General features: G+C 50.1%; 3 protein-coding genes across 3 annotated transcripts; 1 reads left to right on the top strand and 2 right to left on the bottom strand.

The window, feature by feature from the left end:
- Window positions 1-48: 48 nt before the first annotated feature.
- LOC135292219 (microfibril-associated glycoprotein 4-like) lies at window positions 49-2,458 on the top strand (the record flags this gene model as incomplete). Its single annotated transcript, XM_064406442.1, is given in 4 exon segments — window positions 49-95; window positions 438-592; window positions 594-621; window positions 2,117-2,458. Coding segments are annotated over 4 exon segments (478 nt in total), but the record flags the coding sequence as incomplete, so codon positions are not given.
- A 3,278-nt stretch (window positions 2,459-5,736) lies between these two features.
- LOC135292220 (sarcoplasmic/endoplasmic reticulum calcium ATPase 1-like) lies at window positions 5,737-40,792 on the bottom strand. Its single transcript, XM_064406443.1, is given in 23 exon segments — window positions 5,737-6,033; window positions 7,411-7,528; window positions 8,841-8,974; window positions 9,065-9,150; window positions 12,612-12,814; window positions 13,982-14,202; window positions 15,438-15,773; window positions 16,985-17,203; window positions 18,208-18,333; window positions 19,366-19,497; window positions 19,831-19,933; window positions 21,295-21,383; window positions 22,387-22,422; window positions 22,424-22,554; window positions 25,345-25,642; window positions 27,362-27,447; window positions 28,106-28,186; window positions 29,594-29,732; window positions 32,087-32,191; window positions 34,289-34,371; window positions 36,350-36,367; window positions 39,813-39,874; window positions 40,688-40,792. Coding segments are annotated over 23 exon segments (3,159 nt in total). The 5' UTR covers window positions 40,744-40,792.
- Window positions 40,793-47,587: 6,795 nt separating this feature from the next.
- LOC135292221 (uncharacterized) lies at window positions 47,588-51,567 on the bottom strand (the record flags this gene model as incomplete). Its single annotated transcript, XM_064406444.1, is given in 5 exon segments — window positions 47,588-48,287; window positions 49,175-49,379; window positions 49,382-49,422; window positions 50,809-50,845; window positions 50,848-51,567. Coding segments are annotated over 5 exon segments (1,200 nt in total), but the record flags the coding sequence as incomplete, so codon positions are not given.
- Window positions 51,568-51,970: the final 403 nt, after the last annotated feature.

Below are 51,970 nucleotides of genomic sequence, written 5' to 3' on the forward strand. Positions count from 1 at the left end.
ATCCATGGGAATCCATAGAAACCAGTACAGACCAGTATGGACCAGTAGGGACTGCAGGGCCGGCTTCGGGCGCGCCGACGGCGAGTACTGGCTGGGTACGACCAGTACAGACCAGTATAAACCAGTATGGGGCAAAAAACCCCATAGATATCCATAGAAACCAGTACAAACCAGTATGGACCAGTCTGGGGCAAAAAACCCCATAGGAATCCATAGAAATCAGTATAAACCAGTATGGACCAGTATGGACCAGTAGGTGACCCCTGACTGACCCCTGAGTGACCCCAGGACTGCAGACGCTGGCCCTGCTGACCCTGAGTGACCCCTGAGTGACCCCTGACCCCTGTGTGACCCCTGTGTGACCCCAGGGCTGCAGACGGTGGCCCTGCTGACCCTGAGTGACCCCTGACCCCTGTGTGACCCCTGTGTGACCCCAGGGCTGCAGACGCTGGCCCTGCTGACGCAGCAGGCGCGCTACGAGCTGCGCGTGGAGCTCGAGGACTTCGAGAACAACTCGGCGTCGGCCACGTACGGCTCCTTCGCGCTCTCGCCCACGGCCGTCAGCCCCGAGGAGGACGGCTACGCCCTGCACGGTCGCCGGCTTCGTCGACGGCGGCGCCGGTGAGGGGCAGCCGGGCAAGGGTGACCATTGGGGGGTCAACGGGGTCAATGGAGGTCAACGGAGGTCAACTGAGTCAAGGTTGACCATTGGGAGGTCAACGGGGTCAATGGGGGTCAACCAAGTCAAGGCTGACCGTTGGGTGGTCAATGGAGGTCAATGGGGGTCAATGGAGGTCAACGGTGGTCAACCGAGTCAAGGTTGACCATTGCGGGGTCAACGGGGTCAATGGAGGTCAATGGAGGTCAACTGAGTCAAGGGTGACCATTGGGTGGTCAATCGGGGTCAACAGTGGTCAACTGAGTCAAGGTTGACCATTGGAAGGTCAATGGGGGTCAATGGAGGTCAACTGAGTCAAGGTTGACCGTTGGGTGGTCAATGAGGGGCAACCAAGTCAAGGTTGACCATTGGGAGGTCAACGGAGGTCAATGGGAGTCAATGGAGGTCAACGGTGGTCAACCCAGTCAAGGTTGACCATTGGGAGGTCAATGGGAGTCAACAATGGTCAAGCAAGTTGAGACTGACCATTGGGAGGTCAATGGAGGTCAATGGAGGTCAACTGAGTCAAGGTTGACCGTTGGGTGGTCAATGAGGGGCAACCAAGTCAAGGTTGACCATTGGGAGTTCAACGGGGTCAATGGGGGTCAACCAAGTCAAGGTTGACCATTGGGAGGTCAATGGGGGTCAATGGAGGTCAACGGTGGTCAACCGAGTCAAGGTTGACCATTGGGAGGTCAATGGAGGTCAACTGAGTCAAGGTTGACCATGGGGAGGTCAACGGAGGTCAATGGGATTCAATGGAGGTCAACGGCAGTCAACCAAGTCAAGGTCAACCACTGGGAGGCCAATAGTGGTCAATGGGGTCAATGGTGGGTCAACGGTGGGCAACGGTGGGCAACCAAGCCAAGATCAACCATGGGGAGGTCAATGGGGTCAATGGCGGTCAATGGTGGTCAATGGGGTCAATGGTGGCCAACGGTGGCCAACCAAGTCAAGGTCAACGAAGTCAAAGTCAACCATGGGAGAGTCAATGGTGGTCAACAGTGGCCAACCAAGTCAAAGTCAACCATTGGGAGGTCAATGGGGTCAATGGGTCAATGGTGGTCAATGGTGGGTCAACGGTGGTCAACGGTGGCCAACCAAGTCAAGGTCAACCAAGTCAAAGTCAACCACTGGAGGGTCAATGGGGTGAATGGTGGCCAATGGTGGCCAACCAAGTCAAAGTCAACCATGGGGAGGTCAATGGGGTCAATGGGGTCAATGGTGGTCAATGGGGTCAATGGTGGCCAACCAAGTCAAAGTCAACCATGGGAGGGTCAATGGGGTCAACAGTGGGCAACCAAGTCAAGGTCAACCATGGGAGGTCAATGGGGTCAATGGTGGTCAGTAGTGGTCAACGGTGGCCAACCAAGTGAAAATCAACCCTGGGGAGGTCAACGTCGGCCAACCACGGCACGGCTTGACCACCCCAACCCAACCCAACCCAACCCACCGCAGGCGACTCGCTGAGCTACCACAACGGGCAGAAGTTCTCCACCTTCGACCGCGACCAGGACCTGTTCGCGCAGAACTGCGCCGCGCTCTCCTCGGGCGCCTGGTGGTTCCGCAGCTGCCACTTCTCCAACCTCAACGGCTTCTACCTGGCCGGGCCGCACCTCTCCTACGCCAACGGCATCAACTGGGCCCAGTGGAAGGGCTTCTACTACTCGCTCAAGCGCAGCGAGATGAAGATCCGCCGCCTCTGAGCCCCGCCCCCGCCCGGACACGCCCGCCCCGGTGTGCCACGCCCCCCGCCCGCCTTGGCCCCGCCCACAATAAAGGCCCAGCGTTGATTGAGCAGCGGGGGTTGGGGAAATATCTCGGGGGGGGTTTTTTTTGGGGGGGTTTGAGGTGTTTTGGGGTCTGGGAGGTCACCTGGCCCCGCCCCCACCCCTAGTTAGCTCCTCCCACTTCATGGGAGTAATTAATTAAGGAAGATCTTGGTACCTCAGTGGGGGTTGGGGTGGTGGAGACATCTCGGGGGGGTTCTTGGATGGGATTTTTTGGGGGGATTTGAGGTGTTTTGGGGTCTGGGAGGTCACTTGGCCCCGCCCCCACCCCTAGTTAGCTCCTCCCACTTCATGGGAGTAATTAATTAAGGAAGATGTTGATATCTGAGTGGGGGTTGGGGTGGTGGAGACATCTCGGGGGGGGTTTTGGAAGGGATTTTTTTGGGGGGTTTGAGGTGTTTTGGGGTCTGGGAGGTCACCCGGCCCCTCCCCCCACCCCAAAATCAACACCCGCCCCTCCCCCACCGCCAAAAAACACACACACAAAAAATTTTGTTTCGGGGGTGGGGGAGGGGCGAGTTCCCTTTATTGGCAATAAATAAGCAACGCCGGGGGTGGGGGAGGGGCGGGAGGGGGCGGGGCTTGAGGGGGGAGGGGCCAGTTTTAACCACGCCCCCTCCCCAAAAATTTGGGGGCGGGGCCACCCCGAAAATTGGGAAAAAATTGGGGGAGGGGCTTCGGGGTGGGGGAGGGGCCTAATTAGGCCACGCCCACTCCCAAAATTGGGGGGGGTGGGGGGGGCCCCACTGCAGGGGGCAACCCCAAAATCCCCCCCGGGGGTGGGGGAGGGGCTTGGGGGATGCGGGAGGGGCCAAATTTGGCCACGCCCACTCCAAAATATGGGAACTATTATAAGGGGGAGGGGCCAATTCTGGCCACGCCCCCTCTTTGGATTTGGGGGGGTGGGGGAGGGGCGGGGGGAGGGGGGAGGGGTCGAGGTGGGGGGGAGGGGCAGCGTTGGCCACGCCCCCTCCCCGGTTTGGGGCGGGGTCCCCAAAATCGTCACTTCCGGTGCTTCCGGGCGGGCTCCTCCGCTGCGGGGGGAGGGGAGAGAGGTGACGTCATCACAGGGGGGCGTGGTGACGTCACGGGGGGGCGACGTCGTTGGGGGGAGGGGTTTGAGGTGGCCACGCCCCCCTCCCCCCCAAACCGGTGTGAGGGGAGGGGACAATGACGTCATAGGGAGGGGTCAGTGACGTCACAGGGAGGGGGGCAGAGGTGACGATGACGTCATAGAGAGGTGACAGGCAGGTGACAATGAGGGGCCAGTGCCGGGGAGGGGACAATGACGTCATAGGGGGGACAATGATGTCATAGGGGGGACAATGATGTCACGGGGAGGGGACAATGATGTCATAGGGGGGAAATGACGTCATAGGGGTGATAATGATGTCACAGGGAGGGGACAATGACGTCACTGGGGGGACAATGAGGCGTGGCAATGGCGTGGGGGTGACAAGGGCAGGTGACACAGGTGGCAGAGGTGACAGTGACACTGACAGGTGACACTGAGGTGACACAGGTGACAATGAGGTGACAATGACACAGGTGACAGAGGTGACACTGAGGTGACCCAGGTGACAATGACACTGAGGTGACACTGACAATGACAGGTGACAATGACCCAGGTGACAATGAGGTGACACAGGTGCCAATGACAATGACCCAGGTGACAATGAGGTGACAATGACACTGAGGTGACACTGAGGTGACAATGACAATGACACTGAGGTGACACTGAGGTGACAATGACAATGACACAGGTGACACTGAGGTGACACTGAGGTGACACAGGTGACAATGACACTGAGGTGACACAGAGGTGACAATGACAATGACAGAGGTGACAGAGGTGACACGGCGTGTCCCTGTACCTGGGGCGGCGCCGGGCCCGGCCGGGTCACGCTGGGGACGAGAAGATGGAGGTGAGAGGGGGAGGGGACACCGAGGGGACACCGAGGGGACGGGGAGTGACCAGAGTGACCACAGAGTGACCAGGGAGTGACCATGGAGTGACCATGGGGACAGGGAGGGGACAGGGAGTGATGATGGGGACAGGGAGTGACCATGGAGTGACCATGGAGTGACCAAAGGGACATGGAGATGGTCAAGGGGACAGGGAGGGGACAATGGACCACGGAGTGACCACGGAGTGACCATGGAGTGACCAAGGGGACAGGGAGTGACCAAGGGGACAGGGAGGGGACAGGGAGTGACCATGGAGTGACCAGGGAGTGACCACAGAGTGACCACGGGGACAGGGAGTGACCATGGAGTGACCACAGACCATGGAGTGACCACAGAGTGACCACGGGGACAGGGAGTGACCATGGGGACAGGGAGTGACCATGGAGTGACCACAGAGTGACCATGGAGTGACCACGGAGTGACCATGGGGACAGGGAGGGGACAGGGAGTGACCAGGGAGTGACCAAAGGGACATGGAGATGGTCAAGGGGACAGGGAGGGGACAGAGTGACCACAGAGTGACCACAGACTATGGAGTGACCATGGGGACAGGGAGTGACCAAGGGGACAGGGAGGGGACAGTGGAGTGACCAAGGGGACAGGGAGTGACCAGAGTGACCAGGGAGTGACCATGGGGACAGGGAGGGGACAGGGAGTGACCAGGGAGTGACCAAAGGGACATGGAGATGGTCAAGGGGACAGGGAGGGGACAATGGACCATGGAGTGACCACGGAGTGACCACAGAGTGACCACAGAGGTGACCAAAGGACATGGAGATGGCCAAGGTGACAGGGAGGGGACAATGGAGGGGACAGTGGAGTGACCACAGAGTGACCACAGAGTGACCACAGAGTGACCATGGAGTGACCATGAGGACAGGGAGGGGACAATGGAGGGGACAGGGAGTGACCACAGAGTGACCATGGAGTGACCATGGAGTGACCAAGGGGATAGGGAGGGGACAGGGAGTGACCAGGGAGTGACCATGGAGTGACCATGGAGTGACCATGGAGTGACCACAGAGTGACCAAAGGGACACAGAGATGGCCGAGGTGACAGGGAGGGGACCACAAGGTGACCATGAAGGTGACCAGGAGATGGTCAAGGGGACAGGGAGGTGACCACGGAGGTGACCATGGACAATGGAGTGACCATGGAGTGACCAGGACATGGTCAAGGGGACGGGGAGGTGACCATGGAGGTGACCAGAAGGTGACCATGGACAATGGAGTGACCATGGAGTGACCATGAGATGGTCAAGGGCACAGGAAGGTGACCATGGAGGTGACCATGAGATGGTCACGGTCACCTGGAGATGGTCAAGGGCACCAGGAGGTGACCAGGGACCATGGAGGTGACCATGGAGGTGGCCAGGGGACGGTGGAGACGGCCAAGGTCACCCGGACACGATGGAGGTGACCACAGAGGGTGGGGACGACCCCGAGCGGGTCGGGGGGGGACACGGGGACACCCCGGTGGGGTGGGGCCACCTCCTCACCTTCCAGGTAGTTCCTGGCGATGAACTTGAGGGCCTCGTCCAGCAGGATGACCGGGAAGGAGATCTTGATGACCATCAGCCAGTGGGTCAGCGTCAGCGGCGTCAGCTTGAAGATCATCTGGGGACAGCGGGGGACACGGCTGGGACCTCCTCCCGGGCCACCAGGGCCACCGCCGGGGCCACCAGAGCGGCCCCAGGGCCACCAGAGCCCGCCCGTGGTCATTAAACCCAGTGGTCACTCAAGCCAGTGGTCATCAAAGGCAAGGTCAACGCTGGTGGTCGACACGATGGCCGTGGCCACCAAAGTGACCCCTGTGGCCACCAGAGCTCCCCCATGGTCAGCAGAGCACACCTGTGGTCATCGCACCCAGTGGTCACTCAAGGTCAACGGTGGTCATCAATCTGATGTCACCATGGCCACCAAGCTGGTGGCCACCAAGCCAATGACCACCAACTTGATGATCACCACCCAATGACCACCACACAATGACCACCAACCCAATGTCCCCCAAGGCCACCCTCTTGATGACCACCAGCTTGATGACCACCAAGCCAACGTCCACAAACCCAATGACCACCAACCGAATGTCCCCAAGGCCACCACCTTAATGGCCACCAACCCCATGACCACCAGCTCAATGACGACCACCCCAATGTCCCCAAGGCCACCACCTCGACGGTCACCAACCCCATGGCCACCAACCCCATGACCACCAACCCCATGACCACCAACCCAATGTCCCCAAGACCACCACCCTCATGGTCACCAACCTCAATGACCACCAACCCAATGTCCCCAAGGCCACCACCTCAATGGCCACCAACCCCATAGCCACCAACCCCATGACCACCATCTTCATGTCCCCAAGGCCATCACCTTGATGGCCACTGCCCAATGACCACCAACCCCATGACCACCAACCCAATGTCCCCAAGGCCACCATCTTGATGGTCACCACCCAATGATCACGATCCCAATGTCCCCAAGGCCACCACCCTCATGGTCACCAACCCCAATGACCACTACCCAATGACCACCAGCTCAATGACCACCACCCCAATGTCCCCAAGGCCACCACCTTGATGACCACCAACCCCATGACCACCAACCCCATGACCACCAACTCAATGACCACCAACCCAATGTCCCCAAGGCCACCACCTCGATGGCCACCAACCCCATGACCACCATCTTGATGTCCCCAAGGCCACCATCTTGATGTCCCCAAGGCCACCATCTTGATGACCACCAGCTTGATGACCGCCAAGCCAATGTCCACAAACCCAATGACCACCAACCCAATGTCCCCAAGGCCACCACCTTGATGGCCACCAACCCAATGACCACCAACCCAATGACTGACAACCCAATGACCACCATCTTGATGTCCCCAAGGCCACCACCTCAATGACCACCACCCCCCTGACCACCACCCCGCATCCCCAAGGCCACCAGCCCAAGGCGGCCCCCGCGGTGTCCCCGGTGTCCCCTTACGGGCAGGGGGTCGATGTAGAGGATGACGAAGTGCAGGGACATGGAGAGGCAGATGGAGCCCATCAGCCAGATGTTCACCCACGGCGGCATCCGGGCCAGCGACTGGTTCTCGGACAGGCTGGGGACAGCGGGGACATCGAGGTGACCATGGGGACAGCGGGGTCACCAGGAGGTCATGGGGACATTGGGGACATCGGGGACATGGGGGTCACCAGGAAGTCATGGGGACATCGGGGACATTGGGGACATCGGGGACAGCGGGGTCACCAGGAGGTCATGGGGACATCGGGGACATTGGGGACATTGGGGACATCGGGGTCACCAGGGACGTTGGGGACATTGGGGACATTGGGGTGGACAAGGACCATCAGCCAGATGTTCTCCCATGGTGGCATCTGGCTGGGGTTCATGGACAGGTTGGGGACATGGGGGACATCGAGGTGACCATGGGGACAGCAGGGTCACCAGGGACGTTGGGGACATTGGGGACATTGGGGTGGACAAGGACCATCAACCAAATGTTCTCCCATGGTGGCATCTGGCTGGGGTCCTTGGACAGGCTGGGGACATGGGGGACATTGGGGACATCACCGTGATGACCATGACCATGATGACAACAATGACCAAGATGACCATGACATTATGACCATGACCATGACCATGACCGTGATGACCATGACAATAACGGTGACCATGACCACGGTGACCATGACAAAGGTGACAATGACCAAGGTGACAGTGACCAAGGTGACAATGACCACGGTGACCACGGTGACGTGTCCCTCACCTGTTGAAGGCGTTGCACATCTCGATGGTCACCATGATGACCATGACCATGGTGACAATGACCATGGTGACAATGACCATGACAATGACAACGATGACAATAACGATGACCATGACCATGACCAAGGTGACAATGACCATGGTGACAATGACCATGACCATGGTGACAATGACCATGACAATGACAACGATGACAATAACAATGACCATGACCATGACCAAGGTGACAATGACCATGGTGACAATGACCAAGGTGACCACGGTGACGTGTCCCTCACCTGTTGAGGGCGTTGCACATCTCGATGGTCACCGTGATGACCATGACCATGATGACCATGACCACAATGACAATAAATGACCATGACCACGATGACCATGACAAAGGTGACAATGACCAAGGTGACCACGGTGACAATGGCCACGGAGACGTGTCCCTCACCTGTTGAGGGCGTTGCACATCTCCATGGTCACCATGATGACCATGACCATGACAATGACAACGATGACAATAACGATGACCATGAGCACGATGACCATGATGACGATGACCATGACAATAACGATGACCATGACCACAACCATGACCAAGGTGACAATGACCAAGGTGACCACGGTGACAATGGCCACGGTGACGTGTCCCTCACCTGTTGAGGGCGTTGCACATCTCGATGGTCACCAGCACCGACAGCGCCATCGTCATCGGCACCGGCGACTCGAAGATGTCGCAGTCCAAGCCCTCGAAGTCCACGTTGTGCTCCGAGCACTGCATGAAGTGGGTCTGGGGGGACATCGGGGTCACCTCGGGGTCACCTCGGGGTCACCAGCTCAGGGACGCCTCGGGGACATCTGGGGACACCCGGGGACTCACCAGCTGGTGGTAGCTGACGTTGGGCCCGTCCTCGGCGAAGAGGAACCACCAGGCGGCCGCTCCCACCGTGGCGGCGCCGACGTAGCCTGGGGGGACAGAGGGGGGTTGCGGGACACCTGGGGACACCTGGGGACACCTGGGGACAAGCTGGGGGTCTCCAAGGGGCCACCCCGGGGGTCTCAAGGTGTTTTTTTGGGCTCTTCAGGTGGTTTTTTTGGGGTCTCCAGGTGGTTTTTGGGGTCTCAAGGTGGTTTTTTTTGGGTTTCCAGGTGGTTTTTGGGGGTCTCCAGGTGGTTTTTGGGGTCTCAAGGTGATTTTTTGGGGTTTCCAGGTGGTTTTTGGGGGTCTCAAGGTTGTTTTTTTGGGGTTTCCAAGTGGATTTTTGGGGTCTCAAGGTGGTTTTTTTGGGGTTTCCAGGTTGTTTTTGGGGTCTCAAGGTGGTTTTTTTTGGGTTTCCAAGTGGATTTTTGGGGTCTCAAGGTGGTTTTTTTGGGGTTTCCAGGTGGTTTTTGGGGTCTCAAGGTGGTTTTTTTGGGGTTTCCAAGTGGATTTTTGGGGTCTCAAGGTGGTTTTTTTGGGGTTTCCAGGTGGTTTTTGGGGTCTCAAGGTGGTTTTTTTGGGCTCTTCAGGTGGTTTTTTTTGGGGTCTCAAGGTGGTTTTTGGGGTCTCCAGGTGGTTTTTGGGGGTCTCCAGGTGGTTTTTGGGGGTCTCCAAGTGTTTTCTTGGGGTTTCCAGGTGGTTCCATGAGGTTCTCAAGGTGACCCCACAACGTTCCTCAAGGAACCTTCTCCATGGAAGTCTCCAGGTGGTTTTTTTGTGGTTTTCGTGTGGTTTTTGGGGTCCCCAGATGGTATTTTTGGGTCCACGAACTGACCACCACCAGCTCCCAGGTGACCCAAGTGACCATGAGCCAACCCCAGATGACCGAAGTGACCAAGGTGACCACGAACTGACCCTGGCCCTACCCAGGTGACCCAACTGCCCATGAACTGACCACCAGGAGACACTGATGACCCAACTGCCCATGAACTGACCATGAGGTGACCTAGATGACCTAAATGACCACAAACTGACCACCAGGTGACACAAATGACCACAAACTGACCATTAGGTGACCTAGATGACACAACTGACCTCGAACTGACCACCAGGTGACCCAACTGACCATGAGCCAACCCCAAATGACCAAAGTGACCAAGGTGACCATGAACTGACCCTAACCCTAACCAGGTGACCCAAGTGACCATGAACTGACCACCAGGTGACCCAAATGACCACGAACTGACCACGAACTGACCACCAGGTGATGTAGATGACCTAAATGACCATGAACTGACCATGAGGTGACCTAGATGACCTAAATGACCACAAACTGACCACCAGGAGACGTAGATGACACAAATGACCACAAACTGACCATTAGGTGACCTAGATGACCCAACTGACCATGAACTGACCACCAGGTGACCCAAATGTCCACGAACTGACCACCAGGTGATCCAGATGACCATGAGTCAACCCCAAATGACCAAGGTGACTCAGGTGGTCAAGGAGATCATGAACTGACCACCAGGTGACCCAAATGACTCAACTGACCACCAGGAGACGTAGATGACCCAACTGACCATGAACTGACCACCAGATGACCCAAATGACCACAAACTGACCACCAGGTGACCCAACTGATCACAAACTGACCACCAGGTGACCCAACTGACCACAAAGTGACCAGGAGGTGGCCCAGGAGTGTCTCACCTCCGATGGCCAGGTAGCGGAAGAAGAGCCAGCCCGAGATGAGCGGCTCCTTGGGGCTGCGCGGGGCCTTGGCCATGAGCCCACCTGAGCCCACCTGAGCCCACCTGAGCCAGGTGACCTCCAACTGACCGCCAGGTGACCCAAGTGACCCAACTGACCTCGAACTGACCACCACGTGACTGAGATCACCCAAGTGACCATGAGCCAACCCCAGATGACCAAAGTGACCAAGGTGACCACAAACTTACCCTGGCCCTAACCAGGTGACCCAACTGACCACGAACTGACCATGAGGTGACCCAAATGACCACAAGCTGACCATTAGGTGACCTAGATGACACAACTGACCACCAACTGACCACCAGGTGACCCAAACGACCTTGAACTGACCACCAGGTGATCCAGATGACCATGAGCCAACCTCAAATGACCAAGGTGACCATGAACTGACCACGAGGTGACCCAACTGACCACAAACTGACCACCAGGAGACATAGATGACACAAATGACCACAAACTGACCATTAGGTGACCTAGATGACCCAACTGACCATGAACTGACCACGAGGTGACCCAACTGACCACGAACTGACCACCAGGTGACCCAGATGACCCAACTGATCACAAACTGACCACTAGATGACCCAAATGACCACAAACTGACCATTAGGTGACCTAGATGACACAAATGACCACGAACTGACCACGAACTGACCAGCAGGAGATGTAGATGACCCAAATGACCATGAACTGACCATGAGGTGACCTAGATGACCTAAATGACCACAAACTGACCACCAGGTGACCTAGATGACCCAACTGACCATGAACTGACCACCAGGTGACCCAAATGTCCACCAACTGACCACCAGGTGATCCAGATGACCATGAGTCAACCCCAAATGACCAAGGTGACTCAGGTGGTCAAGGAGATCATGAACTGACCACCAGGTGACCCAAATGACTCAACTGACCACCAGGTGATGTAGATGACCCAACTGACCACGAGGTGACCATTAGGTGACCCAACTGATCGTCAACTGACCACCAGGAGACATAGATGACCCAAATGACCATGACCTGACCGCGAGGTGACCCAAATGTCCACGAACTGACCATTAGATGACCCAGATGACCATGAACTGACCACCAGATGACCCAACTGACCACAAAGTGACCAGGAGGTGGCCCAGGAGTGTCTCACCTCCGATGGCCAGGTAGCGGAAGAAGAGCCAGCCCGAGATGAGCGGCTCCTTGGGGCTGCGCGGGGGCTTGTCCATGAGCCCACCTGAGCCAGGTGACCTCGAACTGACCTCCAACTGACCACCAGGTGACTGAGATCACCCAACTGACCTTGAACTGACCACCAGCTGACTGAGATCACCCAAGTGACCATGAGCCAACCACAAATGACCAAAGTGACCAAGGTGACCACGAACTGACCCTAGCCCTAAGCAGGTGACCCAAATGACCATGAACTGACCATGAGGTGACCTAGATGACCTAAATGACCATGAACTGACCACCAGGTGACCTAGATGACCCAACTGACCATGAACTGACCATGAGGTGACCCAAACGACCTTGAACTGACCACCAGGTGATCCAGATGACCATGAGCCAACCTCAAATGACCAAGGTGACCATGAACTGACCACGAGGTGACCCAACTGACCCAACTGACCACAAACTGACCACCAGGAGATGTAGATGACCCAAATGTCCATGAACTGACCACCAGATGACCCAACTGACCACAAAGTGACCAGGAGGTGACCGCAGGTTGTCTCACCTCCGATGGCCAGGTAGCGGAAGAAGAGCCAGCCCGAGATGAGCGGCTCCTTGGGGCTGCGCGGGGGCTTGTCCATGATGTCCAGGTCGGGCGGGTTGAAGCCCAGCGCGGTGGCCGGCAGCCCGTCGGTCACCAGATTGACCCAGAGCAGCTGCACCGGGATCAGCGCCTCGGGCAGGCCCAGCGCCGCCGTCAGGAAGATACTGGGAGGGGTTAACGGGACTGGTTTGTACTGGGAGGGACTGGGAGGGGTTAATGGGGGACTGGTTTGTACTGGGAGGGGATTGGGAGAGGTTAATGGGGACTGGAAGGGGTTAATGGGGGACTGGGATGGACTGGGAGGGGATTGGGTTATACTGGGAGGGGATGGGGTCAAACTGGGAGGGGTTAATGGGGGACTGGTTTGTACTGGGAGGGGACTGGGAGGGGTTAATGGGGGACTGGTTTGTACTGGGAGGGACTGGGAGGGGTTAATGGGGGACTGGGATGGACTGGGAGGGGATTGGGAGAGGTTAATGGGGACTGGGAGGGGTTAATGGGGACTGGTTTGTACTGGGAGGGGTTAATGGGGGACTGGTTTGTACTGGGAGGGGTTAATGGGGGACTGGTTTGTACTGGGAGGGGTTAATGGGGGACTGGGAGGGACTGGGAGGGGACTGGGAGGGGATTGGGAGTGGTAAATGGGGGACTGGGTCAAACTGGGAAGGACTGGGATGAACTGGGATGGACTGGGACAGGAGTGGGACGGGACTGGGATAGACTGGGACAAACTGGGATGGACTGGGAGGGGTTAATGGCGGACTGGAATGCACTGGGATGGACTGGGACAAACTGGGATGGACTGGGACAAACTGGGACAGGAGTGGGATGGGACTGGGAGGGAACTGGGACAAACTGGGATGGGACTGGGAGGGAACTGGGACAAACTGGGATGGGACTGAGATGGGACTGGGACAAACTGGGATGGGACTGAGATGGGACTGGGACAAACTGGGATAAACTGGGATGGACTGGGATTCACTGGGAGGGGATTGGGACAAACTGGGACAGGAGTGGGATGGACTGGGATGGGACTGGGACAAACTGGGATGGAACTGGGATGGACTGGGACAAACTGGGATGGACCAGAACAAACTGGGATGGGACTGGGATGGACCAGGACAAACTGGGATGGGAGTGGGACGGGGACTGGTCCAAACTGGGCCAAACTGGGCCCACGCCGGCTCCAAAACCCCCCAGAGCCGCCGACATCTCGGAACTCCGGGCGGCAGCCGCGGCTCCCAACTGGTCGGAACTGGCCGGAACTGGTCGGAACTGGTTGGAACTGGTCGGAACTGGTCAGAACTGGTCGGAAGCGGGCGGGCGCTCACCAGACGACCTCGCCCACGTTGGAGGAGATGAGGTAGCGGATGAACTGCTTCATGTTGTTGTAGATGGCCCTGCCCTCCTCCACGGCCGCCACGATGGTGGAGAAGTTGTCGTCGGCCAGGACCATCTCCGAGGCCGTCTTGGCCACGGCCGTGCCCGAGCCCATGGCGATGCCGATCTCGGCCTTCTTCAGCGCCGGCGCGTCGTTGACGCCGTCGCCGGTCTGAGGGCACAGCCGGGGGTGGGGGCAGGTCAGGAGGGGCGTGGGGAGGGGTGGAGAGGGGTTCGGGGGGTGGTGGGACTCCAAAACTACGTCAAAAGTTGATGGTTGTACCCAAAATTATGTGATATTGGTGGTGGGACTCCAAAACTACATCAAATGTTCATGGTTGCAACCAAAACTACATTAAATTTGTGGTGGGACTCCAAAACTACGTCAAGAGTTGATGGTTGCACCCAAAACTACATGAAATTGGTGGTGGAGCTCCATAACTACGTCAGATGTTCATGGTTGCAGCCTAAATTACATTAAATTGGTGGTGGGACTCCATAACTACGTCAAATGTTCGTGGTTGTACCCAAAATTATGAGAAATCGGTGGTGGGACTCCATAACTACGTCCAAAGTTGGTGGTGGGGCTCCAAAACTACGTCAGATGTTCATGGTTGCACCCAAAATTATGAGAAATTGGTGGTGGGACTCCATAACGACATCAAAAATTGGTGGTGAAACCCCCTTCAATCAATGACAGCTGACCACCGAAACCCCATAAACCCATGGTGGACCCCCATAACCACATCCAAACCCACTCAAACCCCCTCAAACCCCCTCAAACCCATGGTGGGCCTCCATAACCACGTCCACCAAGACCTTACAACCCTAAACCCCCTCAAACCCATGGTGGACCCCTATAACCACGTCCAAACCCCCTCAAACCCCCTCAAACCCATGGTGGACCCCCATAACCACATCCACCAAGACCTTACAACCCTAAACCCCCATAAATCCATGCTGGACCTCCATAACCACGTCCAGACCCACTCAAACCCCCTCCAACCCCCTCAAACCCATGGTGGACCTCCATAACCACGTCCAAACCCCCTCAAACCCCCTCAAACCCATGGTGGGCCTCCATAACCACGTCCACCAAGACCTTACAACCCTAAACCTCCATAAATCCATGCTGGACCTCCATAACCACGTCCAAACCCCCTCAAACCTCCTCAAACCCCCATAAATCCATGCTGGACCTCCATAACCACGTCCAAACCCCCTCAAACCCCCTCAAACCCATGGTGGGCCTCCATAACCACGTCCACCAAGACCTTACAACCCTAAACCTCCATAAATCCATGCTGGACCTCCATAACCACGTCCAGACCCACTCAAACCCCCTCCAACCCCCTCAAACCCATGGTGGACCCCCACAACCACGTCCACCACCTCCCTGCTCCTCACCATGGCGGTGATCTCGTCGAAGGACTGCAGGAACTCCACGATCTTGGACTTGTGGGTGGGCTCGACGCGGGCGAAGCAGCAGGCGCGGCGGCAGGCCTCGCGCTGCTCGGACAGCGGCAGGTCGTCGAACTCGCGGCCGGTGTAGGCGCGGCCGGTGACCTCCTCGTCCTCGCCGAAGATGCCGATGCGGCGGCAGATGGCGATGGCCGTGCCCTTGTTGTCGCCCGTGATCATGATGACGCGGATGCCGGCGTCGCGGCACAGGCGGATGGAGCCCATCACCTCCTTGCGCGGCGGGTCCAGCATGCCCACGCAGCCCACGAAGGTCAGGTCGGTCTGGGGGCGGTGGAGAACGTGGGGACGTCAGGGAGAAACGGGGTGGGACAACCGAAAATGAAGTTTTGGAGGTGGTGGTTGAGCAGGAACCTCCAAAAAGGGAGTTTTGGGGTCATGGTAGACCAGGAACCCAAAAAAAGGAAGTTTTGGAGGTCGTGGTGGAGCAGGAACCTCCAAAAGAGGAAGTTTTGGAGGTCACCAAGGACCAGGAACCTCCAAAAATGGAAGTTTTGAGGGCGTGGTAGAGCAGGAACTCAAAAAAAATGAGGTTTTGGAGGTCACCAAGGAACAGGAAGCTCCAAAAATGGAAGTTTTGAGGTCGTGGTGGAGCAAGAAACTCCAAAAATGGAAGTTTTGGGGTCGTGGTAGAGCAGGAACTCAAAAAAAGGAAGTTTTGGAGGTCACCAAGGACCAGGAACCTCCAAAAATGGAGTTTTTGAGGTCGTGGAGAAGAAGGAACCATCTGAAATGGTGTTTGGAGGACCAGGAAGCTCCAAAAATGGAAGTTTTGGAGGTCGTGGTAGAGCAGGAAGCTCCAAAAATGGATTTTTTGGGGTCGTGGTAAACCAGGAACCCAAAAAAAGGAAGTTTTGGAGGTCACCAAGGACCAGGAACCACCAAAAATGGAGTTTGGAGGTCATGGAGAAGCAGGAACCCAAAAAAAGGATGTTTTGGAGGTCACCAAGGAACAGGAACCACCAAAAATGGAAGTTTTGGGGTCATGGTAGAGCAGGAACTCAAAAAAAGGAAGTTTTGGAGGTCACCAAGGACCAGGAACCACCAAAAATGGAGTTTTTGAGATCATGGAGGAGAAAGAACCATCAGAAATGGTGTTTGGAGGACCAGGAACCTCCAAAATGGAGTTTTGGAGGTCTTGGAGAAGAAGGAACCTCCAAAAATGGGGTTTGGAGGTCGGGATGGTCCAGGAATCACTAAAAATGGGGTTTGGAGGAGCAGGAACCTCCAAAAATGGAGTTTTTGAGATAGTGGTGGACCAGGAACCTCCAAAAATGAATTTTTGGAGGTCATGATAGAGAAGGAACCCCAAACGCCCCAAAATGAGCTCCCACCACCCAAAACGAGGTCCCACCACCCAAAACGAGGTCCCACCACCCAAAAACAGGGCCCACCACCCAAAACCGAGGTCCCACCACCCAAAAATGAGCTCCCACCACCCAAAACCGAGGTCCCAGCACCCAGGGGACACGGACCTCGTACTCGGCGAACTTGGAGGAGTCCTCGAGGACCATGTCCTCCTTCTTGGGCGGCGTGTCGCGGGTGGCCAGGGCCAGGCAGCGCAGCGTGTCCCGGCCCGTGCCCCACTCCTTGATGACGCTCTGGATCTTCTCCTTGACCGCCGGCGTCAGAGGCACCCGCGTGGTGCCCACGCGCACGTAGTTACAGCGGTCGATGACGCCCTCGGGGGCGCCCTGCGGGGGACACGGGTGGTGGGACCCAGGTTGGAGATGGTTTGGGGTGGTGGGACCAAGGTTTGGGGTGGTGGGACCCAGGTTGGAGATGGTTTGGTGTGGTGGGACCCAGGTTTGGGGTGGTGGGACCCAGGTTGGAGAAGGTTTGGGGTGGTGGGACCCAGATTTGAGATGGTTTGGGGTGCTGGGACCCAGGTTGGAGAAGGTTTGGGGTGGTGGGACCCAGGTTGGAGGTTTGAGAAGGTTGGAGAAGATTTGGGGTGGTGAGACCAAGGTTAGAGATGGTTTGGGGTGCTGGGACCCAGGTTTAGGAAGGTTTGGGGTGGTGGGACTGAGGTTGGAGGTTTGAGAAGGTTGGAGAAGGTTTGAGGTGGTGGGATCAAGGTTTGGGGTGGTGGGACCCAGGTTGGAGATGGTTTGGGGTGGTGGGACCAAGGTTTGGGGTGCTGGGACCCAGGTTGGAGATGGTTTGGGGTGGTGGGATCAAGGTTTGGGGTGGTGGGACTGAGATTGGAGAAGGTTTGGGGAGGTGGGACCAGGGTTTGAGAAGGTTTGAGAAGGTTTGGAATGGAGGGATCAAGAATGGAGAAGGTTTTGGGTGGTGGAACCCACGTTGGAGAAGGTTTCAGAAGGTTTGGGGTGGTGGGAACAAGGTTGGAGAAGGTTTGAGAACGTTGGAGAAGGTTTGGGGTGGTGGGACCCACATTGGAGAAGGTTTTGGAAGGTTTGGAGTGGTGGGACCCAGGTTGGAGAAGGTTTGGGAAGGTTTGGGGTGCTGGAACCCACGTTGGAGAAGGTTGGAGATGGTTTGGGGTGGTGGGACCAGGGTTTGAGAAGGTTGGAGAAGGTTTTGAGTGGTGGAACCCAGACTGGAGAAGGTTTGGGGTGGTGGGACATGGTCATGGGGTTGTGTGACCCAGATGACACCCCCAGGTGGCCCAGGTGGCCCCAGGTGGCCCCAGGTGACCCCAGGTGGCCCAGGGGACGTCCCCACGGGGACCCACCTTGACGAACATCTTGTTGCCCACGGCGGCGCGCGAGGCCTTGGCGGGCGAGCAGAAGACCGACATGGACTTCCTGTCCCTGGAGAACTCCAGCGTGAACTCCTTCTTCATCAGCTGCTTGATCACCTGCGGGGACACGGGACACCGGGTGGGACACCAGGGGACACCGGGGGGGACACCGGGTGGGACAGGGGACACCGGGGGTGGGACCCGGCTGGAGAAGGTTTGGGGTGGTGGGACCGGGGTTGGAGAAGGTTTGAGAAGGTCGGAGAAGGTTGGAGAAGGTTTGGAGAAAGTCTGGGGTGATGGGACCCAGGCTGGAGAAGGTTTGAGAAGTTTTGGGGTGGTGGGACCAAGGTTGGAGAAGGTTTGAGAAGGTTTGAGAAGGTTGGAGAAGGTTTGGGGTGGTGGGACCGAGGCTGGAGAAAGTTTGAGAAGATTTGAAAAGGTTGGAGAAGGTTTGAGGTGGTGGGACCGAGGCTGGAGAGGTTTTGGGGTGGTGGGACCCAGGTTGGAGGTTTGAGAAGGTTGGAGAAGGTTTGGGGTGGTGGGACCCAGGTTGAAGAAGGTTTGAGAAGGTTTGGGATGGTGGGATCCAGGCTGGAGAAGGTTTGAGGACATTTGAGAAGGTTGGAGAAGGTTTGGAGAAGGTTTCAGGTGGTGGGACCCAGGTTTGGGGTGGTGGGACTCAGGTTTCAGAAAGCCCAGGTGGGACAGGTGACCCCGATGGTGGCCCAGGTGGCTCAGGTGACACAGGTGACACAGGTGACACTCCTGCTCCACCTTGGACAGGTTCTGGACTCATGGTGGACACCAAAGCACGGGGAGAACCAGAGGGACCAAGGACAGGGTGACAACGGGAGGTTCTCCAGGTGGCCCAGAAGGTGACACCGGTGGGACAGGTGACCCCGATGGTGGCCCAGGTGGCGCAGGTGACACAGGTGACACAGGTGACACTTCTGCTCCACCTTGGACAGGTTCTGGACTCATGGTGGACACCAAAGCATGGGGAGAACCAGAGGAACCAAGGACAGGGTGACAACGGGAGGTTCTCCAGGTGGCCCAGAAGGTGACACAGGTGGGACAGGTGACCCCGATGGTGGCCCAGGTGGCGCAGGTGACCCCGATGGTGGCCCAGGTGGCGCAGGTGACACTCACGGCGTTGCAGGCATTGGCGCGCTCCACCTTGGACAGGCTCCTGACGTCGGTGTTGAAGACGTTCATCTTCTCCACCAGGCAGGTGAGCGCCGTCTCGGTGGCCTCGCCCACCTTCTCGTAGACACCCTTGGCCTGGGGACAGGGACAGGGGACACCAGAGGTGACAATGGGGTCAACAGGGACACCAGGAGGTGACACAGAGGTCGTGGTGGCCTCACCACCTTCTCATGGACACCCTTGGCCTGGGGACAACGGGGACACCAGAGGGGACACAGGTGACACAGGTGGGACAGGTGGGACAGGTGGGTTCCATGGGTGTCACCAGAGTTTGGGGACACCATGAGGTGACCCAGTTGGGACAGGCAGGACAGATGGGACAGGTGAGAGGTGACCCAGGTGACACAGGTGACAGGTCACACAGGTGACCCAGGTGACAGGTGGCCGGGCAGGGGACAGCGCTGTCACCTCGTTGTAGTCCAGCGAGGAGTCGTTGCAGAGGGCGCAGATGGTGGCCAGCTCCACCAGGCCATCGAACTGGCCCGCCTTCACCGGCCGCTCCTGCTTCAGCCTGGGGACATCACAGGGGACATCACAGGGGACATCACAGGGGACATCACAGGGGACATCACACAGGGTCACCAAGGTCATGGGGGACATCGGGGGTCAGCAGGGGTCAGGGGACATTGGGGACATTGGGGGCAGCAGGGCCTGGGGAACCTTGAGGAACCTTGAGGAACCTTGAGGGACATCAAGGTCAAGGAGGACATCGGGGTCAAGGTGGACATTGGGGACATTTGGGGTCACCAAGGTCATTGGGGACATTGGGGACATTGGGGACATCGGGGTCAAGGTGGACATGGGGACATTGGGGACACCAAGGTCACCAGGGGTCACCAAGGTCATGGGGGACATTGGGGACATCGGGGTCAAGGTGGACATTGAGGAACCTTGAGGAACCTTGAGGAACCTTGAGGGACATCAAGGTCAAGGAGAACATCGGGGTCAAGGGGGACATTGGGGACATTTGGGGTCACCAAGGTCATTTGGGACATTGGGGACCTTGGGGACCTTGGGGACATCGGGGTCAAGGTGGACATTGAGGAACCTTGAGGAACCTTGAGGAACCTTGAGGGACATCAAGGTCAAGGAGATCATCGGGGTCAAGGGGGACATTGGGGACATTTGGGGTCACCAAGGTCATTGGGGACATTGGGGACATTGGGGACATCGGGGTCAAGGTGGACATTGAGGAACCTTGAGGAACCTTGAGGAACCTTGAGGGACATCAAGGTCAAGGAGAACATCGGGGTCAAGGGGGACATTGGGACATTGGGGACATCTGGGGTCATCGAGGTCATTGGGGACATTGGGGACCTTGGGGACATTGGGGACATCGGGGTCAAGGTGGATGTTGAGGACCAAGAGAACCTTGAGGGACGTCAAGGTCAAGAAGGACATCGGGGTCAAGGTGGACATTTGGGACATCATTGGGGACATCTGGAGACCCCACGGTGACATTTGGGGACCTTCAGGTGGGATTTGGGGACCTTCGGGTGACATTTGGGGACCCTGGGGTGACATCTGGGGACCCTGAGGTGGGATTTGAGAACATCTGAGGAGGTTTTGGAGGTCTGGAGCTCCTGGGGAGGCTTTGAGGACCCCGAGGTGACATTTGGGGACCTCGAGGTGGCATTTGAGGACCTCTGAGGAGGTTTTAAGGACCTTTGAGGAGGTTTTGAGAACATCTGAGATGGTTTTGAGAACATCTGAGGAGGTTTTGGAGGTCTGGAGCTCCTGGGGTGGCTTTGGGGACCCCGCGGTGGCTTTGGGGACCCCGAGGTGACATTTGTGGACCCCGCGGTGGCTTTGGGGACCCCGAGGTGACATTTGGGGACCCCGGGGTGACATTTGGGGACACGCCGGACTCACACTTCTCCCTCGGGCGCGTAGGTGGAGCCGGTGATGGAGAACTCGTTCAGGGAGCAGACGTCGCCCTCCACCTTGTCCATGATGAACATCTGGGGACAAACGGGGACATTTTGGGGACACCCGGGGACCCCGGGGCTCCTCGGGGGGTCCCGGAGGAATTTCGGGTTCTCCTGGAGGAATTTTGGGGTTCCCGGGTGGAATTTTGGATCTTCTGGAGAATTTTTGTGGTTCCTGAGAGGAAATTTGGGTTCTCCTGGTGGAATTTTGAGGTTCTTGGAGGAATTTTGGGTTCTCCTGGAGGAATTTTGGGGTTCCCGGGTGGAATTTTGGGTTCCTCGAGAGAATTTTTTGGGTCTTCAGGAGGAATTTTGGGGTTTCCATGGAAATTTTGGCGTTCCCAGGTGGAATTTTGGGTTCTCCTGGTGGAATTTTGGGGTTCCCGGGTGGAATTTTGGGTTCCTCAGGAGAACTTTTGGGGTTCCTGAGAGGAAATTTGGGTTCTCCTGGTGGAATTTTGGGTTCTCCTGGAGAAATTTTTGGGTTCTCCAGGAGGAATTTTAGGTTCTCCATGGAATTTGGAAGTTCTCCAGAAGAAATATTGAGGTTTTAACGAAAACTTTGAGGTTTCCATGGAAATTTTTGGTTCTCCATGGAATTTTTGGGTTCCCCAGAAGAAATTTTGGGTTCTCCAGAAGAAACTTTGAGGTTTTAATAAAAACTTTGAGGTTTCCATGGAAAGTCTGAGGTTCTCCAGAAGAAATTTCGAGATTTTTATGGAAATTTTGAGGTTTAAATGGAATTTCTGAGGTTCTCCAGAAGAAACTTTGATATTTTTATGGAAATTTTGACGTTTCCATGGAAATCTTGAGGTTCTCCAGAAGAAATTTTGGGTTCTTCATGGAAATTTTGGGTTCTCCAGAAGAAACTTTGAGGTTTTAATGGAAATTTTGAGGTTCTCCAGGAGAAATTTTGAGGTCTCCATGGAAATTCTGGGTTCTCCAGGAGAAATTTGATGTTTTTATGGAAATTTTGACGTTTCCATGGAAATTTTAGGTTCTCCAGGAGACATTTTGGGGTGTCCCGGGGCCCCACCTTGCAGACGGACATCTGGTTGGTGGTGAGCGTGCCGGGTCTTGTCGGAGCAGATGACCGAGGTGCAGCCCAGCGTCTCCACCGAGGGCAGGCTGCGCACGATGGCGTTCTTCTTGGCCATGCGGCGCGTGCCCAGCGCCAGGCACGTGGTGATGACGGCCGGGAGCCCTGGGGACAGCGGGGACACCGCGGTCACCGGGGCCACCGGGGGGTGGTCAGAGACCCGTGGTGGTCAGCTGGAGACCCCAAAAATGACCATAAGTGGTCCAAAAATGACCATGGATGGTCCAAAATTGACCATGGATGGTCCATAAATGACCACGAACCTTCTCCAAAACCCCACAAATCACCACAAATGGTCTCAAAAACTCCAAAAATGACCATGGATGGTCCAAAAATGACCATGGATGGTCCAAAAATGACCATAAATGGTCCAAAAATGACCATGGATGGTCCAAAAATGACTATAAATGGTCCAAAAAAGACCATGGATGGTCCAAAAATGACCATGGATGGTCCATAAATGACCATGGATGGTCCAAAAAAGACCATGGATGGTCCAAAACTGACCACGAACCTTCTCCAAAACCCCACAAATCACCACAAATGCTCTCCAAAACTCCAAAAATGACCCTGAATGGTCCAAAAATGACCATAAGTGGTCCAAAAATGACCATGGATGGTCCAAAATTGACCATGGATGGTCCAAAAATGACCATAAATGGTCCAAAAAAGACCATGGATGGTCCATAAATGACCATGGATGGTCCAAAAAAGACCATGGATGGTCCAAAACTGACCACGAACCTTCTCCAAAACCCCACAAATCACCACAAATGCTCTCAAAAACTCCAAAAATGACCCTGAATGGTCCATAAATGACCATGGATGGTCCAAAAAAGACCATAAATGGTCAAAAAATGACCATGGATGGTCCAAAATTGACCATGGATGGTCCATAAATGACCACGAACCTTCTCCAAAAGCCCACAAATCACCACAAATGGTCTCAAAAACTCCAAAAATGACCCTGAATGGTCCATAAATGACCATGGATGGTCCAAAAATGACCATAAATGGTCCAAAAATGACCATGGATGGTCCAAAAATGACTATAAATGGTCCAAAAAAGACCATGGATGGTCCAAAAATGACCATGGATGGTCCATAAATGACCATGGATGGTCCAAAAAAGACCATGGATGGTCCAAAACTGACCACGAACCTTCTCCAAAACCCCACAAATCACCACAAATGCTCTCCAAAACTCCAAAAATGACCCTGAATGGTCCAAAAATGACCCCAAACCTTCTCCAAAACCCCAAAATCCACCCCAAACCTTCTCCAAAACCCCATAAATCACCACAAATGATTCATAAATCACCACGAACCTCCTCCAAGACCCCACAAACGACCATGAATGGTCCAAAAATGATCAAAAACCTTCTCCAAAACTCCAAAAATGACCATGAATGGTCCATAAATCACCCTAAACCCTCCCCAAACCCCAGAAATGACCATAAATGCTCTTCAGAACCCCATAAATCACCCCAAACCTTCTCCAAACCCCCACAAATCACCACGAATGGTCCAAAAATGACCCCAAACCTTCTCCAAAACCCCATAAACGACCACAAATGGTCTCCAAAACCCCATAAATGACCACAAACCTTCTCCAAAACCCCACGAAACCCACCCCAAACCCTCTCCAAACCCCACAAATCGCCACGAATGGTCCACAAACCTTCTCAAAAACCCCCAAAATGACCAGGAATTGTCCATAAATCACCCCAAACCCTCTCCAAACCCCCACAAATCACCACGAATGGTCCAAAAATGACCCCAAACCTTCTCCAAAACCCCAAAAATGACCACGAATGGTCCATAAATCACCACGAACCTTCTCAAAAACCCCAAAACCCACCCAAAACCCACCCAAACCTTCTCCAAAACCCAGAAATGACCATAAATGCTCTTCAGAACCCTATAAATGACCACAAACCTTCTCCAAAACCCCATAAATCACCACGAATGGTCCACAAATCACCCTAAACCTTCTCCAAAACCCCAAAACCCACCCCAAACCTTCTCCGAAACCCCATAAACGACCACAAATGGTCTCCAAAACCCCATAAATGACCACAAACCTTCTCAAAAACCCCATAAATGACCACAAACCTTCTCCAAAACCCCACAAACCCACCCCAAACCCTCTCCAAACCCCACAAATCGCCACGAATGGTCACAAACCTTCTCCAAAACCCCATAAATGACCACAAATGGTCCATAAATCACCACAAACCTTCTCCAAACCCGCAAACAACCACAAATGGTCTCCAAAACCCCATAAAAGACCACAAACCTTCTCCAAAACCCCATTAATGACCATAAATGCTCCATAAACGACCACAAATGGTCTCCAAAACCCCATAAATGACCACAAACCTTCTCCAAAACCCCACAAACCCACCCCAAACCCTCTCCAAACCCCACAAATCGCCACGAATGGTCCACAAACCTTCTCAAAAACCCCAAAATGACCAGGAATTGTCCACAAATCACCACAAACCTTCTCCAAACCCCAGAAATGACCATAAATGCTCTTCAGAACCCCATAAATGACCCTAAACCTTCTCCAAAACCCCATAAATCACCATGAATGGTCCACAAATCCCCCTAAACCTTCTCCAAAACCCCAAAAATGACCACGAATGGTCCATAAATCACCACGAACCCTTCTCAAAAACCCCAAAACCCACCCCAAACCCACCCCAAACCTTCTCCAGAACCCCATAAACGACCACAAATGGTCTCCAAAACCCCATAAATGACCACAAACCTTCTCAAAAACCCCACAAACCCACCCCAAACCCTCTCCAAACCCCACAAATCGCCACGAATGGTCCACAAACCTTCTCCAAAACCCCAAACCCCACCCCAAACCCCCCTTCCCCGCACCTTCGGGGATGGCGGCCACGGCCAGGGCGACGGCGATCTTGAAGTAGTAGATGGCGCCGCGGATCCAGGAGCCGCCGTGCACGGGGTCGTTGAAGTGGCCGATGTTGATGGCCCAGACGGCGACGCAGATGAGCGAGATCACCTTGGAGAGCTGCTCGCCGAACTCGTCCAGCTTCTGCTGCAGCGGCGTCTTGTCCTGCTCCGTGGCCGCCATCTCGTCGCGGATCTTGCCGATCTCGGTGTTGACGCCCGTGGCCACCACGATGCCCACGGCCTTGCCCGCCCCGATGTTGGTGCCCTGCAGGGGAACAGGATTTGGGGGGTTTTTAGACCCAAAAATGAGATTTTTGACCCTAAAATTTGGCTTTTTTTGGACACAAAATTGAGATTTTTGACGCTAAAATTTGGGTTTTTTGGAGTCAAAATTGAGATTTTTGACCTTAAAATTTGGCTATTTTTGGACTCAAATATGAGATTTTTGACCCTAAAATTTGGGGTTTTTTCGGACACATAAATGAGATTTTTAACGCTAAAATTTGGGGTTTTTTGGAGTCAAAATTGAGATTTTTGACCCTAAAATTTGGGGGTTTTTGGAGTCAAAAATGAGATTTTTGACCATAAATTTGGCTATTTTTAGATCAAAAAATGAGATTTTTGACCCTAAAATTCCGAGGTTTTAGAGGCAAAAATCAGTAATTTAATCCCAAAAATTGAGGTTTTTCAGACCAAAATTTAGGGGCTTTTAGACCCAAAGATGAGAGATTTGATCCCAAAATTTGGGGGGCTTTTGACCCAAAAATGAGATATTTTACACTAAAATTTGAGGGGTTTTAGACCCAAAAATGGGGGATTTGGACCCAAAATTTGCCTTTTTGGGCCCAAAAGGGAAGGGCTGTTGCCGATCTCGGTGTTGACGCCCGTGGCCACCACGATGCCCACGGCCCGCGCCCGCCCCGATGTTGGTGCCCTGCACGGGTGGGAGGAGATGGAGAAAATGGGGCTTTTGACCCCAAAATTTGGGTTTTTTTAGACCCAGAAATGAGATTTTTTGATCCTAAAATTTGTGGTTTTTTTCACTCAAAAATGAGATTTTTAACACTAAAATTTGGGGTTTTTTTGGACTTAAAAATGAGATTTTTGACCCAAAATTGAGGGATTTTGAGAGCCAAAATTCAAATTTTTGACCCTAAAATTTGGGGTTTTTTAGACCCAAAAATGAGATTTTTGACCCTAAAATTTGGGGTTTTTTTGGAGGCAAAGATGAGATCTTTGACCCTAAAATTTGGGGTTTTTAGACTCAAAATTGAGATTTTTGACCCAAAATTTGGGGTTTTTTAGAGGCAAAAATGAGATTTTTGACCCAAAATTCGGGGGTTTTTGACTCAAAATTGAGATTTTTTGACCCTAAAATTTGGGTTTTTTTGGACTCGAAATTGAGATTTTTAACACTAAAATTTGGGTTTTTTTGGACTCAGAATTGAGATTTTTGACCCAAAATTGAGGGATTTTTAGAGCCAAAATTCAGGGATTTTACCCTAAAATTTGGGGCTTATTGGACTCAAAATTGAGATTTTTGACCCTAAATTTGGGGTTTTTTGGACTCAAATACGAGATTTTTTTACCCTAAAATTTTGGGGTTTTAGACACAAAAATGAGTAATTTAATCCCAAAAATTGAGGTTTTTCAGACCAAAATTAGGAGTTTTTTAGACACAAAATTGAGGAATTTGACACCAAAATTTGGGGGTTTTTTGGGGCCCAAAAATGGGGGATTGACTCCAAAAAACTGACTTTTTTTGGACCCAAAACCCAGACATTTTACACCAAAATTTGGGGTTTTTTTAGAGCCAAAAATGAGATATTTTTGACCCAAAACTTGAGGGGGTTTAGACCCCAAAATGAGATATTTTACCCCAAAATTGGGGGTTTTTTTAGCCCCAAATTCGGCTGTTCCGGCCCCAAAACCGGCGGGCGGGGCCGATGACGTCATCGATGACGTCATCGATGACGTCACTCACCGAGAACAGCATGTTCTTCTTGTCCTGGTTGACGGCGCGGGGGTCGGGCACCGGCTCCGTGTGCTTGATCACCGACACCGACTCGCCTGCACCAGTACAAACCAGTTTAGACCAGTATGGACCAGTATGGACCGGTTTGGACCAGTACAAACCAGTACAAACCAGTACAAACCAGTATGGACCAGTACAAACCAGTACAAACCAGTACAAACCAGTACAAACCAGTACAAACCAGTCTGGGACACAACGATCGCCCCTAATCCTGCTCCCAACCCCACTGAGATCCCAGTATAAACCAGTTTGAACCGGTTTAAACCGATTTAAACCAGTATAAACCAGTTTAAACTGATTTAAACCAGAATAAATCAGTTTAAACCAGTATGGACCAGTATAAACCAGTACAAACCAGTAAAAACCAGTCTGGGACACAGCAATCCCCTCCAATCCTACTCCCAACTTCACTGAGATCCCAGTATGGACCAGTGTAAACCAGTATAAACTGATTTAAACAAGTACAAACCAGTATAAACCAGTTTGAACTGGTTTGGACCAGTATAAACCAGTACAAACCAGTACAAACCAGTATAAAAAACCCACTTTAACCTCAATTTCCTCCCATTTTTAACCCTTTAATCCCCTCCCAGTCCCTCCCAGTCCCTCCCAGTTTGTCCCAGTCCCTCCCAGTCCCCTCCCAGTCCCCTCCCGGCCCCAAACCAGCACAAACCAGTATAAACCAGTACGAACCAGTAAGGATGGACTGGTCCACCCGCAGCGTGGTGGATTTGATGGAGATGATCCGGATGTCGGCTGGGACCTTGTCCCCAACTGGGAACAGAGCGTGGCTTACTGGGACGGACTGGGACAAACTGGGATGGACTGGGACGGACTGGGATGGACTGGGACGGACTGGGAGGGACTGGGGGGGGACTGGGACAAACTGGGATGGACTGGGGGGTACTGGGGGGGGACTGGGAGGGACTGGGAGGGACTGGGACAGACTGGGAGGGACTGGGGGGGACTGGGGGGGACTGGGACAAACTGGGAGGGACTGGGGGGGACTGGGACAAACTGGGACAAACTGGGATGGACTGGGAGGGACTGGGACAAACTGGGATGGACTGGGAGGGACTGGGACAAACTGGGAGGGACTGGGGGGGACTGGGGGGGACTGGGAGGGACTGGGGGGGACTGGGGAGGACTGGGAGGGACTGGGACAAACTGGGAGGGACTGGGATGGCACTGGGAGGGACTGGGACAAACTGGGAGGGGACTGGGAGGGACTGGGGGGGACTGGGAGGGACTGGGACGGACTGGGACAAACTGGGATGGACTGGGACAGACTGGGAGGGACTGGGAGGGACTGGGGGGGACTGGGATGGACTGGGAGGGACTGGGAGGGACTGGGGGGAACTGGGACAAACTGGGAGGGACTGGGAGGGACTGGGAGGGACTGGGAGGGACTGGGAGGGACTGGGACAGACTGGGAGGGACTGGGATGGACTGGGATGGACTGGGACAAACTGGGAGGGACTGGGAGGTCCTTGTCCCCCCCGGTGTCCCCAATGTCCCTTTAACCCCTGGATGTCCCCAATGTCCCCAGTGTCCCCAATGTCCCTGTGACCCCTGTGACCCTGTGACCCTGTGACCCCCCCAGTGTCCCCAGTGTCCCTTTAACCCCTGTGACCCCTGGCTGTCCCCAGTGTCCCCAGTGTCCCCGGTGTCCCCGGTGTCCCCAGTGTCCCCCCCAGTGTCACCTGCCACCTCGGCGATGTCCCCCGGCACCAGGTCCCTGGCCTTGATCCTCTGCACGGCCTGGCCGTGTCCCCAGTGTCCCCAGTGTCCCCAGTGTCCCCAATGTCCCCAGTGTCCCCAGTGTCCCCAGTGTCCCCAATGTCCCTGTGACCCCTGGCTGTCCCCAGTGTCCCCAGTGTCCCCAATGTCCCTGTGACCCCTGGCTGTCCCCGGTGTCCCCAGTGTCCCTGTGACCCCTGGTGTCCCCAGTGTCCCCGGTGTCCCCGGTGTCCCCAGTGTCCCCAGTGTCCCCGGTGTCCCCGGTGTCCCCAGTGTCACCTGCCACCTCGGCGATGTCCCCGGGCACCAGGTCCCTGGCCTTGATCCTCTGCACGGCCTGGCCGTGACTGCTGTGTCCCCAGTGTCCCCAATGTCCCCAGTGTCCCTGTGACCCCTGTGACCCTGTGACCCCCCCAGTGTCCCCGGTGTCCCCGTTGTCACCTGCCACCTCGGCGATGTCCCCGGGGACGAGGTCCCTGGCCTTGATCCTCTGCACGGCCTTGCGGTCGCTCCGGTAAACTTTGCCCATCTCGGGCTCGTACTCCTTCAGCGCCTCGATGGCGTTCTCGGCGTTCCGCTCCTGCGGGGACAGTGGGGACATTTGGGGACATCTGGGGACATTTGGGGACATTTGGGGACATCACTGAGTCATTGTGGGGTCATTGGGGACACCTTGGGGACATCACTGAGTCATTGGGGCACACAGGGACACACAGGGACACTCCTTCAGCGCCTCGATGGCGTTCTCGGCGTTCCGCTCCTGGGGGGACATTTGGGGACATTTGGGGGACATTTGGGGACATTTGGGGACATTGTGAGGTCATTGGGGTCATTGGGGACACGTTGGGGACAGCACACAGGGGACACACATTGGGGACACTCCTTCAGCGCCTCGATGGCGTTCTCAGCGTTCCGCTCCTGGGGGGACATCAGTGGGGACATTTGGGGACATCTGGGGACATTTGGGGACATCACTGAGTCATTGTGGGGTCATTGGGGACATCGCTGGATCCTTGGGGACACGTTGGGGACAGCACAGGGGACATTGTAGGACACACATTGGGGACACTCCTTCAGCGCCTCGATGGCGTTCTCGGCGTTCCGCTCCTGGGGACATCAGTGGGGACATTTGGGGACATTTGGGGACATCGGGGACATTTGGGACACCTTGGGGACATTGCTGAGTCATTGGGGACACGTTTGGGGCACACAGGGACACACAGGGACACACAGGGACACACAGGGACACACAGGGACACTCCTTCAGCGCCTCGATGGCGTTCTCGGCGTTCCGCTCCTGCGGGGACATCAGTGGGGACATTTGGGGACATTTGGGAACATTTGGGGACATTGTGGGGTCATTGGGGACATTGGGGACACCTTGGGGACATCATTGAGTCATTGGGGACACGTTTGGGGCACACAGGGACACACAGGGACACTCCTTCAGCGCCTCGATGGCGTTCTCCGGCGTTCCGCTCCTGGGGGGACATTTGGGGACATTTGGGGACATTTGGGGACATTTGGGGACATCTGGGGACATGTTTGGGTCATTGGGGACACCTTGGGGACACGTTTGAGTCACCACAGGACACCACAGGGACATTGGGGACATCAGAGGGACCACAAGGGACACCGAACCTCCCCAAAACGTCCCCAAATCCGCCAGAATCCCCCAAATGCTCCCAATGTCCCCAAATGTCCCCAGATGTCCCCAAATCCCCCAAAGGTCCCCAAATCCCCGAAGTCCCAAAGGTCTCCAAAGTGTTCCAAATGTCCCCAAAATGTCCCCAAATCCCCTCGATGTCCCCAAATGTCCCCAAGTGTCCCCAAAATTTCCAAATCCCCCAAAATTCCGAAAAGTCGCCAAAATGTCCCCAAAGTCCCCGAATCCCCAAATGTCCCCAACCCCCTAAAGTCCCCAAATGTCCCAAACTGTCCCCAAATGTCCCCAAATCCCTGAAATTGTCGGAATTCCCCAAAATCCCAGAATGTCCCCAAAGTCCTGAATGTCCCCAAATGTCCCCAAAGTCACAAAATGTCCCCAAATGTCCCCAAATCCCCAAAGGTCTCCAAAATCCCCCAAATGTCCCCAAAGTTCCCCAAATGTCCCCAACCCCAAAATATCCCCAAATGTCCCCAAATCCCCTCGATGTCCCCAAATGTCCCCAAAGTCCTGAATGTCCCCAAATCCCAAAATGTCCCCAAAATCCCAAAATCTCCAAAATCCCCCAAATGTCCCTAAAGTCCCAAAATGTCCCAAATGTCCCAAAATCCCCCAAAATCCCAAAACCATCAAAATCCCCCAAATGTCCCCAAATCTCCCAAATCCCCAAAATCCCCCAAACGTCCTCAAATCTCCAAAGTCCCAAAGGTCCCCAAAATCCCCCAAATGTCCCCAAATCTCCAAAGTCCCCAAAATGTCCCCAAATGTCCCCAAAATCCCAAAATGTCCCAAATCCCCCAAATGTCCCCAAATGTCCCCAAATTCCCCAAATGTCCCCAAAATCCCAAATCCCCAAAATCCCCCAAACGTCCTCAAATCTCCAAAGTCCCAAATGTCCCAAAATGTCCCCAAAATGTCCCCAAAATGTCCCCAAAATGTCCCCAAAATCCCAAAATCTCCAAAATCCCCCAAAGGTCCCCAAAATCCCCCAAATGTCCCCAAATCTCCAAAGTCCCCAAAATGTCCCCAAAATCCCAAAATCTCCAAAATCCCCCAAATGTCCCCAAATCTCCAAAGTCCCCAAATGTCCCCAAATCCCAAAATGTCCCCAAATGTCCCAAAATGTCCCCAAATCCCCCAAATCCCCAAAATCCCCCAAAATCCCCCAAATGTCCCCAAATCTCCAAAGTCCCAAAGGTCTCCAAAAGTCCCCAAATGTCCCCAAAATGTCCCAAAATCCCCCAAACTGTCCCCAAACTTGCGCCCACCTGCCAGACGCCGACGACGGCGTTGGCGATGAGGATGAGGAGGATGACGAAGGGCTCGACGAAGGCCGTGATGGTTTCCTCGCCCTCCTCGAACCAGGCCAGCACCTTGGGGACAGGAGTGTCAAACATCAAAAATCCCAAAGTTTAGCCCCAAAAATCGCAAAAAATCCCGTGGAAATCCCACCAAAAATCGCGGGAAAATCACGAAAAAATCACGGAAAAATCGGGAAAAAATCGCCCAAAAATCGGGAAAAAATCAACAAAAAATAGCAAAAAAAAGGGCAAAAAATAGTGAAAAAATTGTGTAAAATTTGTGAGAAATCATGAAAAAAATCACCAAAAATCGTGAAAAAATCGCCCAAAAATCGTGAAAAAATCACCAAAAAAATCACAAAAATCGTCCAAAAAATCACAAAAAAATGGCAAAAAATCGCCAAAAATTGAAAAAAACCCCCAAAAATCGACAAAGAAATCATACAAAATCAACAAAAAAATCCTGAAAAAATCACCCAAAAAATCACCAAAAATCGATAACAAAACGACAAAAATCGACAAAAAGTTCAATAAAAATCCCAGAAAAAATCCCCCCAAAATCCCAGAAAAATTTTAAAAAATTCCAAAAAAAAATCCCAGAAAAATCCAAAAATTCTCAAAAAATCCCCAAAAATATCACAAAAAAATTTCAATAAAAATCCCAGAAAAATAAAAAAAATCACAAAAAATTTCAATAAAAATCCCTGAACCCCCCCCAAATTCCAGAAAAATTAAAAAAAACCCCAAAAATCACAAAAAAATTCAATAAAAATGCCCCCAAAAATCCCAGAAAAATAAAAAAATTCTAAAAAAAATCCCCAAAAATTCCAGAAAAATCCCCCCAAATCCTCAAAAAAATCCCGAAAAAAATCATAAAAAATCCAGTTAAAAACTCTGAGAAAAATCTCCCAAATAAAAAAAAATATTTAAAAAATCTCAAAAAATTCAGCAAAAAAATCACAAAAAATTCAAATTCTTCCCCCAAAAATCCCATTTTTTTCCCCGAAATTCCCCCAATTTTTTCCCAAAAAAACCCCAAATCCCGGCGAGTGAAATTTTAGGGATATTTTTGAATTTTTTTGCCCCATTTTGTGCCTCACGAAGGAGATGCAGGCGGCCAGGAGCAGGATCCGCACCAGGAGATCCTCGAACTGCTCCCGTTGCCCAAAAATCCCCAAAAAAACCCCAAAATCCCCAAAATCCCAGAAAAACCCCCTAAAAATCCCAGAAAAATCCCAGAAATTGCAGAAAAAAATCCCAGAATTTCCCCAAGAAATGCCCAAAAAATCCCCCCAAAAATCCCAGAAATTTCCCCCAAAAAAATCCCCCCAAAAATCACAAGAAATTTTTAAAAATCTCACCAAAAATCCAACAAAAATACCAGAAACATCCTGAAAAAAATCCCAGGGTAAAAAAAAAAAATCTCAAAAAAATCCCGAAAAAATCACAAAAAATTTCAATAAAAAGCCCAGAAAACTTCCCCCAAAAATTCCAGAAAAAATTAAAAAATTCTCCCTAAAAATCCCACAAAAATTTAAAAAAAAATCCAAAAAATTCTCAAAAAAATCCCGAAAAAATCACAAAAAATTCAGTGAAAAATCTGAGGAAAAATCTCCCAAAAATCAAAAAAAAATCCAAAATATTCTCCAAAAAAATCAGCAAAAAAATCACAAAAAATTCAGTGAAAAATCTGAGGAAAAATCTCCCAAAAATCAAAAAAAAATTCAAAAATATTCTCAAAAAAATCAGCAAAAAAATCACAAAAAATTCAGTGAAAAATCTGAGGAAAAATCTCCCAAAAATAAAAAAAAAAATTCAAAAATATTCTCAAAAAAATCAGCAAAAAAATCACAAAAAAATTCCGTGAAAAATCTGAGGAAAAATCTCCCAAAAAAATCAAAAAAAATCAAAAAAATTCTCAAAAAAAATCCCGAAAAAATCACAAAAAATACAGTGAAAAATCTGAGGAAAAATCTCCCAAAAATCAAAAAAAATTCAAAAATATTCTCCAAAAAATCAGCAAAAAAATCACAAAAAATTCAAATTTTTTCCCCAAAAATCCCATTTTTTTCCCAAATTTTTCCCGATTTTTTCCCCAAATCCCCCCGACCGACATTTTCATGCCATTTCCGGGTATTTTGGTCCATTTTTATCGATTTGGTGACTCACGAAGGAGATGCAGGCGGCCAGGAGCAGGATCCGCACCAGGAGATCCTCGAACTGCTCCACCACCAGCTCCCAGATGGACTTGCCTGGAAATTTGGGGTGAAATCCGGGGATTTTGGGAAAATTCGGGAAATTTGGGGGATTTTAGGGGAATTTGGGGAATTTTTGGGGAGTTTTTTGAGGATTTGTTGGGATTTTTTTGGATTTTTTTGGCATTTTAGGGTTTTTATTTGGAATTTTGGGGGAAAATTTGGGGAATTTTGGGAATTTTTGAGGAGTTTTTGGAGGATTTTTTGGGCATTTTCGGGTTTTTATTTGGATATTTTAGGGGAAAATCTGGGAATTTTGGGGAATTTTAGGGGAAATTTGGGATTTTTAGACTTTTTGGAGGAGTTTTTTGAGGATTTTTTTGGATTTTTTTTGGCATTTTAGGGGAATTTCGGGGTTTTTATTTGGAATTTTTGGGGGGAATTCGGGAATTTTGGGGGGAATCTGGGAATTTTAGGGGAATTTTGGGAATTTTTGGGGAGTTTTTGGAGGATTTTTGGGGATGTTTTTGCATTTTAGGGGAATTTTGGGGGTTTTATTTGGAATTTTGGGGGGAATTCGGGAATTTTGGGGAATTTTAGGGGAATTTGGGGAATTTTTGGGGAGTTTTTTGAGGATTTGTTGGGATTTTTTTTGATTTTTTTGGCATTTTAGGGTTTTTATTTGGAATTTTGGGGGAAAATTTGGGGAATTTTGGGGAATTTTGGGAATTTTTGAGGAGTTTTTGGAGGATTTTTTTGGGCATTTTCGGGTTTTTATTTGGATATTTTAGGGGAAAATCTGGGAATTTTGGGGAATTTTAGGGGAAATTTGGGATTTTTAGAATTTTTGGAGGAGTTTTTTGAGGATTTTTTTGGATTTTTTTGGCATTTTAGGGGAATTTCGGGGTTTTTATTTGGAATTTTTGGGGGGAATTCGGGAATTTTGGGGGGAATCTGGGAATTTTAGGGGAATTTTGGGAATTTTTGGGGAGTTTTTGGAGGATTTTTGGGGATGTTTTTGCATTTTAGGGGAATTTTGGGGGTTTTATTTGGAATTTTGGGGGGAATTCGGGAATTTTGGGAAAATTTGGGAAATTTAGGGAATTTTAGGATGTTTTTGGGAATTTTTTGGGGAGTTTTTGGAGGATTTTTTGGGATTTTTTTGGCATTTTAGGGGAATTTTGGGATTTTTATTTGGAATTTTTTGGGGAATTCGGGAATTTTGGGGGGAATCTGGGAATTTTGGGAAAATTCGGGAATTTTGGGAATTTTAGGGGAATTTTGGGAATTTTTGGGGAGTTTTTTGAGGATTTTTTTGATTTTTTTTGGCATTTTAGGGGAATTTTGAGGTTTTTATTTGGGATTTCTGGGGAAAATTTGGAAATTTTGGGGGGAAATCCGGGAATTTTGGGAAAATTCGGGAAAATTGGGGAATTTTAGGGGAATTTTGGGAATTTTGAGGAGTTTTTGGGAATTTTTTTTTTGCATTTTAGGGGAATTTTGGGGTTTTTATTTGGAATTTTTGGGAGAAAATCCGGGAATTTTTGGGGATTTTTGGGAAAATTCAGGAATTCTTGGGAATTTTTGGGGCTTTTTTGAGCATTTTAGGGGATTTTGGGCTTTTTTTTGGGGGCATTTTTGAGTAATTTTTGGAAATTTTTTGGGAGTTTTGGGGGCTTTTTTGGGGGGGAATTTTTGGGGCTTTTTTTGGAGTAATTTTTGGGAGTTTTTTGGGAGTTTTTTGGGGCTTTTTGCAACTTTCTGTGCGTTTTTGGGGAAATTCAGAGATTTTTTGAACAATTTAGGGGATTTTTGAGGATTTTTGGGAGTTTTTGGGACATTTTTGGGGCAATTTGGGGACTTTTAAAGCATTTCAGGGGATTTTTGGAGAACATTTGGAGTTGGGGTTTTTTGAGCGTTTTAGGGGAGATTTTTTGGGGCTTTTTTAGGGATATTTGGGTCATTTTTAAAGGTATTTGGGGTCATTTTTTGGAATTTTTGGGGCATTTTGGGGCATTTTGGGGCTGTCACTCACCTTCCTCTGCCGGCAGCTCTGTGGGGGAGGAAGGGACACGTTAGAGGGGACCCAAAATCCCCCAAAATCCCCCCAAAAATCCCCCAAAATCCCCCCAAAATCCCCAAATTCTCCCCAAAATTCCCAAAAAATGTAAAAAAAAATCCCAAATCCTTCCCAAAAAACCCCAAATAATCCCCAAATCCCTCAAAATCCCCTCCAACCTTCCCAAAATCCCCCAAAATCCCCCCAAAAAATCCAAAATTCTCCCCAAAATTCCCAAAAAATGTAAAAAAAAAATCCCAAATCCCCCCCAAAAAACCCCAAAATAATCCCCAAATCCCTCAAAATCCCCTCCAACCTTCCCAAAATCCCCCAAAATCCCCCCAAAAAATCCAAAATTCCCCCCAAAATTCCCAAAAAATGTAAAAAAAAATCCCAAATCCCCCCAAAAAACCCCCAAAATAATCCCCTCCAACCTTCCCAAAATCCCCCCAAATCCCCCCAAATTCCCCCCAAATCCCCCAATAACAAAATAATCCCCAAATCTCCCCCAAATCCTCCCCCAAAATAAAAAAAATGCCCCAAAAACATCCCAAAAATCCACCAAAAATGCTCTAAAATCCCCCCAAAACCTCCCCGAAAAAAATAAATCCCCGAATCCCCCCAAATTTCCCCAAATCCCCCATTTCTCTCCCCCCGAAAAATCCCCAAATCCCCCCAAAAAATCCCCCAAAACCCCCAAATTTCCCAAAAAATCCTCAAAAAAATCACAAAATTCTGACAAAACCTCCCCAAAACCCCTCAAATTTCCCCAAAATCCCCCCAAAAAACCCCAAAAAACGGAAAGAAAAATTTCAAAAATCCCCAAATCCCCCTCAAACCCCTCCAGAAATGTCAGAATCCCCCAAAAATCCCAAACAAATCCCCCCAAAATCTCCTTTTCTCCCCCAAAATTCCCCAAAATCCTCAAAAAAAATCCCCAAACAAAAAAAAATCAGAATAAAATCCCAAATAAACCCAAGAAAAATGAAAAAAAAAAAAAAAATCCCTAAAAATTCCCCCAAAATGGCCCCAAATTTTATTAAATCCCCCCAAAATTTCCTAAAATCCGCCCAAAATTCCATTTTTTTCTCACCGCATTTCTCGAGGCTCCTCTTGACCTGCTCAGCCCTCGGGCACCCCAAAAACCCCCCAAAATCCCCAAAAATTCCCAAATTCCTTCAAATCCCGAATCCTCTCTAAAATCCTCCAAATCACCCCAAAAATCTGAATAAAATCTGAATGAAATCCTAAAAAATTGCCAAAAAATCCCAAAAAATCCCCAAAAAATCCCAAAAAATTCCCTAAAATTCCCAAATTCCCTCAAATCCCAAATCCTCTCTAAAATCCCCCAAATCACCCCAAAAAATCTGAATAAAATCTGAAAAAAACCAGAATAAAATCCTAAAAAATCCCCAAAAAATCCGAAAAAAATCCTAAAAAAATCCCTAAAAATCCAAATTCCCTCAAATCCCAAATCCTCTCTAAAATCCCCCAAATCACCCCCAAAAATCTGAATAAAATCAGAATAAAATCCTAAAAAATCTGCAAAAAATCCAAAAAAATCCCAAAAAATCCCCAAAAAATCCCCAAGAAATGTGCAAAAAATCCCAAATTCCTTCAAATCCCAAATCCTCTCTAAAATCCCCCAAATCACCCCAAAAAATCTGAATAAAATCTGAATGAAATCCTAAAAAATTGCCAAAAAATCCCCAAAAAATCCCCAAAAAATCCCAAAAAATTCCCTAAAATTCCCAAATTCCTTCAAATCCCGAATCCTCTCTAAAAATCCTCCAAATCACCCCAAAAATCTGAATAAAATCTGAATGAAATCCTAAAAAATCCCCCAAAAATCCCCAAAAAATCCCCAAAAAATCCCCCCAAAATCCCAAATTCCCTCAAATCCCAAATCCTCTCTGAAATCCCCCAAATCACCCCAAAAAATCTGAATAAAATCTGAATAAAATCCTAAAAAATCAGCAAAAAACCCAAAAACTCCCAAAAAAATCCCTAAAAATCCCCAAAAAATCCCAAAAAATTCCCTAAAATTCCAAATTCCTTCAAATCCCGAATCCTCTCTAAAATCCTCCAAATCACCCCAAAAATCTGAATAAAATCTGAATGAAATCCTAAAAATCGCCAAAAAATCCCAAAAAATCGCCAAAAAATCCAAAAAAATTCCCTTTTTTTGCTCCCAAATCCCCCAAATTTTCCCAAAATCGCCCAAAATGGCCCAAAACTTTGTTTTTTCTCACCATTGGGTCCGTATTTCTCGAGGCTCCTCTTGACCTGCTCGGGGCTCAGCCCGACGCTCTCGCTCACCCCAAAAACCCCCCAAAACCCCCAAAAAAATCCCTAAAAAATCCCTAAAAAATCCTTAAAAAATCCCCAAAAATCCCCCAAAAATCCCAAATTCCCTCAGATCCCAAATCCTCCCTAAAATCCCCCAAATCACCCCCAAAAAATCTGAATAAAATCTGAATAAAATCCTAAAAAATCGCCAAAAAATCCCAAAAAATCGCCAAAAAATCCCAAAAAATTCCCTTTTTTTGCTCCCAAATCCCCCAAATCGACCCAAAATCGCCCAAAATTGCCCCAAAATTTTATTTTTTCTCACCATTGGGTCCGTATTTCTCGAGGCTCCTCTTGACCTGCTCGGGGCTCAGCCCGACGCTCTCGCTCACCCCAAAAACCCCCAAAAACCCCCCAAAAAATCCCAAAAAAATCCCTAAAAAATCCTAAAAAAATCCCAAAAAAATCCCTAAAAATCCAAATTCCCTCAAATCCCAAATCCTCTCTGAAATCCCCCAAATCACCCCAAAAAAATCTAAATAAAATCAGAATAAAATCCTAAAAAATCTGCAAAAAATCCCAAAAAATCAAAAAAAATCCCTAAAAATCCCCCAAAAATCCCCAAAAAAATCCCAAATTCCCTCAAATCCCAAAACCTCTCTGAAATCCCCCAAATCACCCCCAAAAATCTGAATAAAATCAGAATAAAATCCTAAAAAATTGCAAAAAAAATCCCAAAAAAATCCCAAAAAATCCCTAAAAATCCCCCAAAAATCAGCAAAAAATCCCAAATTCCTTCAAATCCCGAATCCTCTCTAAAATCCTCCAAATCACCCCCAAAAATCTGAATAAAATCAGAATAAAATCCTAAAAAATCTGCAAAAAATCCAAAAAAATCCCTAAAAATCCCCAAAAAATCCCCAAGAAATCTGCAAAAAATCCCAAATTCCCTCAAATCCCAAATCCTCCCTAAAATCCCCCAAATCACCCCCAAAAAATCTGAATAAAATCTGAATAAAATCCTAAAAAATCGCCAAAAAATCCCAAAAAATCCCCAAAAAATCCCCCAAAATTCCCTTTTTTTGCTCCCAAATCCCCCAAATCGACCCAAAATCGCCCCAAAATGGCCCAAAATTTTATTTTTTCTCACCATTGGGTCCGTATTTCTCGAGGCTCCTCTTGACCTGCTCGGGGCTCAGCCCGACGCTCTCGCTCACCCCCAAAAACCCCCAAAACCCCCCCAAAAATCCCAAAAAAATCCCTAAAAAATCCTTAAAAAATCCCTAAAAAATCCTAAAAATCCAAATTCCCTCAAATCCCAAATCCTCCCTAAAATCCCCCAAATCACCCCAAAAATCTAAATAAAATCTGAATAAAATCCCTAAAAAATCTGCAAAAAATCCAAAAAATCCAAAAAAATCCCTAAAAAACCCCCCAAAAATCCCCCCAAAATCCCCAAAAAAATCCCAAATTCCCTCAAATCCCAAATCCTCTCTGAAATCCCCCAAATCACCCCAAAAAATCAGAATAAAATCTGAATGAAATCCTAAAAAATCCCCCAAAAATCCCAAAAAAATCCCCAAAAAATCCCAAAAAATTCCCTAAAATTCCCAAATTCCCTCAAATCCCAAATCCTCTCTGAAATCCCCCAAATCACCCGGAAAATCTGAATAAAATCAGAATAAAATCCTAAAAAATCCTAAAAAATCCCTAAAAATCCCCCAAAAATCCCCCAAAAATCCCCAAAAAATCCCAAATTCCCTCAAATCCCAAATCCTCTCTAAAATCCCCCAAATCACCCCCCAAAAATCTGAATAAAATCAGAATAAAATCCTAAAAAATCGCCAAAAAATCCCAAAAAATCCCAAAAAAATCCCCCAAAATTCCCTTTTTTTGCTCCCAAATCCCCCAAATTTTCCCAAAATCGCCCAAAATGGCCCAAAACTTTGTTTTTTTCTCACCATTGGGTCCGTATTTCTCGAGGCTCCTCTTGACCTGCTCGGGGGCTCAGCCCGACGCTCTCGCTCACACCCGAAAAAGGCCAAACATTCCTCGGCCGTTTTGGCGTGAGCGTTCTCCATCCCGCCAAAAACCCAAAGGTCTCACCCCAAAACACTTAAAAAATTAAAATTAGGGGAAAATTTAAAAAAAATGGGGGAAAAAAGGGGAAAAAAATGGGGAAAAAAAGGGGAAAAAAAGGGGGAAAAATGGGGAAAAAAGGGGGGGAAAAAAGGGGGGAAAAAAGGGGGAAAAAAAGGGGGGAAATGGGAAAAAAAGGGGGAAAATAAAGGGGAAAAAGGGGGAAAAAAAAAGGAAAAAACTGCCCCAAAAGAAGAAAAAATTAGAATAAAGGGAAAAAAAGAAAGGGAATTAAATTAAGCTCCCCCCAAAAATAATTAAAAATCCAATTAAAATTTCGGGGAAAAAAGGGTTAAAAATTAAATTAAATCGCCCCCCCAAAAAAAATCGAATTAAAAGGGAAAAGCCCCCCAAAAAATGGACTTAAAAGGGGGAAAAAGCCCCAAAATTGGAATTTTTCATCGCCCCCCCCCCCCAAATTTCGGCCGCCGCCGCTCGGGGCGTTTTGGGGGAGGGGGGGGAGCGCGCGGGGGTTAAAAAGGGGGGGAGGCCCCCCCCCAAGGGGCCCCTCCCCCACCCCGGGTGTCGCTTTCAGCCCCGCCCCTCCCCCCCCCGGCCGGGGCTATTTCGGGAGTGATGGACGGGAGGGGCTGGGGGGGGGGAGGGGAGGAAAGGGGGGAGGGGAGGATGGGGGAAAATTGGGGGGAAATGGGGGAAAATTGGGGAAAAATTAGGGGAAAATTGGGGAAAAATTGGGGGAAAATTTGGGGAAAATTTGGGGAAAAATTGGGGAAAATTTGGGGAAAATTGGGGAAAAAATGGGGGAAAATTGGGGAAAATTGGGGAAATTTGGGGAAATTTTGGGGGAAATTTGGGGGGAAATTGGGGGAAAATGGGGGGGAAAATTGGGGAAAATTTGGGGGAAAAATGAGGGGAAATTAGGGGGAAAATTTGGGGATATTTGGGAAAATTTGGGGGAAAATTGGGGAAAAATTGGGGGAAATTTGGGGAAAATTGGGGGAAAATTGGTGGAAAAATTGGGGAAAAACTGGGGGAAATTGGGGAAAAATTGGGGAAAATTGGGGGAAAATTTGGGGAAAAATGGGGGGAAAATTTGGGGAAAATTGGGGAAAATTTGGGGGAAAATGAGGGGAAAATTTGGGGAAAATTGGGGAAAATTTGGGGGAAAAATGGGGAAAATTTGATGAAAATTGGGGGAAAATTTGGGGAAAATTGGGGGAAAATTTGGGGAAAAATGGGGGAAATTTTGGGAATTTGGGGAAAAATTGGGGAAAATTGGGACTAAATTGGGGAAAAATTGGGGGAATTTTGGGGATATTTGGGAAAATTTGGGGGAAAATTGGGGAAAAAATTGGGGGAAATTTGGGGAAAATTTGGGGAAAATTGGTGAAAAATGGGGGAAATTTGGGAAAAATTGGGGAAAAATTGGGGAAAATTGGAGAAAAATTGGGGAAAATTGGAGAAAAATTGGGGAAAATTTGGGGGGAAAATGGGGGAAATTGGGGGAAAATTGGGGAAAATTGGGGAAAATTGGGGAAAAATTTGGGGGAAAAATTGGGGAAAAAATGGGGGAAATTTGGTGGAAAATGTGGGGAAATTGGGGGAAATTTGGGGGAAAATTGGGGGAAATTTGGGGAAATTTGGGGGAAAAAATTGGGGAAATTTGGGGGCAAATTGAGGAAAATTTGGGGGAAATTGGGGAAAATTTGGGGAAAATTGGGGGAAATTTGGGGATAATTTGGAGAAAATTTGGGGGAAATTTGGGAAAATTTGGGGGAAAATTGGGGGAAAATGGGGGGGAAAAGGCAAAAAAATTTCCTCAGAAACAGAGCCAAAATCCCCCCAAAAACGGCAAAAAAAATCTGCAAAAATGGCCCCGAAATCACAAAAAAATTGACCCAAAAATGGAGCAAAAATTCTGAAAAAATCGGCAAAAAGTTCCTAAAAACTGGAGCTAAAAATCCTCCAAAATGGACCCAAAAATGACCCCAAAATACATCAAAAATGGCAAAAAAATTTACTCAAGAATGGACCCCCAAATTGCCTTAAAAATGACTCCAAAATGGTCCCAAAATTAAAAAAATAATGCTCAAAAATGAGCCCAAAAAAGCCCTAAAAATGGCACCAAAAGTCCCCAAAACTGGACCCCAAATCCCCCCAAAATTCCCCAAAAATGGCCCCAAAATTATCCAAAATTTGAACCAAAATTTCCCCTAAAAGTGCCCCAAAAAATCCCCAAATTGGCACAAAAAAATCTCAATATTGGCCCCAAAATTGCCCCAAAAATGCCTCAAAAATTGTCCCAAAATGACCCCAAAATCACCCAAAAATGACCCCAAAATTCCTCCAGAAATGACCCAAAATTTCCAAATCATCACCCCAAAATTCCCTAAAAATGGCCCCACATTTTTAAGAAATTACCCCAAAAATCCTCCAAAAATGGATCCAAAAATTTTTTTTAAAGTCCCCAATTCACCCAAAATTAAAAAAAAAATCCCCCAAATTCCCCAAAAATCCTCAAAAATTGCCCCAAAATGTTTTAAAAATTGCCCCAAAATGTTTGAAAAATGGCCCCAAATTCCCCCAAAATTCCCCAAATTTAACCCAAAATATAATATCCCCCCAAAATTCCCCAAAATTGTCCCCCAAACGTCCCCAAATCCCCTCCCCCCACTGGAGGTCAAAGGTCGCGTCCTCCCCTGGGGTCATCGGGGTGGGGGAGGGGCGGCTCGGGGGGTGGGGCGAGAATTTGGGGTGGGGGGAGGGGCAAATTGGGGGTGGGGGAGGGGCCAGGAGGGGATTTAGGGGGGTGGGGGAGGGGCGGGTTTGGGGGTGGGGGAGGGGCGGGTTTGGGGGTGGGGGAGGGGCGGTTTTGGGTTCCCGGGTGAAACCGGAGCGGGGGGGGAGGAGGGGGGGAGGGGGCCTGAGGGGGGATTTGTGGGGTGGGGGAGGGGCAGGAAAGGTTTTGGGGGGGATTTATTTGAAATTTGGGGGGATTTTTTTTTTTAAGAGAATTTTGGGGGAATTTTGGGGTTTTTGAGGTTTTTGGGGCGGATTTTTATTTTTTTTTAGTGAATTTTGGATGAATTATTTTGGGAAATTTGGGGGAAATTTGTTTTTTGTTTTTTGGGGTTTTTTTTCCCCCCCAGAATTTTGGGTGAATTTTTGGGGGAAATTTGGGGGTTTTTTGGGGTTTTTTTTCTGAGAATTATGGGTGATTTTTTGGGGAATTTTGGGGGAAATTTGGGGGTTTTTGGGGTTTTTGGGGGTTTTTTTTGAGAGAGTTTTGGGGGGAATTTTTTTGGAATTTTGGGGGAAATTTGGGGTTTTTTGGGGGTTTTTTTGAGAGAGTTTGGGGTGAATTTTTCGGGGAAATTTGGGGGACATTTGCGGTTTTTTTGGGTTTTTTCTGAGAATTTTGGGTGATTTTTTTCTGGAAAATTTGGAGGAAATTTGGGGTTTTTTTGAGATTTTTGGGGGAATTTTTGGGGGAAATTTGGTGGAAATTTGGGGTTTTTGGGTTTTTTTTGAGAGAGTTTGGGGTGAATTTTTTGGGAATTTTGGGATAATTTTTGTGGATTTTGGAGGAATTTTTTTTTCCTTCAGGGAGAATTTTTGGGGTTTTTTTTGAGAAATTCAAGAGATTTTGGGACAATTTGGGGGAGATTTTAGGGAGAATTTTGGGGATTTTTTATGGGGGATCTTTAAAATTTTTTGGAGTATTTTAGGAATTTTTTTCTTATTTTTGGGAGAATTTTTTTGGGAAGATTTTGGTGGGATTTGGGGCAAATTAAAAGGAGAATTTTAGGAGATTATTGGGAGGAATTTTGGGAGATTTTAGGGGAAAATTTTGGGGATTTTTAGGAAGATATTGGGGCAATTTTTATTTATTCATTTTTGGGGGCAATTTTTTGGGGATTTCTTTTTTATTTTTCCCTGATTTTTGGGGGGAGGAATTTTTGACAATTTAGGACAGAATTTTTGGGGATTTATTTCGATTTTTAATATTTTGGGAGGATTTTAAAATATTTTTTGGGGCCAACATTTGGACAATTTTAGAGGCTTTTTTAAAAAAATTATTTTAATTTTTTCGGGATTTTCGGAGGGGATTTTGGGGGTGGGGGAGGGGACTCGGGGTCATTTCGGGAGGGGTGGGGGAGGGGCCTCGCTTGGGGGGGGTGGGGGAGGGGCGGCGCGCGCCGCTTTTACCCTAAAAAGGCCCCGGTGGGAAAAGAACCCAAAAATAACCCCGGGGGGGGGGGTGGGGGAGGGGCGGCAGCTGCGCCCCCCCAAATTTGGGAGCCGCCCCTCCCCCACCCCCGCCAGGTGCTGCCCCTCCCCCCCCTCCAGCAGCGGCCAAATCCCATCGGAAACCCCCCAATTTCCCCTTTTTTCGCCCCAAAATCCTCTCGAATTGAAAGGAAATCCCGAATTTTGTCGGAATTCCCGAAATTTAACACAAAAAAAACTTTTTTTTTTAACGGTTTTATTCGAATTTCACCCAAAAAAAATGAAATTAAGGGGATGGGGAAGGGGATCGGGAGGGGGAAAACGCGGAGTGGATTCGGGGATGGGATTTTGGGGGAAAAGCCTGGAATTTCTTTGGGATCGGGGGAAAACCCGGCCTGGATCGGATCCGGATCAGGGACAAATCCTGGCCTGGATCAGGATCAGGATCAAAACCCGGCCTGGATCGGGATCCGGATCAGGGACAAATCCTGGCCTGGATCAGGATCAGGATCAGGATCAGGATCAAGGACAAAACCTGGCCTGGATCGGGATCAGGATCAAAACCCGGCCTGGATCGGGATCAGGATCAGGGACAAATCCTGGCCTGGATCAGGATCAGGATCAGGATCAGGATCAGGATCAAGGACAAAACCTGGCCTGGATCGGGATCAGGATCAGGATCAAGGGACAAAGCCTGGCCTGGATCGGGATCAGGATCGAAAACCCGGCCTGGATCAGGATCAGGATCAGGATCAAAACCTGGCCTGGATCGGGATCAGGATCAGGATCAAGGACAAATCCCGGCCCTGGATCGGGATCAGGAGCAAATCCCGCCTGGATCCAGGATCAGGATCAAGGACAAAGCCCGGCCTGGATCGGGATCAGGGGCAAATCCTGCCCTGGATCCAGGATCAGGATTGGGATCAGGACAAATCCCGGCCTGGATCAGGAGCAAAACCCAGCCTGGATCCAGGATCGGGATCAGGATCAGGATCAAGGACAAAGCCCAGCCTGGATCGGGATCAGGAGCAAAGCCTGGCCTGGATCCAGGATCAGGATCAGATCAGAGACAAAGCCTGGCCTGGATCCAGGATCAGGATCAGGATCAAAACCTGGCCTCGATCCAGGATCAGCATCAGGAGCAAATCCCAGCCTGGATTGGGATCAAAACCTGGCCTGGATCGGGATCAGGATCAGGATCAAGGACAAATCCTGGCCTGGATCAGGATCAGGATGAGGGACAAAGCCTGGCCTGGATCCAGGATCAGGATCGGGATCAGGGACAAATCCCGGCCTGGATCTGGATCAAATCCAGGGCCTGGATCCGGCCTGAGTCAGGATCGGGATTAAATCCCGGCCTGGATTCTGGCCTGGATTGGGATCAGACCCAAAACTTGGCCTAGATTGGGATTAGGATCAGGATCCTAGATCAGGATTAAGTCCTGGCCTGGATCGGGATCAGGAGCAAATCCCGGCCTGGATTCCAGCCTGGATCTAGGATGAGGCCCAAAGCCTGGCCTAGACTTAGATCAGGATTAAACCCTGGCCTGGATTTTGGCCTGGATCCAGATCAGACCCAAAGCCCGGCCTAGATTGGGATCAGGAACAAATCCCGGCCTGGATTTCCCTCAGGATCAGGATCAGGCCCAAAGCCTGGCCTAGACTGGGATCAGGATTAAATCCCGGCCCAGACCAGGATCAGGCCCAAAGCCTGGCTTGGGATTCCGGCCTGGATCAGGATCAGACCCAAAGCCCGGCCCAGATTGGAATCAGGAGTAAATCCTGGCCTGGATTTCGCTCAGGATCGGGATCAAGCCCAAAGCCTGGCCTAGACTGGGATCAGGATTAAATCCCGGCCTGCAATCGGGATCAGGATTAATCCGGCCTAGACCAGGATCAGACCCAAAGCCTGGCCTAGACTGGATCAGGAACAAATCCCAGCCTGGATTTCCCCAGGATCAGGATCAGGCCCAAAGCCTGGCCTAGACTGGGATCAGGAACAAATCCCGGCCTGGATTTCCCTCAGGATCAGGGTCAGGCCCAAATCCTGATTTTCTTCCTTTCCCCTCAATTTTTTTTTCCCTATTTTCTCTTGGGTTTTTTTACCATTTTTTCTGGTTTTTCCCCCATTTTCCCTCCAACTTCCCCCCTCCATTTTTCCCTGTTTCCCCCCCCCCATTTTCTCCTCCATTTTCTCCCATTTTTCCTGATTTTTTCCTGTTTCCCCCCCATTTTCTCCAGTTTTTCTCCATTTTTTCCTCATTTTCTCCTGTATTTTTGCCTGTTTTTCACCATTTTCCATTTTTCTCCATTTTCACCATTTTTCTCTCTTTTTTTCCAATTTTTTCTCCATTTTTCTCTCATTTTTTCCAATTTTCACCATTTTTCATCATTTCCCCCAATTTTTTCCATCTCCCCATTTTTTTTCATGGATTTTTCCCATTTTTTTTCCTTTTACTTTCCCTTTTTTTTTCATTTTTACCCCTTCACGTCCACACCCACACCAGGTTCAACCTCAGCCCCCAATCCGCCATTTTTAACCCTTTCTTCCCCATTTCTTCCCCATTTTTTCACTAATTTTACCCAGTTTTCACATTTTCACCGTTTTTTAACCCCTTTTTAACCCTTTTTAACCCCTTCATGTCCACACCCACACCAGGCTCAACCTCAGCCCCCAATCCACCATTTTAACCCTTTCTTCCCCATTTCTTCCCCATTTTTTCACCAAATTTTCTCATTTTTTCACCGATTTTTCCCATTTTTTCACATTTTCTCCCGTTTTAACCCCTTCACGTCCACACCCCACACCAGCCTCAACCTCAGCCCCCAATCCGCCATTTTAAACCCTTTCTTCCCCATTTCTTCCCCATTTTTTCACCCAAATTTTCTCATTTTTTCACCGATTTCCCCAATTTTTCACATTTTGTCCATTTTAACCCCTTCACGTCCACACCCACCTCAACCTCAGCCCCAAACCGCCAATTTTAACCCTTTCTTCCCCATTTCTCTCCCATTTTTTCACCGATTTCCCCCGTTTTTTCACCGATTTTCCCCGTTTTTTCGCCGTTTTTTCCCATTTCCCCCCGTTTTTAACCCCTTCAGGCCCCGCCCAGCTGCCGGACCCAGCGCGCCGTCCTGTCCCGGGCCTCCTCCCAGGAGAAGAGCGGCCGGTAGCCCAGCTGGCGCTCGGCCTTGTCGGTGCGGACGCTGAACGGGGTGGAGGCCACGGCCCAGGTGTAGGGGTTCAGCAGCGGCGCCCAGCACACCCCGAAGCGCCCCAAAATCCGCTTTTCTCACCCCATTCTGCCCTCTTTTCCCCCCGATTTTTCCTCCATTTTTTCCTGATTTTTTTTTCCGTTTTTTTCTTTTTTTCCCCCCATTTTCTCCCATTTTTTCATCCATTTTTCTCCAGATTTTTTCCTGCTTTTTTTTTTTCATTTTTCCCAATTTTCCATTTTTTTCTCCATTTTTTTACCATTTTTCACTCGTTTTCCCCATTTTTCCACCGTTTTTCTCCAGTTTTTCCCACTTTTATAATTTTCCACATTTTTCCTGCTTTTTTCCATTTTCCCCATTTTTTCATGGATTTTTTCCCCGTTTTTTTCCCCTTTTTTTCATTTTAACCCTTCACGTCCACACCCACACCAAGGCTCAACCTCAGCCCCAAACCAGGATTTTTAACCCTTTCTTCTCCATTTCGCTCCCATTTTTTCACCGATTTCCCCATTTTTAACCCCTTCACGTCCACACCCACCTCAACCTCAGCCCCAAACCGCCATTTTTTAACCCTTTCTTCCCCATTTCTTCACTGATTTTCCCCATTTCTTCACCGATTTTTCCCATTTTTTCCAATTTTTCCCCGTTTTTAACCCCTTCACGTCCACACCCACCTCAACCTCAGCCCCAAACCGCCATATTTTAACCCTTTCTTCCCCATTTCTTCACCAATTTTCCCCATTTTTTCACCGATTTCCCCAGTTTTTTCGCTGTTTTTTCCCATTTCCCCCCGTTTTCCTCCCCATCTCAGGCCCCGCCCAGCTGCCGGACCCAGCGCGCCGTCCTGTCCCGGGCCTCCTCCCAGAGAAGAGCGGCCGGTAGCCCAAGTGGCGCTCGGCCCTTGTCGTGCGGACGCTGAACGGGGTGGAGGCCACGGCCCAGGTGTAGGGGTTCAGCAGCGGCGGCCCAGCACACCCCGAAGCGCCCCAAAATTTCCCTCAGGAGGCCGTTGAGCCAGGCCAGGAGCGCCGAGAGCCGCGGGGGGACGCGGGGGGCCCCCCGAGATGCCGGCGGGGCCCAGCAGCAGCAGGTTGAACTCCTCGTAGGGCGCCCAGGGCGACGCGTCGTAGCAGAAGAAGAACTGGCCGCCCACCGAGGCCGGGCGGGCGCGGGGCGGCGCGGGGCGGCCAGCACGTGCATCCAGGCCACGTTTCCTGGGGGGAAAACGGGGAGTTTTGGGAAAATTCGGGGATTTTTGGGGGATTTTTGGGGATTTATGGCGAAAATTGGGTGAAAATTGGACAAAATTTGAGGATTTTTTTAGGGGAAATTCAGGCCTTTCTTTTTTTAAATAATTCTGGGATTTTTTTTTTGGGATTTCAAGATGTTTTGAGACAAAATTTGGGGGTTTTGGCCAAAAATTTGGGGATTTTACACTGAAATCTGGGTGAAATTCAAGGATTTTGGACAATTTTCTAGGGAAATTTGGGGATTTTCTGGGGGGATTTTGGGGGTTTTGGGCAGCCAGCACGTCCATCCAGGCCACGTTTCCTGGGGGGAAAACGGGGGAGTTTTTGGGAAAATTCGGGGATTTTTGGGGTTTTATGGTGAAAATTGGGTGAAAATTGATGAAATTTGGGTGAAATTTGGGGATTTTATGGGGAAATCTGGGATTTTTGGGGGGTTGGGGGAGATTTTAATGACCAGGTGTGCCCAGGTGTCCTTTTTCCCCCATTTTTTCCCCCATTTTTCCCATTTTCCCCCCCCACTTTTCCCCATTTACCCCCATTTTCCCCCATTTTTTCCCCATTTTCCCCCCACTTTTCCCCATTTACCCCCATTTTTTCCCCAATTTTTTTCCCATTTTTTCCCCCACTTTTCCCCATTTTTTCCCCATTTCTCACCCCAGGTGTGTGCCCAGGTGTGCCCAGGTGTCCATTTTACCTCATTTCCCCCCATTTTTTTTGCACTTTTTTCCCATTTTTTTCCTATTTTTTCCCTTTTTTTCGTATTTCTCCCCATTTTTTTCCTATTTTTCCCCATTTTTTCCCCGTTTTTTCCCATTTTTTCCCCATTTCCCCCCCCCAGGTGTGTGCCCAGGTGTGTCCAGGTGTCCATTTTACCTCATTTCCCCCCATTTTTTGCACTTTTTTCCCATTTTTTTCCTATTTTTCCCCATTTTTTCCCCGTTTTTTCCCGTTTTTTCCCCGTTTCCCCCCCCAGGTGTGCCCAGCTGTGCCCAGGTGTGCCCAGGTGTGCCCAGGTGTGTCCAGGTGTCCATTTTACCCTCATTTCCCCCCATTTTTTTGCACTTTTTTTCCCATTTTTTTCCTATTTTTTCCCTTTTTTTCGTATTTCTCCCCATTTTTTTCCTATTTTTCCCCATTTTTTTCCCCGTTTTTTTCCCATTTTTTCCCCATTTCCCCCCCCAGGTGTGTGCCCAGGTGTGTCCAGGTGTCCATTTTACCTCATTTCCCCCCATTTTTTTGCACTTTTTTCCCATTTTTTTTCCTATTTTTCCCCATTTTTTCCCCGTTTTTTCCCGTTTTTTCCCCGTTTCCCCCCCCAGGTGTGCCCAGGTGTGCCCAGGTGTGCCTCACCTGCGTAGACGCGCCCGTGCTCGGCGTTGGGGGGGAGGGGTGCGGGGCACGCGCCCCCCCCAGGCCCCTCCCCCGCCGGTAGAAGAGCTCCAGCAGGGGGTGCCGCTCCCCGAAGATCCCGGTGGGGCGCAGCGCCAGCGTCACCAGCCCGCCCGCCCCCCGCCACCTGGGCAGGGGGGATGCCCAAAATTTACAAAACACGGGATTCCCGGGAGAAAATCCCGAAATTCCGGGCGAAATCGCGAAAATTCCAGGTGAAAACGTGAAAATTCCACCCGAAATCGAGACAATTCCACCCAAAATTGAGAAAATTCCACCCAAAATCAAGAAAATCCACCCAAAATCCCACAAATTCCACCCAAAATCCAAGGGAAAAGCCCCAAAATCTGAATTATTCCACCCAAAAAATCCAAAATCCCAAAAATTCCACCCAAAATCCAAGGGAAAAGCCCAAAATCCCACCAAATTCCACCCAAAATCTCTAGAAAAAAACCCAAAAATCCTGAGAATTTCACCCAAAATCCCACAAAATCCAAGGGAAAACCCCAAAATCTGAATGATTCCACCCAAAAATCCAAGAATTCCACCCAGTTCCCAAGAAGAAACCCCAAAAATCAAAGGGAAAAGCCCAAAATCGCAATGATTCCACCCAAAATCCCCAAGAGTTCCACCCAAAATTCCGAAATTCCCACCCCAAACCCCGGTGGGGCGCAGCGCCAGCGTCACCAGCCGCCCCGCCCCCGCCACCTGGGCAGGGGGAATGCCCAAAATTTACAAAAATCCGGGATTCCCGGGAGAAAATCCCGAAATTCCGGGCGAAATCGCGAAAATTCCACCCAAAATGGCGGAAATTCTAGCCAAAATCGAGACAATTCCACCCAAAATCCCACAAATTCCACCCAAAATCCCACAAATTCGTCCCAAAATCCAAGGGAAAAGCCCCAAAATCTGAATTATTCCACCCAAAAATCCAAAATCCCAAAAATTCCACCCAAAATCCAAGGCAAAAGCCCAAAATCACACAAATTGCACCCAAAATCCAAGGGAAAAGCCCCAAAATCTGAATTATTCAACCTAAAAAATCCAAAATCCCCCAAAATTCCGCCCAAAATCCAAGGAAAAGCCCAAAAATCCCAAAAATTCCACCCAAAATCCCCACAAA

Source organism: Passer domesticus, unplaced genomic scaffold (assembly GCF_036417665.1).
Source record: "Passer domesticus isolate bPasDom1 unplaced genomic scaffold, bPasDom1.hap1 HAP1_SCAFFOLD_236, whole genome shotgun sequence".
NCBI lineage: Eukaryota > Metazoa > Chordata > Aves > Passeriformes > Passeridae > Passer > Passer domesticus.